The sequence below is a fragment of the Aythya fuligula genome, chromosome 2 (genome assembly GCF_009819795.1).
Source record: "Aythya fuligula isolate bAytFul2 chromosome 2, bAytFul2.pri, whole genome shotgun sequence".
Lineage (NCBI taxonomy): Eukaryota > Metazoa > Chordata > Aves > Anseriformes > Anatidae > Aythya > Aythya fuligula.
This window is the reverse complement of record NC_045560.1, coordinates 62352752-62424840: the sequence shown is the minus strand read 5'-3', so window position 1 is coordinate 62424840 and position 72089 is coordinate 62352752. Positions and strand designations below refer to the sequence as shown.

Sequence of the window (72089 nt, the reverse complement as noted above, 5' to 3'; positions counted from 1 at the left end):
AACAGCCTGAGGTAAGTCAGATACACTTTAAATGTGCTGAGTTGCAATCATTCATTAATGTATCTATTTTCCATTTGGAATATTTGCAAATGAGGACAGCTCATTGAGTTGGTAATTGTGTATGTTGTCTTTTGTACCTGTATTGTATTTTGAATGTCATCTTGGTAGCAAAAACATCTATTCTCTCATGGGTATTTAGTGCTGTAAAAGTCTTTTGCTTAACCTCAGGCTCAGGGGCTTTCCTGATTACATGTACAACTAAACACGTGTGCTGGCACTTTTCCTGAGTCAGAAATATTGGCTGTGTGCCGCTTCAAGATGCGGCTATGCCAAAAGTCTTGCTGAAATCAGTCGGCTTGCTTGTTTAAAGTTAAATCAATGCTTAAGTATTTCACTGGCTTTTCAGTTGAACACTCTGTGCTTTGTAGAATCAAGACTTTTGGGAGCAAGTTGTCTGTATGACAAACACCTTTATAGTTGGATCTCTTTTTTTTTTTTTTTTTTTTTTTTTTTTTTTACTATTGGCAAAAAGAAAACCAGGGGATTAAATAAAGTGAAGATCTGGAGCTTCCTCCTAGCAGGGTTACTCTGAAGAGACTGATGAGTAGTCATGATGGCTGTAGGCTGCCTTGTGTTTCATATTTAGAAAACAGATTTATGTCCAAATCATCTTACTTGGAGACAAGCAGCACAGGAAAAAAATATATATACTTGGATGGTGATATTTTCTAAACTTCCTGTTTAGAAGCACAATGAATGCACTGATTTAATGCTATGTTAGAATTGTGGAGCAATAAATGATATTTTGAATTATGAGTAAAAAGCATTTCAAATGTACATCAAATTATTTAGATTATGCCATGTCAGTTCAATATATAGGTAATTACTGATTATTGTTACTTATAATGATATACTTAACTATGTGTCTAACAATAGATATATATATATATATATATCTAACAATAATCAATAATTCTAAGAATAAAGAGTTGTCAGCCATCTAATTCCTAAGATTCTTATTAAAGCTAGTTGCTAATATAAACGTTGGTTGGTGAGGCTCTAGGGACCTCTGGGGAAACTACAGAAACTGGTTCTTGTTCTCCATAATAATTACTAGAAGGACTAAGAATATGTGGGGATACTTGCCAGACAGATTTTTTGAAGAGTGAGATGACCTCACCCAATGCAGACTGTACTAGATAATTCACTGCTGCAACACTTTTAGTTCTATAAATATAAAATATAACCCTAAAAACAAACCTAGAAAAAGGTGATGGTTTTTATTGTTTAGGCCTTCTGAGTCAAAAAAAAAACAGCCTTAATTGTAGAGACTAGAGGGAGTTATTTGGTCATTACCTGTTGTTGAATTAAAAATCAAAACTGTGCTGAATCATTTTGATCTACTAGTTGGTTTCCAATTGTTTTTATTCTCATTTCAAAGCCTACCAGGAATATGTGTAGCCATTTTTGAGAGGTTTCTGTGTTCTAAAGAATCCCCTTGTTTTGAGAGACCGTTTTTGGAAACTTGATGAGCATCTGCTTCAAAGTTCTGTGCTCTCCTGTGTTTGGAGAAGGGTGGTTAGCAGAAATGGTGATGAGATAAATGATTGCCCTTCAGATATGCAGGGGGCAATCAGCAAGCTCTTTGCTTTAATTCAGTCAGCTGTTATGGGCGATAGCTCAAGCAGCAAGATGACTTCGGCAAATGCCTGCAACTGAATCCATATTATATGGCATTTAGGGAAAATAACCCCCCAAATGGTGGAGGTAATATAGTTTCTTGAACAGCTGCAGCAGTTCTCTGTTTAGATACTTAGCTTCTGGCAGTTGTTCCTAGATATTCACAGCAGGGATGAAGTACGTAACATAAAATCTGTGTCAGGAGTCTTTTATCTACTCTTTCAGAGGCAATCTGTTCATATATCTTGTCAGTTCAAACCAGAATTACTATTGTGCTCTTCACCTGAGTCTCTGTGATAAGGCACCCTAAAATGTCCTGAAAGCAATAATAAGAAATTGTGGGATTTCATGACTTCTTTACTTATAGCCTACACCATCTTCCAGTTGGGTTTTAGGGACAATACATCCCGTAATTTTAACCATAAAATCCTAAATCATTTGGTTGATATCAGCAGAATCCACTTTCTTTCTCTGAGTTATCACAGAACTGGAATGAGCTGTGATTCTTCAACTGATAGCCTGTCCTTAACAGGGGCTGCTGGAATTGGGCCACCTCCAGGCAGGGGTCCTGTTCTGTTGAAACCACTGCTCCTCCTGTTTCTCTTTTCTATTATGAGACATGAAGTCTGCTGGTCTGTGCTGGTGTTCTCTAGTGTGAAAGCTGAGTGTGGGAGACAACTGTTTTTTTTCTTTCTCTGACTCCTTGTCTTAAAGTTGTGGTTGATAGCTAGTCCCTTACAAATCTATTGTTATTCTTTCCTGTTTTTATTATTCCTCTCGTATAGACCCATCCCAGGGCAGCTAAAAGACAAATTAATCTTTATCTTGATGCAAATTGGTGCCTGTAAAATTTGCATTGATAATATCTGAGTGTGTACCCCGGGCTTTGGCATGGCAGGTTTCAAATTCCGTCCCTCTGAGTGTCATAGCTCTTAGACTTTAGGCATCAGTCACACTGCTCATCTTCAATGATATTACAAATAAGTTAGTAGTGCTCAGTAGATTTATCAGTGTGACTTTATTTAATCACTCCCATTTTCTGTTAACACACTCGCCCCAAACAGTGCCTTGCCAGAGGATGATTAGATTGCTTCAGATGGTTAAAGAATTTGGCCTTTGCTCTTGTGTTTTGCCACGCACTAGAAACATCCTACATTTTTGTATGCACAAAAATGCACAGTCTAACACTTGTGCCCCCAATTTCCTTTACAAGGCTTTAAATGTTTTCCAATTATTCTTAAATGAATTACTATGTGCCATATAGCCTTCCTAGCACTTAAGACAACTTGGCATGGTTTCTAGTAGTTCTGGACAGACAACTTCTTGTGTTTTCAGTCACAGAAAGTATCTCCCATCCTACATGCCTGATGATGGAAAAGACTGATAAGGAATATTATAGGCTGAGATTTCAAAGCACCTAGGGAATGTAGATGCACAGCTCCCACTAATTTTAGCAAGAATGATGCTCCTAAATCCCTATGTCCTGTTTTGAAAGCCTTAGCCATACGGTTTTGCTATTTTGAAAGGGTTTTTTAGAGACCAACCTCTTCTGTTCTTTCAACAAGCTTGGCCAAACTGTTAGAGAACACATGGATACTTTATTCTTATTTGCTACCTCAACAATAAGAGCACTTATCTGAGTTGGAGAGATTAATGTCTCTTCTCTGTGCAAATCGGGACATGTTTTCTTTTGTGGATCCTCTTTTTGGAGCTTAGTTCTCCTTATGCTTTGCATAAGAAGAGCCTATATACCTGCCTCAAAGGCAGAACTGCCATCTCAGTGGAATAGGGAAAACAGAAATTTGCTGTCCCAAGCAGAAGGGATGGGCTAGAACTGTCTTGCCGCAGAAGAAGCAGGGAGAAATCAGAACATCGAATTACACAGAGGAGAACGGGAGCAGGGGGTGCCTCCAGCCCTGCTCATAAGCAGCTTCTGCTGCCTGGCACATTCAAGTTCCTCCCACAGGAAAAACAACACATTTTTCTCTTCAGGGCTTTGGCATAGGCAGTAAAGCAGGCAGCAGGTTTGGGACTGGTCTGTCCCCTGGTCTGCAGACGCTTAAACATGCAGACTTGTTGGTGTTTGTGCCTGGAGACACTCTGTGCGTTCCTCTGGTGGCTTAGGAGCCTAGAGGCTGAGATCTGCAATGTTCAGGTCTCTCTCATAGGTCAGCCTCCAACCTGCATGCTTGGGCTGAACAGGGCAATAGTCCTACTTCTGTCTGAAATCCTAGTAGAAAGCTATGAGGAATGTAAATGATAATTATTCCAAAGTCCAAACTTTAGAAAAACTTTGTTAAAGCTATTTTTCACAAATAGTAACGTGTCTGTGAACCTGACATTCAATGTCTTATGACATAAAATATTTTTAACGCTTGTATGTGTGGAAATTCCTGGAAATGTGAATCCACAGTGCAGCTGTGGTAAGGTGGACATGTTCACCAGAATGAACACTCTGGGGAAAAATAGGAAGATGTAAATAGCAACTGTCCGGATGCTACAGCAGAAATAAATTGGAAGCTGATCATAAGATCTAAGTGGGTGTTTAGAGTTAGTGTAAATAGAAATACCAAATTAAGGAAATAACATGTAATTTCGAGATGAATTGCTCTATGTGCCAAATGTAAAAGTTCACACTGAAGATGTACGGTATGCTAACAGGAGACTAGGGGAGACATTTTAAAACCTAAAATCACATGAAAAATTGCAAGCCATGTACAATAATATTTAACAAAGTCACACTTGCAATAAGGGCATAAACAAAACTACAATATAGTGAAAGAAGACAACTCTAGCTCAGGAAGAAGGTTCCCATTATCATGTAACTTGAAGGAAAAACAGATCAGATGTTCAGACTTCAGCCATACCAGATGCTGATTGAAGAAAACACTAAGAATCACCCATATAAGCCTGTCCAAGCAGAGACGAAATGAACGCTTATCGTAAATTTTGTGTTATAATGCTAATTGCTATTTACCTCTTCAGTTCTGGAGCAGGTCCACATGAAATAATTTGCATAGCTGGGCTAAACCAATGATTCAAACAGACAAAGACAACGAACTGGATTTTTCTGCTTTATCTGTGATTCATGACAAGGGCTGAGCATGCATCCAGATGGAGAAATTACTCAAAGAAGACAAAAAGGACCCCAGAAAAGGAAACAGAACTGCATATCATCTTCATTTAAATAATGAAAGCCATAAGAATTAATAAGTGTACCAAGCTGTTGGAATAAAATTGAGAAAAGAAACAGAACTCTGTAAAATTTCCCCCACCATTGAACATGACATACATAATCCAAAAATGAATAACGACTTAATTTTTTGTTTCACTTCACTGATGTTGAATTAACAAATGACTTAAAATAGATTTCTCCATGTGAAGTTGCTTTGAAAAGCGATGCTTAAAAGAACCATTTTAAGCTGGTGAGGAAACAACAAGTTTAATAAAAATGTAAGCATTTGCAAAAATGTTACATGTGGGTCCGTACTTCTGTTAGTAAAGAAAACAAGGATTCTTAAACATGATGAAGTTTAGGCACAAAACTAGTTCTGCCAGAGGTTTGTACTTCTGCAACAAAAAGGACTAGAGCAGGGAGCTTGTTCGTGAAATGCAAATGTGGTTTCAGCTATTTTTATTGGATTTCCTTATTTATATCAAAAAGATGTTATAAACTAATCGTTTTACTTTGCTCCACCCAGCCTCATGTGTGAAATGCCCACATGCAGAGCTGTAGGTTCAGTATATTTTAAATTTCAGTATGGGATGGATACATTCTTCATAACCTAATAGTAAAACTAAAACATTTAATTTCAACATTATGGCACCTTTTCACATGTGATAAGGACTCTTTTTTTAATTTATTTCCACCTGAAAATCATTTGGTCTGAATTAGAATCTGGTTCCAAGAAAGTGCATTTCTTCTTTTAACAAGTTCACTCATCATTGAGCTTCTTGGCCATGTTGTTCCTTCATTTGAATACATACATGTAATCTTTATATTATTGCACACAGCCACTCTGTCATACTTTTTTATTGTTATACGCCAAAATACTAATAATTAAAATAAATAAACCCTGCTGGCTGCACAAGCTTGTGCAGCAGAGAGCTGACTGTGCTGAGGGGTGGGGCACCCTATGTTTTGGTGGCTATCCAAACCCAGGACAGCTTTACATTGTCCTGGGTCCACCTGAGATCCATACTAGAGCCCGCGTGTGCCGGCATGGGTATAATTCCTGGTGTGGGTGTCCCCTCACAGAACAACCTTGCCATCGAGCTTCCAAGCTCAGGGCATTGCTCCTGGTTCTGGTGCCATCACTGGGGAACTTTCACCAGGAATACCTTGCTGGCAAAGCCACTGCAGGGCAGGACCATGTGCTGTGCTAAGAGGGCAGCCAACTTCAATATTTCCTGATGGGCATCAATGTTTTCTTTTTCTCTCTTTTAAATTTATTTTTATTATTATTATTATTTTTATCCTAACACTCAGCCTACAATGAACAATTCCCATGTTCGTTTCTAATGAGAACCCAATGGTCTTTGGGGAGACACCTGACCCTTCCCCTCCCCTACTTGGATTCAGAAAGCCACCTGAGAGAAAACTGTTTTCCAGCCTCTTTTCCGCAGGCTCTCTGTGCCCTCTGCCGGCTGCAGGCGGCAGGTCCGTGGGGCGCTGCTGCCCAGCTTTGGGTGGCTTAGGCAGGGACAGCGCCTGATGACACCTCAGGGTGAAGAGTAGGTAGGAAAGGGGAGAAAGAAGAAGGAAGTACAGGAAAAAGAAAAGGAGTTGGGCTGTCTACATTTTTCCGTGTGCCCCGACCCAAATTGCCCAAATTCCCTCGTTTTCTCATCCTCACACGCCAGCATGACAGTGTTGTTTCAGTTCTTTCCCCAGGATCCTATATCATCATGGCTGCAAAACGTTATTTTACTGCTATAAGCCGCTTCCAAGCAGAAAAATTCTTTTTGGTTGTTGTTTTGTTTTTATTCTGTTCCCTACACAATATGTAACCTACAGCTTGCCTTGAGTATATCCTCTCAGATCTTATAGCTGGTCCTCAGGTGCAAAAGCCACAAGGTGAGGGAAAAGATGCTAACCTGTACCAGCAAGAGATTTCTGTTTCTTAAGTTGAGTGATGTTTTCTCTGGTTTTGTTGTTGTAATTGTTGCTGTTTTTTTTTTTTTTTTTTTTTTTTTTTTTTTTTTTTTGTTGGTTGGTTGGTTGTGGGTGGTATTTATTTTATTTTATTTTATTTATTTTATTTCTGTTCCACCCTCTCTCTGCTTACCGATAGGCTGGGATCCAGTCAGTTGAAAGCTGTAATGTCATTTTAGATCATGGATGGTAATATATTTATTATTTATTTTTATTCCTACATTTTTTTTCAGCAAATATTAGTGTTTTCTGTAATAAATTTTATCTGAATAAGAGGAAATAATTAGCTCATATCCACATGCACAATTTTTTAAGTTCTTCCCAGTAGACAAAATGAGCATACCAGTCCATACCTTAACAAAGTTATCTTTGAATCCTTTTGGAACATGTACCTAATACCATAGCAAGCAGAAAATGCACAGTCTGATTTCTGTTTGTACAAAAGCCAATTTATAGTGCTCAGAAAGCCTTGCAAGGCTTAAAACAGGTGTCTGCACCCACATAAAGCTTGCTTTCTGCACCAGAGTTGTGCAACTGTATAGTCGTACAGGACTTGGTGTTGCTCAGCTGGGAAAGCATGTCACACCTAATGCCTTACTTGGGGCGAAAATATGCAGATTGCACATTTACGTAAAGATGCATGTCTTTTCTTTTGTGGGAATAATTTTCATACATCTGCAGACCTTCACTTTGAATCTCAGCAAGCATGACGATAGTGAGTTCTAAAGAGACTTTGTGGTTTATTCTCTTGAAATGGTCTTAAAATCTGTCCTCTTTTTCCTTCCACTTTTTGCATAGATCTAAATTGTTTTTAGTACAAGAGCCCTCTGAATGCAAAACCATACCCTGCTACCATGAAGTCTGACTGTTGAACTAAGTTGAAATTAGCTAAATAATAAAGAATCATTTGGTATAGTTTGGCAATCTCATATATGAGCTTACAGAGACTTCAACTGTATTTCTGGAGGTGAGTGAGTAAAAATCATGAGCATAAAGACTTATCTTCACATTTAATCTCCATGATTTTTGATTCTCTTTTTAAGTGGGCACAATGATAGAAATGGTACTATCAGACAAATGCAGACTCTGCTGAACTCCCTAGTTAAATGGGAATACATTTCTTCCTAAGTGGAAATGTTGAAGTCCCAAGCATGTGTCTGCCCTTAGCCCTGCTGTCTCTGAAGAGGAAAAACATGTATTTGATAGATAAGAGAGTTTGGATCCCTCCTTGTTCTTCCAAGCCTTAGTTGGGGCTTTTCAGAAAAAAGAGGACTATGCTCCATGAAAGAGTCTAATGCCATTAGTACTAAAATTAAAGGGACTGTAGGACAAGGACAGTGCATCTTTGAAGTGTACAGAAAAGACAGAAACCAGGCAGTTCTTCTTGAGGTAAAGTTTGCAACATGAGAAATGTAAGAAAAACCTGAAGATGCAGTTGCAGTCTTTCTCTTGGAAGGTGTCTGCTGATGTGAAGTCCTTTGTCTTTAGGTTTCCCTTCCTTCAAGAACAAGGGGTGTAGTTTTTCTTCTTCAAATCATTCTAATGACGGTGGGGAAGAAAGCCCAGAAACGTGTTGTCCCCGAGACCCATGGGATCTGTTTGTGGAAGCCTTCATGAGGAAGAGACCTCCAGAGTTAGTTCAAGAGGGGAAGGCAGGCAGCAAACCCCATTATATGTGAGAGAGAGAGAGACTCACTTTTGAATGTGGCAAATACAGCAGATGTCACTCCATGGGAAAGCAAACATGTATCCTGGGGTAGAGAGTATAAATAAAAAGATACTTTCTCAATCTCTTGAATGAAATGAAAATGTTAATTATGACCAAGATTTTATTCAGTGTTTTAGAAATTTGAGACCTCAGGGCCTCTGACGTGCTATCAGGGGATGCAGGTTTCCTTCTAGCATTTAGGTATTTCCTTTCCACCCACAGCACACCTTTAAAAATATATGAAACACTGAAAGTAGCAGGCCTCTGTTGAATTGGCACATTTAAAGTTATTTTCCAACATGACTCTTCTTCTCTTTCCTTCTTTGTCCTCTGACTTTCTATTTTCTTCCTCATTTACTGCCTAACCCTCTCTAGTCTTGTTCTGGTCCCTATTCTCAGTGCTACTAATCGACTAGTCCCACAACTCCATTCCCTGTTACCACCCTCACGTCAGATCATCCATTCTACTTTCAAAGTTGGCCTGTGACAGACCAGTTGGAAAAACCTCAGGTGTCTCTTGAAGACCCGAGCTAATTTTCACCTGCAGACTCAGTGTTTCCTCTTTCTTCTCCTGCTGCCCTACCTCAGAACAAAGACCCAAACAAATGTTACGGGTTTGGTCCTGCTCTTTTGCTTATGGGGTTTTCTCTCTCTCCCTTTCTCTCTTTCTCTCCTTCTTTGGCAAAAATTGAAGGGATTTTCATTATTTTGTTGTAGAAGAGTGATATTTTCTGAGTTACATAGAGAAATGACAAACCACTTCTGAATAGTAGTTCAGAGTAAAAGTAGCATTTTCCTTGCTGTATTAGGAGCTGGGTGGTCTCTAGCTCACAGCTGGGTCAGGGGATACTTGGGATGAATTTTTTTTTCATAAAGACTCATTGGGGGATTAGCTGGTATATAATAATAAAAAGTAGGACAAGAAGGGATCTTCAGAGATCATCTCCATGGCTCAAACTGAGATCAGTTTATAATTAAACCACCTCTGAAAGATGTTTATCTTATCTGCTCTTAAGAGCCTCCAACAATGGAGATTTCACAGGTCCTTTAAAAAGTCTGATATTTAGCTACTCTTTCACTAGAAATCAGCCCTAATGTCTAACCTGTCCCTGAGTCTAATTTTAGCCCTTCATTCCATATCCAGTGCTTCTTTCTTTTCCTGCAGCAACCTTTTGCCTTCTTGAAAAATGATATTGCATTGCCACTGATTACTCTTCTCTAGTCTTTTTCACATCCTTCTTGTGTGGACTTCAAGGGGTTTTATACTGTGTGTATGTGTTTGGAGGGAGAAAATCTACTCTGCAACTACTGTGGCTGATGTAAAACAAGAATGACAGTAAGGGATAAAGGAGATTATGAGGAAAAATCCCTGTCCTTCAGTGGATCTACATCTTTTCTGAAGTGCAGTGCTCACTACTAGACACATTCCTTTAACTGAGATCTTACCAGTGCTGACTGGAGGCGATAGATGATTTCATGAGTGAGATACGAAACTCCTTTTTTTTTTGTATACCCTAATGTAATGTTTTGTTTTTCTTCAGTTGTTCAACAATGCTGACTGATATCACTAGAACATAGAAGATTTTAAAAATCAGTTTACTCTAACAGATTATTTTGTATTCTTTCTTCTGTAACCTTGCTAATACTGCTGGCAATAAATCAGTTGCAATTGTGGAGGTTCCACACCTCTTGCAAAATGCACTTCTGCATGTGGCCTGTGAACGTGAAGGTACTTTAAACTTGGCATGGGGAGTTTTGGAGTTAGTGGGCAATGGGGTTCTATGTGGTTGAAAAGCAAGTAGAATTTTTCCAGGCATTGCCTCAGCAGATGGGGAAAAAGAAAACTTCTGTCTGAAGCAAAAACATCTCTTAAAACTTCATCACCTTTTTCTACAGTCACTTTGCATTTCTCTTCTCCCTAGCATGGTCTGTTCTGTGTGTTCTTGTCCCAGGAAACAGCACTAAGTATTAGTTCCAGCCAGCATACTCTTCTGCTATATGACATCCTTTCCTCCATCCACCGAGAGGCAATTTTAAAAGCATCCTTCCCGTGAGGGATTTCATCAGAGAAACCCACGATTACAGGATGGTCCACAGTTTCTCTGCAGTAGAGCCTCAGCTCTTCTCAATACCAATGAAATTATCTGGGACTTCCTGATGTGGCAGTTGCATGAAAAAATGGCTAAATAAAGAAAGGTATGTCTGATACATTTGAAATATATGCTTTACATGCCCAGCAGTGCTGTTTGACTTCTAGTATTTTATAGATAATTATCTTAGATACAAGCATGTGCGTGTACATATTTATATGTATTCATACATATTCTTATGTATTCAGATGTATTCACACATTCTCATCTGTATGAATATGTGTACTCTTGAAAGTGAGTTGCTTAGTGAACTTCTCATTTTCCTGTCAAACTAACGTGAGAAAATGAGTGCTGTACCGTATTCAGGCTTTAGTCTGTCATCAATACATACATCCACATATATCAGCGATGTAATCCCTCATTAAGTAAAAGCCTCTTGTGAGGCTTTTGTGTGACTTGTGAGAGATGGGGTGGGGGAGGCAGCAATGGTGCCAGTTCACTTGCAGGATGGTGTGTGGTGCTCCAGGGGGCACGCACGGGGGAGCAAAACTATTCACAGTATCCCACATAGCTCATGGAGAGTGAGAGAGAAGGCAGACACGCAGAGGATAGCAGTTTGTAAAGGGTAAAAGTCTGTATGTAATAGGTGATTCCTATCTGCAGAGTCAGGATGATCACCAGGAGCAATACAAATTTGTGGCTGAGATATTTACAATTTGTACTTGAAACACAGGACCGATTCTTCTTATTTTGCATCAGACCATTTTCTTATACAGAATTACTCAACACAAGTCAGGTGTGACTCAAGCTCTGCAGATAGCATCGTCTGATTTAAATCAGCAGCGATTCTGACAAAGACTCTTTTTAGTGAGTATGTATAAACACGTGACATTTTTTTGTTTGTTTGTTTGTTTTCTTCCCCCAAGATGATGCAGAAATAAAGGTGATGTCTTTGACGATAGAGGGCACTGTGACCTCAAAAATAAGCTGGAAAAGGGTTCTCTAATTGCCAGCACAGCTGATGGGACACGAAGAAAAGTATTTTTCCAGCTAAAAGGGATCACCACCTCTTCCATGATAGTTCAAAATAAGAGGATGGTGATGTGGAAAAGCAAGGAGGGACAGACTTTTAGGGCGTGTAATGTCCTGATGCCCAGGAATGAACTATATTGTCACGTGGGAAACTGAAAGAAAGGGATGGACAGGATCAAGTTGTTCGAGACTGTGGCACACCTCAATATTTTGGGTACACAGTCTTTAAAGCCTGATTTTGGGGGTGTTTTTGGCAAGGCTTCAGAATGTATAAAGAAAGCACGCAAATATGATCATGATATAAAACAAATTATCAAGGAATTAAAAAGGTGAGGAAGGAGATGAGGAAGACATAAGAAACCACTGCTGTTAGTCACCAACAAGGACTTCATATGGAATTTTTGGAATTTGTGTGTGTAAATTTTGTAATTATGTAAGTTAAAGAGTTTGTAGAGTTTGTAGCCTCAACATTTTTTTTTTTTTAATTTTTTTTCTTTTAGTAAATTCTTTGGCAAAAGGACCAGACTTACCAAGAAAGATGTCCTACAACCCTCAAAGTGACCATATTAGTCATTTCAGCTTGCTGAAAAGTGTTCTGCTTTGTTCCGCCATATGCAAGAAGCAAACAACATTCCCCAGTCATGGCTTTGTTTATTGTTTAAGGGGTGTTTGATATATAGGATAATCTTGCCTTTGGTCCAGTCTGCCTTTTTGCTTAACTTGTCAAAAGCACTATCAATGTGGATAATTAATCTACATCTTCTCTGCCTTTGCTAATCAGCTCAGGTAAATGATGTACTGAGATCCCCACTGATGTGAATATTGGTGTAAGCAAGAGGTGAAACAAAAAAAATGTGCTAGCATCTGAACAGGCAAAGTAGGGCTCTGCTAGTGTTCCTGGTAACAGCTGTCTGTACGCATTTCACAGCAGTCCACAAGCTTATCCTGCCAAAGTAGATTTGCCACTAAATCTCCAGCAGTGTAGGCTTACTGACTTCAATATGGCAACATATTTCAAGAGTCCTACTGTTTCTCACATCTGGCTGCCCTGCCAGTTGTTAACTGGGAAGCTGTTCAATGAGCACTGCCACACTCTTCTCACATTACTCTTCTAAGTCCATTGCTGACTTCCCATATTTCTACCACAAGTGTGCCCGTATTCTCAATTTTTGCATAGAGGGCGTCTGTTGTGAAATATGGTAATAGCTCAAGCCGTGTCCATATGATCCCATTCTGTTGTTGTCACTTAGCTCCTGCTTGTCACCACAAGCCGCTTCCTCTGTCTTCTCTGATGCATCTTTTGGCAGCAGCTATTTCAAGATGTGCCAAATAAACACCGAGAAATTTTCAACTCCGCAAAAGTTGAAACAAAAGCATGGTGGGTGGTATATCAGGTTAAGGTCAGCTGGATCTATCACTTGTGCTTTTAATAGTGAGTTCTGTGGTCCCCAGATAACTTGCTCTATAATTTGCTTCTGCAAATACAAGCATAATCAGGTGAAGTTGCTGGGGCTATGAATCATGGCATCTATGCCAAATTAGCATGACTACTTGCTGTGGCCAAATGCCACGCAGTAAGAACTTGGAGTGTACAGCAAAGGTTCTTCATTTTGAAAGCTATAAGGAGATTAAATCATGCAGAGGAGTTAAAAGTCCTCAGAACAGTGAAGAATTACAGAAACATTCCAGGTCCCGGTTGGGAGGAGATGATCACACTGTGTGTCATAAGAAGGGGAACTGGCAAACCTCCCAAATCGGCTGCTCAGCAGGGCAAGTGGAAGGCTGTGCTGCTGCAGTCGTTCTCTCTGCAGCAATGAAGGAAGGGTAACTGGAGATATGTCAGACCTAAAAGGTTCCTGGTGTAGCTTGCATCCTTTTCCTGATATTCATAGTATTTCTTGTTCTTTTTTTCTTTAATTACCCGTGGTTATTTGTTTGCTTCACAGCTACAGGCTCTCAAGCATTTAAAGGTAGCATGAAAATGGCACTGGAAACTGAAAACCAAGAAATCAGTTGGTGGAGAATAATTGAGTGACTAATGTTCCTTGGTGCTATTTTGGCAGCAGGCAGTTTGAGGCTTGCAATCATCCCTATAGAAATGAAGGAGGTAAATTTAGGGTCAAACAAAGAAGGGTCTTCAGGACGTCTCATTTTAAAATGGGATTTCAGGCAAGCTGAGTAAATTGTTCTCACTTGTTCCTAGCAGAAATGAGCTTTCGCTTGTATATGAAATCTGCCATAAAGGCGTAGATGCTCCAGTTATACATTTAAAAATGAAACTGCAACTTTAAAGGTGAGAGAACAGAGATGAAGCGATGAGCAAGCAGAGATCAGGCTGCTCTGTTACTAACTCACCAGGAGACCATTTTTCCCTCTTTACATACAATGCATGTTTAAGGGAGTTAACGTAAGAGGGGATTTCTGTATCCTGCAGGAAGAGAATTGGCCCCACAGGGTCATTAAATAGACCAGGGTACAAGTTATGACTGGTCTGCCACCATGTTCTTCTTTTATCTTCCCTGGCAGATTCCTTCATGCATAAGCTCTGAGGGCAATCCTGCTCCTTTATTTCTGCCTTGAGAGACTCCTCGGGCATCCACACTTCTACCTGGCCCAGTCTTCACCAGAAGTGGTCCCAGCTACTTCCATTCCCATGAAGTCCTTTCCTTAGGTAGGAATTTGCCTGCTCTTTGTCTGAAGCTCAAGCAGGATTAATAGCTAGTTGTCAGACATAGCCATATGGTATGGAGCTCAAAATGCTCTAACTGCCTGGGTATTTATTTACCTGGGGCTCTGAGCTCTGCATTGCTATAGTTATGTCACTGTCAATTCTCAAAATAGCTAGTTTAATGCTAGGTCGAGTACATCTAACCAGGTAGTAGTCCTACATTTGTTGGTTGAGGAGACATACTTTACAGGTTATGCTGTCATTACGTGCTAACCTTGGATTAAATAAACCCAGTAAAGGGAGCCTAGAGTGCCCTAATTTGCTACATTGCAGTCCTTCTATTATTAAGTATGCTGCTGAATGTGTGAAAGTGTGGGGGCTTAACAAAAACTTGATAGAAGCAAAGCCCTGTGGTAGCTGGCAATGGCAGATTAACCTTTCCCTTGCTGTAGAATTTGCACAACATACTCTCAAGCAGTGCCACTGGAACCATGCAGAGCAGTACAAGAAACATTGTTATGGGTACATAAAAGGATTGTCAATGAGTACTGTCATTCAGATCACCTTGGGAGAGAGAAGGGCTTAGCACCAACAATAAACTGCAAAGTGAGGGTCTTGTTTGAGGCAAGAGGAAGAGCGAGATAACTGGTGGCAAGAAACAGTACAGAAGATGAACATGAGTGGAGGAAAAGAAGTTCTGGACTGTTTGATGACAAGGTGTTCCTCAGGACACTGGATATGCACAAATGCTGAGAGAGGATGTGCAGGAACTACCAAACCAATGTATTTTATTTGAGGACTGTGGGCTATCTCCGTGGAGAGTGTGTCAGAAACACCATCCACCTCAGCATCCTGAGGCTGCTGAAATCTGGCAGGGCGATTTTGAAATGTGAAGGGACAGTCCCTGTGATCACTCATGGAAAACGCATGGTCAGGGAGAAATGGACTATTTAACAGAAACACAAATGTTGTGGTCCAGGGTGTGCTTTGTTCTGGGACAGCAGAAACTGTGGAATACCATCTTACAGATTTTGCTACTCTTGGGCAAAAGAAGTTAGGATAATCTTATGTCGTGGTTTAACCCGGCTGGCAGCTAAAAAATATGCAGCCGTTCACTCACCCTCCCCCCTCCCTCTCTAGGACGGGGGAGAGAAATGGAAAGTGAAGCCTGTGAGTTGAGATAAAGACAGTTTAATAAGACAGGAAAATAATAATAATAATACAATAATGATAATAGTACTACTACTACTACTAATATGTACAAACAAGTGATGCACAATGCAATTGCTCACCACCCGCTGACCGATGCCCAGCCTAACCCCGAACAGTCTGGCCCCCTCCCCTGGCTAGCCACCCCTATATATTGTTTAGCATGACATCAGATAGTATGGAATACCCCTTTGGCTAGTTTGGGTCACCTGTCCTGGGTCTGTCCCCTTCCAGCTCCTGCTGCACCCCCAGCCTGCCTGTTGGCAGGACAGAGCAAGAAGCTGAGATGTCCTTGGTTTAGTATAAGCACTGCTCTGCAACAATTAAAACATCGGGGTGTTATCAGCACTCTTCTCATCCTAAGCCAAAACACAGCATTCCACCAGCTACTAGGAAGAAAATTAATTCTGTTCTAACTGAAACCAGGACATCTTATTAAGACGATGTCACTGTGATGACCTAGTATACCCTTCAGCACCACCAAGAGTTAAGAGAAATCAGATTTACTCTGAGTTATCACATTTCATTTTTTCCCCGCTTTTTGTTCTATATAGCAAGCTATGTGCTGGCTTACTGAGATCACTCCTTTGTCTGATCTGCAGGATTAGAGATGAGCTACCATGTATGAAACACAGTGTTTGAAATAAACAGAGCTTCTGGAAAAATATACAATTCTTCTGGTGATATAAACCTAGTTTGTTTTGTATTACTTGTTTCTTCTACAGATTGAAGAAAGTGTCATTTTATTTTTAGGTGTACTACTCTACTGCAGCTCTTTTGAAGCAGTGTTGAAGGTTTTCTTCTGCAATTCATAGTTGCTGAAAATGGATTCATCTACATTTAAGAAACTAATGCTCTGTCTTGCATTCTCACAATAACTTTGTAAATTGAGTTGTTTAGTTTACTAGTAAGTGCCTTTGTAATCATGTTCTGTGGGTGGTATCTTTTGCTATAAATTGCCTGAAGAGTTTTAATAGAAGAAAAGAGCCTGAAGGTAATCGATTTGCTGCAGGCTGGAGCAGGCCCAGTTAATCTTAATAGTCTAGCCATCCCACAGCAATCATTTGAACCTTAATAATCTCAGCCCTTCCAGTTACTAAGAGCTCCTTGACTGTATTGATTTTGGCAAAATGTAAAAATAGGTTTCTGGAGTTAAAAATCAGCAAAATATATCATAGAGGTCTTTTTCTATGCCAATTAAATGCAGAACTCCTTAACTATCTGGAGACTGTACATTTCAACCACTCAGCCAGCTCCTCTGGTTACTAAATTTATGGCAAAGCTGCATGACAAAAATCAGATATAAAGATGAATGGTTTGGGGAACTCTTTCTGTTAGTTACTTGGAAAGCAGTAGGGAAAAGAGTATGTAGTCTTCAAATGTTCAGAGAGTGTTCTTTTTACACTTTTATTTCTATTTAGTATATAATAAGCACAGATAAATGTTTCTTGTAGTATTAATCTGTTACAAGTAATTCATGTTTGAAGAAGGCCCTGTGTTATAATAGGCCCTGTGGGGGACTGTTTGTTTTATGTAACTGCATCAGGTGGCCAAATGAAAGATATTTCTTCCTGTGAGCCTTGCCTTGCTCATTTTTTTTCAAGATAAATGTAACACTTACTGTTTGAAATTACCTTCCAAAATACTTGTGGGTAAAACACTGATTTTTTGTCAACAGGGCAACAAATGTGGAGCTGAGTATTTGTGGACAGATAGGCCCTCTGTCAGTCCCACAGACTTTCACAACTTTTTTTTTTTTTTTTTTTTTTTTTTTTAATCTCTACACTATTATTGTGGTAACAACATTCCTACTATTGCAAAGACAGCAAAGGCAATCCTTTTCTCATGTATCTTCTACCTTGATAGGTGAATCTGGACCAAAACTACCTTCCCGTGCTAACAGTCTGACTGTATAGTGATCAAACATAGTTTGAAATGTTTCAAACATGCCCAAAACTCATGAGTAGAAGACCTGTGAATACAGGGTGATGAAGAGAGAACAGGGACAAAAAAAAAAAAAGTGTAAAGACAGAAATAAAGTGCACCAGGGAAGCAAGAAGTATGTATGGTTGAGAAAGGTGTTGCAGGGGAAAAAATAAAAGGGTGGCAGAGAGAAAAGTGTCAAATGGATCAGTCTGCTCTATTTAATCAACTTTGTCAAAGAGAGGTAATTAAATTTGTTTATCAGTGTTGGATGAGTCACTGACCACTGTTGTGTGCCACGCAGAAAAGCACAGGTAGGAAGAGGACAGGCAGTTTTGCTGTAGCTGGGTGCCGTCTGCCAGTCGTGCTGTGCGTTCATCACCCTTAACAGAACGGTAATTCTGGGTGTTAGTGTGGGAGTCGTAATTGCTGCCCTGATTTACTGGTAAAAACCACTTCAGAAAGTTGTACAGAAGTCTCCCCTCAGGGAAGAGGAGGGCCTGGGCTGGTACATAAGCCAGCCAGGCACCCCAGCACCCCAGCTGTAAAGCATAGCAGTGAAACCTTGACATCCGTGAGGTCCACCCGAGAGAAACACCAACCTCTTGCTATAAATGTAAGGAGACTACAGTCTTTGGGCCAACCTCAGCTAACGTAGGCTGCTGTAGGCCAGCAATGGAGCTTTTATTTCTGACTAAACATGTGATTGCATGCCTTAAATGAAATCCCAAGTGCGGATCGGTGCTTCATTCTCTAAATATTACTTCAGAGCGGTGGCTCTTGATGATTTTTAACCTCCTGTCCTGGTTTCAGTTAGCACAGAATTAATTTTCTTCCTAGTAGCTGGTGGAATGCTGTGTTTTGGCTTAGAATGAGAAGAGTGCTGATAACACCCCGATGCTTTAATTGTTGCAGAGCAGTGCTTATACTAAGCCAAGGACATCTCAGCCTTTGCTCTGTCCTGCCAACGGGCAGGCTGGGGGGTGCAGTAAGAGCTGGGAGGGGACAGACCCAGGACAGGTGACCCAAACTAGCCAAAGGGGTATTCCATACCATCTGACGTCATGCTAAACAATATATAGGGGTGGCTAGCCGGGGGGAGGGGGCCGGACTGCTCGGGGTTAGGCTGGGCATCGGTCAGCGGGTGGTGAGCAATTGCATTGTGCATCACTTGTTTGTACATACTATTATTACTTTCGTATTATCACCATTGTATCATCATCATTATTATTATTATTATTATTTTCCTGTCTTATTAAACTGTCTTTATCTCAACTCACGGGCTTCACTTTCCATTTCTCTCCCCCGTCCCAGAGAGGGAGGGGGGAGGGTGAGCGAACGGCTGCGTGGTGTTTAGCTGCCAGCCGGGTTAAACCACGACACCTCCAAACCCAGAGATGTGTCCTGGCAGGAGCTGGTGGCTGCCGGTGGACTTGCTTTGCCAGGGGCTGGAGGGGAGCTGTGTGGGGCTGTGGCAGAGGTCAAGTCCACAGCTAAGTGTGTTATTGTCACACCTCCACGCTTAAACTCCCTAAAGAAGGGAGAGAGGCAGGAGCAGGAGCAGGAAGAGTTGCTGGTGTTGTTTTATATGGCTGGGCTACCCCGAGCCAAACCACCTTCTGGCTGCCACCACGACGGGAATTAGGTGAGAGGACGGGGGACCCTCCAGACACATCTCCCTCATGAGGGCACAGGAATTAACCGAGGCGATGCTTGAGGAACTAGGAGCGGGAGAGGATAAAAAACACAAGCGTGGGGACAGGACGAGGCGGTGAAAGAACCGCGGCTGCCCCTGCGGGAGGCGGCAACAGCCGGAGCCGAGCCCTGCGGGCCGCGGCAGGGTTGCGCCCGGCCGTTGCGCTGCGGGGCGGCGCCTGCCTCAGCGGCGGGCGGGCGGTGGGGGTCGGAGGGCGGCCGTTAGCGGGGGAGCACCGCCCCCGGTCCTACGTGTCCGCGGCCGGGCGGAGCCCAGCCCCGCCGAGCCGAGTCCCGTTCCCTTCCCCTTGCCGCTCCGCCCCGAGGCCCTGCCCGGGGGTGGGGGAAGCGTCTCGGGGAGGGAGGAGCGCCCCGTTGCCGGCGCGGCCCGTCAGGGACTATGCGGAGATGGCAGTCCCGAGCCGAGGCGGGAACAAAGAGTCGCCGCCGCTCAAGCCCGGGCAGCGCTCGCCGGGCGGCAGCCCCCGCAGTGGCCGCGGACGGCCGGCTCGCTCCCCCGGCAGGCAGGTCCCCGGCGGGGCCCGCGGCGTGCGGAAGGGAGGCGGCGGGCGGCGGGGCGGCCGGAGCGAGCCCCCGAGAGGCTGCAGGGAGGCGGCGGCGGCCGGCCGGCCGCGGGACGCGCTGGGCCGCGGCCCCCTGGGTCTGCTGCGCGTCTGCGGAGAGCGGCTGCGAGGTGGGTGCGGGGGGCTCGGGGGACCGGAGGGGGACCCCGCGGGGAGCCCCCGTGGCCTCCGCAGCCCCCAGGGAAGGGGCTGCTGGCTGCCCTAGCAGCCTTGGGGGGCTTTGAGGGGGGCTCTGCTAAGAGCATTGGGCAGCGTTGGCATCGCCTGCTGGCTCGCTGTGCGGGCTGGCTGGTGCCTTGGAGTCTGACTTCTTCCTGCAGCGGGTTTATCTATAGCGCCTATATATGCGCTGCTCGCCCTCTCGCAAGTTACTTTGCAAAAGTTGTTTCCGGGAATTAAAACCCCGAGGATTCGTGCGTGCACTTTCACAGCCCGCCTGTGATGTTCAGAGCTTGCTGTGTGTGTGCAGCTACCAGCTCGCCGCGTGAAATTCTTGACCAGCCTTCCAGACTGTTGAAAGATTTTTGCAGCACTGTGATGCTGCTAAGTTTGAGCGGTTCGACAGAGGCTAGTCGTCACTGATGCCCAAAATATTCGGTTTCTTTTGACAGTGTTTGTTGATGACAGAAGGGCCTTCATTGTAAAAGCTGATAGCAAGATATGGCTCACTTTCATTCTGGGTAAGTAGAGGGAGTGAGCTGGGGAGAAATCTGCCCTTTTTGCCTTTGTCTCTGCAATTGTAAGCCATACCAAAATATATTTGGAAACATAACTTTAAAAAAAAAAAAAAAAAAAAGCCTGATTTATATTGAAGAGGTGTCAGGAAATAGCTTCCTACCTATGGAGGTGTTGTTTGTTTGTTTATTTATTTATTTATTTATTGAAGTTATAGCAGCTGATGTGGTATTATGACATTTATAGGAAAGTAATTGTTCACGAGAGATTTACAGATCTCCCCTATGCAGTCATTAATTTCTAGGAAAAAAAAATAGCAACTGTTAAGTAAAATTGTTGTTGTGGTCAAAACAGCTCCTTTTATAAGGATTATGGGTAGGAGAAATGTAACTGTAGGGGGGTGTAAATTCAAATGTTGTTATCTCTGGGTATATTTGGGAGTTAATGATAAAATGACTAGTGGCCAGAGTGTTGGAAAAAGCATCTAAAGTACCTGCAAAAATAAATAAATAAAATGCATTTGTAAAGTCAACAAAAGTTAAATAATCGCGTATTTAGCAAATGCACAGTTAGATATTCTCTTGAAGGCATTATGTTAAAAGACTGTCAAGGTATTCCAAAGATGCTGGTATTACTGATGACACCGCCAGTGGTCCTTGTTGCCAGAGGGAGTTTCTTCAGTCTGATGAATTACATTGCAATGTAGCAGCAGAGGAACAACGCTTAGCTTACAAGCTAATTTATGACTAAACTGTTGCGGAATTGCTTTGCTTACCTCTGTTTATTCAGCATTTCCTATACTAGCAGTGACTTGTGATGCAGAAACATTAAACAGATGGTCAAAAATTAAAGAATGCTTTCTTTAAAAGCATGCTTTCTTCTCAAAAGAAATTTGAGAGCAGATTAGGTAGAGAGCCTTATCATTTCTGGAGTTTTAATTTGACTGTGAAACTCAGATAGCCAACTGAATGCTTAGACTGTTAATAGTAAACCTATTGCAAGTAGTGAAGTATGTAATAGCACACGATATTTGCAGAAGCAAGGGATGTAAATGTGATAAATATGAAATAGTATTTTTTTGTAAAGTTTTGGTGGTGAAGGTCTAGATCTGATAAACAGAGGCTACTGCTGTTGGAGCTAGTGTTGTTACGGGGTGTTACTTTTTTGTTTTAAGACCAAACTCCAATTTAGGTGCCACAATAAAGTTGTCAGGTTTTCAAGAACATTCTTCTACAGCACCTGTGCACTAATTTTTTAATAACCCTTGAACTGAGGCCTAATTGTGATTGCACAGAGTCTGACGATGGAACATCTTCAGAAAACTGCAGGAGCAGTCCATGCTTACACGCTCCTCATTGTTACCTGTTGTGCTGTATTCCTACTTAGTCACTTTGGTAATTAGCGAAGTGTTAGTCAGTTTCTCATATGTTCCATACCCTGGTGTATTACGGTGTCTCAGCATTTGTTGTTCACTTGGTAAATGGGTTCAGTATATTATGGCTTTTAACAATAGCTTATTTCTTCAGTATGTAGTTTCCCAGTGCTTGTCATAAGCCATTCACATTGCCTTTTTTGAACATGGGGAATATGAAGAATAAACAGCCTTAGTCTGCAAAAATCTGATCATATGCATTGCTTTTAATGATTGTTACACTGGGCAAGAAAATGGCATCTGCAGCTTCAAGTACGTGGCAGTTGTATAAGTTTTTGTAGCATTAGGACTCTAGTATCCATACGCTTCCTTTGCTCCCCAGTAAGGACATTAGTGGGATCAAGGGTGGCAATTTAAGAGAGCTGATCTGCAAATTTTCCATCAGAACCTGGCTTAATGTACGTCTGGATGCATTCAGTCAAAAACTGTAGATTTGAATTCATAATGCAAGTCTATGCATTATGCGTATCGTCTCTTCATGTAAGTAACTACATGAATTGCTGAGTGATTATAAAAGGTTTTGCTTCTATACTTATAATAGAGTAATATTATGAAGCTTCACAAAAGTGTATATGAGATTCTTAGAAAATAACCGTGATTGAATGTATTTACAGTTAATGGATTGATTTATAAATAAAACATTTACAGAAGGGAAGAATCAGCTTTAAATATATTGTTTCCTCTATGAAATAAGAGAATGTTTGCATCTGAAATATAATTTCCATGTTAATAGATAATTTATTTGCAACTTGAAAATACTATATTTTTGGCTTATTTGGAGGTCATGCATAGTACTTATAGCTAATACACATTTTTTGCCCTTGATGTATTTACTTAGTATGTAACCTGTCTTAAAAATAGATTTGTTTTATTGTTAGAGTGTGTGAAAGTTTATATGTAAATGTATTTTGGCATGTAATTTTACTGTGAGTCTTAAAAATGTTACTGAGAAATGAAATAATGCCTTGTGTTTCTGTCTGCAAATGTGAGGTTCAATATGTAATAAGAAAGAGAGGTATGGACTGTTCTGTTTCCTTCTGCCTAATTGTTGCAAAACATGCTTGTTGATTGAATATGGTTTGCTGTGTTGCTTATGTAGCTAATGTGCTTACCTGGAATTCCCTGTCATCTGCTTTTCTGAACAAAGAGTGTAAAGCTTCTCCATTAGAACTAATGTCCTTAGTATAAAAAATCTGCAGCGCTGAAACTTTTCTAAGACGCTGAATTCCACTTAATGAGAACTATACTGAGAAACTCTTCAGTGACTTTTTTTTTCCTTGAGAGTATATGTAAAAATGTGAAGTTCTAAATGAAAGCTTATGGAAATATATTAATTTTTTAACTGAAATCCAGGCCTCTATTTGAGAAAACCACTTCAGTGATTAAAGTGGAGCTGAAAGATCCTTTAAGGGAGTTTTACAGTGTTATTGTATAACCTCAACTAGTATGTAGAACATGTGACTTGAGGTAAACGTTTTCCTTTATAATTGCAGACAGGTAATTTAAAATCATTTTTCCCCCTTAGTTCTTTCTTTAATCTTACTTTTTTTTTTTTTTCTGTCTTACCCATGTCCACTTCATTTATCTTTGTACACAAAACTTTAATATTCAAGTTCAAGTTCACGACTGTAACTTTGTCAAATGTGGTGACAGTGATAATAACTGCCACTGGTGGCAGCAACATTTCCAGGCTCTGTGCTAGAGGAACATGTGGTTTGGAAATATATATGGGGCATGAAATATACATTCAGTTGGTTTGGCATTTGCAAAGGATTTTTTCTTTTTGTTGTTCCTGCTTCTTGCCAGAAGCAGACCATCATACACGTGTAACACGCAGTTGGAAGACACATTCCTTCAGTAACTCTTGGGCTATATTCTGTGTGAGTGTGCAGGTGTTTGGTGTAAGGTGCAAGCACCTGGAGCTGAGCTGTGCCATGCTGTGCCATCCTGCCTCCTGCTGCTGGAGGCATGTGGAGATCAGCACCCTGGAGAGGGGTGCGGTGCTCTGTCTCTTTCTGTCTCTGGCCAGATGCAGGCAGGAGGGCAGTTGTCCTCTTACCTCTCGACTCCAGATAGCCTAGGTGCACAGAAGGACCCTCCGCTAACCAGAAGGATTTCTTGTATTGAAGGCCACCAGTCTACCTGACCAAGTCCCTCTATCTTAATTCCTACCACTTATCCCTCACTTGCACTAGATTTGATTCCACAGTGAGCTCAGGATTCATTGTGGGTGCTACCCATGCAAAATGGAGTGGCTGCTTCTCTTTTTTTTGCACAAGAATTAAGAGACCTGTTGTGGTGGTTTTACCTTGCTGGGCAGCTGAACTCCACCACAACTGCTTTCTCACTCCCCCTCCTCAGAAAAAGAGGGACAGAAAAAAGTATCCTGGAAAGAGAAAAAAAAAAAAAAAGTTAATGGGTTGAGATAAGGATAACTTAATTAAAGGAAAAAGGAAGGGGAGGGAGGGGAGGGGGGGCTGGGGAATGGCAAAAGCTGTGTGGAACCACACAGTTAGAAAATAACATTCTCTACTTCCCATCAATGAGTGATGTTCAGACATGTACTGCAAAGCAGGGCCTCAATACATGTATCAGTTGTTTGGGAGGACAGATGTCTTCATAACAAGAGCCCCCCTCTGTTGGGTCTGTCTGGGATGGAGTCACCTTTCCCTGCAGCAGCCCATGCCCCCTCTCCTTCTCCTTTCCCACTCTTTATTGCTGAGTGTGACAGCACAAGGTATGGAATATCCCTTTGGTCCATTTAGGTCAGCTGCCCTGGTGATGTCCTCTCACCACCTCTCGCCCACCGCCAGCCTGCTGGCTCTTCAGGTGGTTTGGAGGGATGTGTGCCAACCCTGCTCAGCAACAGACACAACACTGGTGTGATACCAACGCTGTTCTAGCTGCAAGTGCAGAGCACAGCACTGTATGGGCTGCTACAGGGAAAGTTAACTCCATCCCAGCCAGACCCAGTGCACCTATACTGTTTGCTTACCACTTTATCATTTGTCATTTCTGTTGTTCCTTCACATTCCTCCCTTGTTCTGTACCTAGGTGACAACAGTGCAGCTAGCATTCCATTTGTCCATTTTGAGACTATTACAAGGCAGACTCTACTATTTTCAGCAATTACAGTCTCCATTAGGTTTATGTTGACATCTTAAAAATGTTTCAAATTTGCTATATGTAACGTACAAGTGCTTATAATTCAGTTGTGTGTCTTGATAGCTGAAATGGGAGTGCATTAGGTTCTGATGGATCACCTTGAGTGATGCAAGGTACAGGTGGGATCACCTATTGCTGAATGCCACCAGTGTCATTTCAGAGTTTCAGAGAGTTGCCCATAAAAGTTAATTCAGATACTCCTATTCTGCTGCTGCTCTGGAGGCTGAGTACCTTCTGTGCATCTCTGAAGTAGTACTATAATTACTTAAAAGAACACGATTTAGTGTTATGTGATTTAAATATTTAAGTAACTTGACACCTTTTGTTTCCTTTACAGCTGCTTTTGCAGGAGTCCTACACTGGTAAGATTGTATTTATTGCTTTAGAGTAATATGGTACTTGAAAATGTCATTTTGACTTATATTTAGACAAGCTATTGCGATAATTTATATTTAGATCTTGCCTTTCAAAACCAAATTGTCATCTCTAAGATGAATAATTCTGTTCTCGTGAAGCTGACTTAAAAGGTTTCTTAAGCCTGTTCAGCCAAGAGTGAAGCCTGTTTTGCAGCTGGAAAATCATTGGAATCGTAGAATATCCTGAGTTGGAGGGGATCCACGGGGATCATGGTTCAGCTATGTAAATTCATCTGCATTTCCTCTAGCAGTCCTTTTTTCCCCTGAGTGGGTTTTGAAGGTCCAGGTAAACCCTTTCAACTTCTTCCTTTGTTCTGCTTATTTACATAGTGCTTCAATTTCTTAGTTTTGCATCATATTCTCTTTGACCTCTTCAGAGAGGTCTGGCCAATGTTTTCTTTGTGTACAGAATGGCCTTTCAAGTAGTTTTTGTCAATGTAATCCCCACATTTCAGGGTCCATCCTAATCCTCACCTTTCGTGTTTTGTAGGGACCTGAAACAGAGTGGTTTCTACAGTGATTTTCACCCAGCTGCCTTTGCTGAGATAACAAGTTTCTTCCACTGTGTTTTTGTTTCCTACCTTAAAAAGAACTATTGATTTTAGTAGTCTGCTTCTTGCAAATTCCTGTTCAAAAGCAGGGCCGTGTACACTGCTCCGTTTCTTTTCCATTCTCTTTCAAGAGGAAGTTCCACTTGGACTTTACAGATTTTTGCCTCCAAAATTATTTGCATTTTTCCTGTCCTTTTTTTCTTAGTTGCACATTTATTTAAATAATGTTAATGGTCCTCATTTCTATGTATAATCACAGATGTCTGCATTAAAATACAACTCAGGGAAGTTTTTAGCAGAGAAAACCTACACTACGTACATTTACACCATAGTATTTCCACCAGTTTTTAATCTGTACTTCTTTTCATTTGTAGGATATTTGAAATTTATTTCCAAATATTTGCTAATTTTAACAGCATTACAGTTTTGTTTCTAAAAAGCATTAGGGTATTTTGAAGTGCAGACGTTTAAACTTATTCCATAATAACATTTGATAAATAGTCTATGGATCCCATTTTTCCATTCAAGGTTGTCTGAACAGAGGAGAATGTTGATACGGTGCCCGAGTAAAATAGCAGTTTATAAGTAGACTTTGGGTCTGTGGTGAATGTTTTGCCAGCTGTTCCTTGGTGTGTAGGACTTAATAAAGGTTCTAAAATGCCTGACTCAGAATTAATTATTGTTATTCTTTAACAGGTGTCACATAACAACTCTTTTTGAAAATGACCGTCACTTTTCTCATCTGTCAACGCTAGAAAGAGAAATGGCCTTTCGCACGGAAATGGTTAGATTATCTTTTAATAACAATTCAGTGATTGCAAAGCTTCTCTTCATAATATTGTGATTGTGGGCTTTCCAAAATTTCTTAATACTGTCTGGATAAGTAAAAATATTTTGATATCTTGCATCTAACATGCATTATGGTTTTACGTATAGAGCATTTGTGTGTCTTGAAGTTGATAACATTGTGAATGTATCTCTTCACAGTTCGCTTCAAATATGATTTAAAAATGTGATTCTAGAGGACCTAAAATACAGAACTGCAAAAGTCTGATAGCAAACTTCTGATTATAGTCTTGTTATGCAGCGGTTTTTAAAGTCATTTTTAATTAATGTTTGCATATGCATACACCTTTTGGCAGCTTTTATTAGTTTGAGAATTATGGAATATTATGCTAATGCATAGTTAGCTAACCAAATGAGAGATTCCAGACATTGTGTTATGACTCAGACGGTAAGGAAGCCCACACTGGTTGTTTCAGTGGCAGTAATAGGAAGAGATTTGAAAACAGGGAAGTCATCTTGAATAATTTTTTCCTATTTGTTCTAATACAAAAATAATTTTAAAATTGAAGCTTGCATGTGGTGGTTCATGAAGCAGAAGTGATCTCTTTAATGATAAATAATAATTCTGCTCTCCTGTAGGGTCTTTATTATTCCTACTTCAAGATAATTATTGAGGCACCATCATTTTGGAATGGACTGTGGGCAATTATGAATGACAAACTAACTGAATATCCTTTAGTGATTAACACCTTACAAAGGTTCAATCTTTACCCAGAGGTGAGTTATGTTTTGAAAATAAGATCCTTAAATATATGAGAAATCTCTGGTTTCTTTAGGCTTGATTATAAATTGTGAGAAATGTTACTCTGGAAAGTGTAAAGATACAGTGATTAATGAAGTGTTGCTTAAATACTATATTTTAGTTCCAGATTTAAAATGTGAAAGTTAACTTCATAAACTGTGGTCAATTGCCATTGTTATTAACTGTTCTTGGACTTCAAGTATGTTCAACCAAATGCAGATACTCTCTGCATCCTGGTATTTCATACCCTACAGTTTCAATCCAGTTCTATACTCCCTGTTTATTTTTGTTCTTTTTTTCTGGAAGTAATTAGCCAACATGGTGTACTTCAGGAAACACGATATACGAAGTATAAGTGATATGTGACTATGTCTGCAGCAGTGAAGATGCTGAGAGGTTATTTTGGCTTGCATTTTGTGTAGGATGATAAACTAATGAATCATCATAGTCTACTGTGGCCTTAAAATCCATGAATGGTAATAGTTTATTTTGCTAGTTGTGGAAGAAATTCCTCTTTAGAAGACTGTCTGCTGTTGTTTTGTATGTGCTTGTTACCTGATTGCATTAAGTTTTCTCTGCTTTTTTTTTGTCACTAAAGAGAAGATGTCATTAAGTACAGAAATGTTTGTTTTTCTCTCTTGCAGTGTTGCCTGTGTCTCTTAAATATTTTGCAGAAGGGAAACTCTTTTGGTTAATGTACATTTATGTAACTCCATGTGTCAGGAACAACTTGTTTCTTGGAGAACCAGGGACTCATAATGGCTGTAATTGCTGATTACTAGCATTTATACTCATTCTCCTGCTCTGTCAGAGCAGAGCTGCTTCCAGGAGCTGTATGTGTAAGAGCTCCCAGCATGCATGTATTTTTACAACTGGCATGTTGTGATTTCATTTGCTTTTTAATTTCTTGCTCTGGAAGTACTAAATGCTATAGGCTGTTGCTTTTCGTTATCCTCTTGTTGTCATGTGTGGTGATTGGTTGGTTTTCTTGTTCGTACTCCAAAGTGATTGCAGTTCAGTTCTAGAAATGCAACATTAGGAATGTGTGCTGTATTTGAGTAATATGGTTACTTTCTTTAGCTGAGAAAGATTTTCTGACTTCAGCTAGTGCCTGACTTGGAAAACAAAAGTAACTTCTCGAGTGAACTTGCTCTTAGAGAATCATCAATACCACCATGAAAGATGACTAAGTAAATTGCTCTTGTTTTGATTTCAACACCCAATAAGATACAGTAGCTTGACTTCCTGTAAAAACATTGAGTAGATTACTGTGCAAAAAATGTAGGCTTGTCTGTTCATTCTGAGTTTTCTAGGGTCTTACTGGCTTATTGAACTTGGTGATAAAGTATGAGTTCATTCATCTTTTCTGTGCCTGTGTGAACATGCAAAACAGACAAATGGTCTCCTCTGCTCCTTTCAGTCAGTTGCTACTTGATGTCTAGCCTTCCTGTAAACAGCTTTTTTAAAAAGCATGTTTCTTGAGTGCTCTTGTTTCCACATAACTGTATCTATAAAGTAGTGAACAGGTGCAACTTGACTTCTAAAGCGTGTTCTCCAAATTTATCTAGTTTTACTTGTGATGGGTGGTAGGAAGATGCTTGTGGACTTATTAGTTGGCAGTGAATTTTTTTCTTCTGATACCCAGTACCCAGTCATGTTTCCTAAAAGTGTTTAATTTCCTGTTTAATATTGTAGAAGCTTTCCAGCTCTTTCTGCCCAATAGAAGCATTAAGGCTGAATTCCAGTAAAAATTTGTGTGTAGTGGATCTCAAAATCAATTGCATCAAAAATATCCTTGAAATCCAGTTATTAAACAGGATGTAAAAGCCATTAATAGAATAACTTACCTGCACGTACAGCTGATATTAGCCATGAAAACTTAAAAACAAATAAAACCCCCCAAAACAGTCTGTAATGAACACTTCATCATCTTTGTAAATGATGAAGTAAACAAAACAAAACAAACAAACAAAAAAAACCATTCTTTACAATTGCACAATGTTATAGTGCCAAATAAAGTTTTGGTTTTCTGGGTATTTGCTGCAGTTAGGCAGTTTCAGTAGCTCTGTAGGTGTTTTCATTATGTGGACCCTGATGTGAAGTGACAGAGAGATAATGTGTTAATTTCATGTTAATAACTGGTTTGCTCTCTGTCTGCTCACCTTTACAGAACAGTTGATATTTCTGTGTGTAGTAAGAATGATGAAAATTTGAGTTGGAGTGATAAGTGTTGCAAAGACCCATGTAGTTGGGGTTAAGTGCTTAATCAAAGGCAAGTAGTAAAAGTAATTGACTTTTCTACATGTTCTTTAACAGCAAAGGACTGGTCCACAGAGGATTCCCTGAGTGTGAGAGCCAATCTATTCTTTTCCAAGTTTCACATTTACTGACCCATCCAGTATGGGACAGATGAAATTCCAAAAATGTCATTGTGTTCTAATTGATCTAGCAATTTTGTGCTACTGGTTTGCTTCCATTTTTATGTGCGTGTTTACTGTTTCATGTGAAATAGCTTTTGGTAAAAATGTTTCTGTGCTTTGTAGGAAATACCTAAAGCCCTTGGTAGCATTTTTAGGGAGTATTCATGTGTGGTAACATCTGCAGCTGACATAAGCAGTTGTGACATAAAAAGGTTAAGTTGGTAAATCAGATTTATTTATTTTTTTTCCAACATCGGTTCAGCAAGAATGCTTTATGTGCTTGGGGTAATGACAGCTTCAGGGCTGGTGGTGCAAGCATGCTAGACAGGTGTGTCTCTAAGCTTCCATTCACATTCTGTTGGCAGCGTACAAACCATGATCAGGTGATGAGAGGAAGGATTTGGAATTGGTTCCCAGCGTTGTTGTTGTCTACCTGAAGAGGGGGCAAGTGTCTGGTTCTTGTATGCACACATGCGCAGCAAGAAGTGCCAGGGCACAGATGGTGAGGGAGCCCCCAGGACTTCAGAATAGTGTACTACACAGGACACAATATTGAGGCAAGGAGTCTGGGTCTAGACAGAAAGATGCAGTTATGTTTGGAATATATAAGGTTTATGTTGCGAGAGCATAAAGAGATGAAATGATTAATGGTGATTGGAGTCTTAGTTTGAAAAATTAATAAATCATAGGATTGAGAACAGCTGAAGTTGGAAGGGATGTCTGAACATCATCTAATCCCACTCAAAGCAAGATGAAGTAGAGCAGATTGCTCAGGGCCATCTCTTGTTCAGTTTTGAGTATCTTCATCTCTTTGGGCAGCCTGTTTTAGTGTTTGAACACCCTAATAGTGTCTAAAAAAAATAATTTAAAAAGAACTTTTATATGTAAGTGGAATGACCTACACATTTCAATTTGTGCTTATTGGCTCTTGTCCTGTCACTGGGTGTGACTGAAAGCAGTCTGTCTTAGTCTTCTTTACTCCATCTATGTCCTTATTATTTCGAGCAGCCCAGAACAGGACTCAGCGCTGGAGATCCATTTTTACCAGCCCTGAAGATAGGGGAAGGATCATCCTCTATGCCTCCTGACTCCCTAAATACAGTTGAGGATACTTTTTGCTTTCTTTGTGACCAGGGTTCATTTCTGGCTCACTTACAGCTTGTCCACCAGGACACCCAGGTCCTTTTCTGCAAAACTGCTTTCCAGCTTTTCTGCAAAACCGCTTTCCAGACTGCTCCCCAGTCTGTACTGGTGTGTGGGGTTCCTCCGCAGTGCTGCAATTTCACATTGTGAGATTCTTGTCAGTGCATTTCTCTCACCTGTTGAGGTCCCTCTGAAGGGCAGCACAAATGTCAGCTGCTCCTTCCAATTTTGTATCATCTACAGACCTGTGGAGGGTCCTGTCATCTAGTCATTAATAAAGCTGGGGACAGATTTTGCACCAGTATTGATCCCTAGCGTGCTCCCGTAGTGACCGGCCTCCAGCTGGCCTTCGTGCTGCTGATCAGTCTTCTGAACCAGTGCAGCTAGTTCACAGTCCTGTGTCCACTTACACTGTTTTTCATCAGTTTGTCCAGGAGGATATTACGGTGCAAGGTTGAGAGCTTTCCTAAATCAGGATAAAGAACATCCACAGCTCTCCCCTCATCTAACAAGCCAGTCATCTCAGAAAGCCGTGAAGTTAGTCAGGCGTGAATTCCCCTTTGTAAATCCATGCTGGCTGCTTCCAGTCGCTTTTTTTTTTTGGTCATTAGTATGTTTGGAAGTGGTTTCCAGGAAGATTTACTTCACAGCTGTGGAGGCTCAACACCGATGGGCAACTAAGGACCACCATGCATGCCACTCTTACATTCCCCCTCCTCAGAAGGACGAGGGGTTAAAAATACGATGAGGGGAAAAAAAGCTCCTGGTTTGAGATAAGAACAGGGAGATCACTCACCGATTGCCATCACAGGCAGAGCAGACTCGGGATAAGGAAAATTAACATAATTTATTCCCAATAAATGCCAGAGTGGAGCATGGAGAACTGAAAGCAAGCTAAAGACAACCATCTCCCACATCCGTCCAGCATTAGCTCACCTTTGAGCAGCAGCAGGTCCATTCTGGGGCAGCTGGCTCTGGTCTGACATGGGGCAGCTGCTGGTTTCTGCTCGCAGCCCCCCTGCCCTGCTACCAAAGCCTTGCCACATAAGCCCAATACTTACCTTATTAGGGATCAAGCTGTTATTCCCTGTATTTGCTTCTTGCCCTTCTTAATGATGGAAGTGACATAAACAGTTTTATTAATTGCATGGGGAGAGAAAAGAGGGAATCATATTTCCTGTACGTGTTTTCTGTGGCACAGGGTTGGGACAGATAATGCTGCAGTGGTGAAACGTACTTTCAGTCTAGGGACCCCCAGGTTATAACTTTCAAAGCAGCTTAACTGGAATGGCCACATTATTCATTTATGAACTCCATATAGTCTATTACATCCGGACAGAATAGCTTGATAATCTTAACTCTAGTGACTTCGCTGTGAGATTAGTTGTAGCTTTTCTTTGCATAAAATACTGTTGTTTTCTGTGTCAGGTATTGAGATTTAATTTGGTTGTTGTCATAAGAATATTACGACTTTTCCATGGAAAATGGAAATGCTGTCCTATATTGCATGTAGAAGCGCTTTCTAATGCATGCTTAAGTTTAACCTACTAAAGTTTATCTGGGTGAAATAGAAAAACAAACAAATACAAAAATGGGGGGGGAAAATAAAGATTTGGTCCATTAATATTTTGTCCATGTGGAAAAAATAAGCAATTGTTTTTTAATTGATTTAAGGTCAAGATCTGGGATTTTAATATCTGATAAACAAAATAAGATAAATGGGGAACCTTGTGGAAAATAGTGAAATATGATTTTTTTCAAATATTTCAGTTTGATTGATTTAAATTATTTCTATTCTCAAGTTGGCATAATTTTAGTCTATTACTGAATGCTTGGTCTGTGCTGAATGCCTTCAGTGAATTACAGTCAACAACACTTAGTAATTTAGAGACATGCTGAGCTTGAAAAAAGTGCTTGGTGACGGCCGGTTGTTGTGAGAGGTTACCTTGGGCAGTGAGCTAATCTCCAAGTTCCTTTTCAGAAACTTCAAATCCTGTTTTCTGCCTAGGTGGTCCTCGCCAGCTGGTACCGCATATATACTGCCATTATGGATTTTCTTGGTGTACCAACAAAGACATGTTGGACTGTAAACAGAGGAAAAGGGCTTAGTCCTGTTGAAAGCTGTGAGGGTGAGTTGTGTTTTGTTCTAGTTTCTCCCTGGAATCATATAATCGTGGCTTTATGTATGTCAGAAAAATAAATAAATAAATAAATAAAAATATTCCTGTGTTTATCACTTATGTGCTTTCATTTGGCTAAACCTGTGTTTTGGCAGATTCGCAACACTTGTGGAAAACATGAAAAAAGACACTTATAAGAACACCAAGGGTGAAAATGTGGGCTTTGCTCATTAGAGAGTTCCTCCTGTCTAGGAGTACTACCTGCCTCCTGCACTTCAAATGTGCATAGCTGTAGTCTGAGCCTTCATTAAATTGTGCTTTTATAAGATGTCCTAAATATAATTGGAGGCTGCTTTGGATGCATTAAATTTTTGTAGGATCTGTAATTCATTCCAAGATACTACATTTCAAAAACTTACCTTCTGTATTTCCTCTCCTAACTAAAACTTGAGGAGTGGGAGGGAGGGGGAAAAAGATACCCACAAAACTCCCTTTTGGAGAATATTTTATGTAGTGATTTTGCTGGGAAAGTACCCTCGTGTGACCTAATATTCAGTGTAAGAATTTCAACCTTATGTCTTGAATTTGACATCATAGCTTCTTGCTGACACTTCTTAGCTTTTTTAATTTTATTTTGACATTCAAGTATAGGCTTTTAAAGTAAATTATACTATAGAAGTACATTGCCCAGAAAAAACTGTTGATGTTCTACAGTTGGTTAAAGCTAACTGATAAATGGTAGTTGTGTAGTTGTTTCATTTTATCATTTGAAATGTCTTTGTGTAGTCACACATTAATATTTTTTCCTTTGCACAAAGCTATACAAACTCTCTTCAGAGCTCAAATGATTCAATTCCTCTAATGTTGTCAGAAGCAGTAAACAGTCAATAAATGTGTAAGTTACAATTCCTGGAGTTTTTAAACAAACAAAACAAAACAACCACCACAACAAAAAAACAACAAACATCCAAACAAGGAAACTCCACAGCTACTGAGGCTACCATTTTTGGAGGTCATATATTCATCTTATTTTGGAGAACTGTCATGCTATACTTTCAGCAATAGTGAATAAACATTTCTGTGTACTAAACGCTGACGTTTTGCTAGCTTCTGTGTAGTGAAGTAAAGCTTTTTAAGTTGTAGTGCAGAAATGATTAGAGCCAGGAGGATTTAAAGAAAGAACAACAAGCATGTGAACAAAGAAGTGTTTGTGAATGAATAAACTGAAAGACGTGCATTACTAGAACATCTGTTGGCATCTAATGAAAGAAGAAAAGCAAAGAGCATTATGTGTAATTTATGTTTAAAGATAGATTTACACCTGAAAGAGAATGGAAGTGAGAGTATGGGGAGCACAAACCTGTTCTAAAATCCTTTATGATTTCAAAATTTCTGTAGAGAATGTTGTTACAGTAATGCTTACCCCTTCTATACATTTCTTTATATACATATATAATATATAGGTAAAGCATCCCTCTTGGTTTGTTCTGTTTCTGACTGCACAAATGCTGTGTGTACCCCTCCTCTTCTTTTAATAGTATTTTTTTTTTTTTTGGGGGGGGGGGGAGAGAGGGGAGGAGGGGAGTGTTGTCTTTTGATTTAATCTTCCCAGTAATATGCATGGCATTTTCTTTTTTTTGTCTCTTTGTGTAGATATATTAAGTTAATCTATGTAATGTGTTTTCTTGTAGTGATTGTGTAGTGATTTATAAACTATATGATCTTTTATGTATATTTGACAATGTGTTAATTTTTTGTTAGGGTTGGGAGACCCTGCTTCCTTTTATGTTGCTGTGATTTTTCTTTTGAATGGATTCATGATGTCACTGTTCTTCCTATATGGCACATACCTCAGGTAAGGCAGCTGAGACTATTTAATTAGTACTGGTAGTCTGCTTTTACAATAAAATTAAAAAATAAAAAATAAAAAAGGTAAATGCTAAAATATTTTGATGGTATATTATTTGTTTGTACTGTAGTAGTATTTTTACTGTAATATATACATTGTCACTGAAAAGTAGTGGGACAGAAGCTTGTTGATTAAAGTAAAATGCTGATGCTGCAAAAACATGGAAAATTTCAGTGAAGTGATACGTCATTGATACCACTGTGTTGTGGATAAAACTAATTATTATGCAGTTTTAAAATAACTTTTTTGTCCTGATGGTATTCTTAAAATTACCAATGTTACTCATTTTTAAACAAAGTTTGAATGACACTGCACTTGTTGAATGACAAGACTGGGGTTTTTAGTGTGCTTTTCCTCCAGTAATATTGCATTTGTTTCAATTTTAATATAACTGACAAGGCAAAATGTTTTTTATGATAACACATTCTTTTACAGACATACATATACTTCCCTTTTTCAGTGAATTTCTGTTTTCAGTATTTGACCTTAAATTTCAGGAACCATAATATACTTTGATACAAAAGAGATTCCATGTTCTGCAGAAAATAAAAGCAGAAATATTTGTGCCTCTATTTTCATTTGCCTGTTGTGCAAAAAGCTGCTACTTTTTTTTTAAGAGATGTGTTTTTTTCCCCCCCATTGGATGTGAGGGCGTTCTGGCTGTGACATCTGTCACCCCATTGATCGCCAGGGTTGATCCAGCTGATCTGACTGGCTAGGCGGGTGTCCCCTTCCTCCCTCACCGCTCCATGTGCGTCCCTCCCGAAGCTGCATGCTCAGTCGAAGAGGACGCCCTTCCCCGATAGAGGCGTACTGTTCATCGGTCAAGAGTATACGGTAGCTGCGCTCCCCTGCTAGAACCTCCAAACAAGCTCAAGGTCCATTTGTAGGAGAACGTAGGGTAGTCAAGCTTCCAAGACTGCAGACACATCCAAGTGAGGCACTGCATGGGGCAGTCTGCCATTGTTTTTCATCCCTGGAAGTCTTTAAAAGACGTTTAGATGTAGAGCTTAGGTTTAGTGGGGACTGTTAGTGTTAGGTCAGAGGTTGGACTCGATGATCTTGAGGTCTCTTCCAACCTAGAAATTCTGTGATTCTGTGATCATTTTGTGGCTTCACTGATGTTTTGTTCTCTCCCTGCTTTCTCTAAACCATATGGTGATGGTTCAGATAAAGAATAGCACAGGGCAGGAGCTGAATGTGATACTGAAAAGAGGAAGTTGCGTAGTACAACTGTCAGAGATTTGGGAGTAAAGCATGTATGTCTTTCTTAACAAAGAAAGTAAATCCCTCTTTTTTTTTTGAGGAAGTAGGTAATCTTTGAATATTTGTGTGACTCACTTGTCATGTTTCTCTTAAGTTAGGTATATGGAAAGCCACATTTCATGTATTAATGTCACTGAAAAGTCAGTAATGTCTTATCCAAGGAAAGTACTGAGAAATTAAATACTGAGTATTGGAAGTAATTCAGTTTTAAATACAAATGATCTGTAGCGTACATAGTCAAAATGACTAGAATGTAAATGCAGTTCTTTCAAGTTGTATGCCACTAGCTAGCTGGGGTTATGAAAAATAACAAGTGACTATGCAATTTTCTGGAGGTAGGATTTTGATCTTTTTTTATTTCTTCTAAAGAAGTTCATAGTTTGATACCAAATCTAGGTGGCTGCTTAGTCATTATATCTGTATGAAGGTTCCTCATAGTCAAGGAGAGCTGGAACACTTAGGCTTTTATTTAAGGTGTGAAAAATCAAAGAACTGAATCTGGAGTGATGCAGTTCTACTGTGCTGAAGTAGGAATCTTATGAGTTGGTGTAGGTCTCCCTCCTAAAGCTGATTTTTTTTTCTATGCCTTTTGGAAGACTTTTTCACAGCACCTGACTCATTTGATGGTGGGAAACCATCCTCTAATATTTTATTCAACTTTTCTTTTATGAATTTGTTAGCAATGATCATCTCAAGTTTACATAATATTTTTTTCTAGCCTTTTTTCCTCCCTAGGTGGTTATGAAACGTATAGTCTTTTTATTTCAGCCTTATTTGCTTTTGGTCTCCTTGTAACTTTGTCTAGTGATGGAAGGTGACAGCGTAGTGGAAGACCACTCTCTTACTTTCCAAACTAGCATGTGTTCCCATCTGTGCTTGCAGTCTGTACTCTGTTGTTCCAGGAGTTCAGATAGCAGAAATGTAGTTGCTTTCGTAGGACTATTTTTTGCTTTTTAACTCCTTACACAATTTCCTCTTCAAGGTTAGAAGATAACCAGACAGCATCTCCCTGTCCTAGCACACGGTGTGTGGCCAAGGTTAAGAAAGGGAACAGAACCATTCTTTTCAAAAGTGAGCTGATGTTGTGTTTGGTTAGTTGTAGTGTGAATCTGCAACCTCTGGTTATGCAAAGGCACTTGGAAATCTTCTGGTATGATGCAAGTTAGCTTCAAGCTCTGGAGCATTCTCTATTAAGACAGTCAAAGGGATATGTTGAAAACTCATGCTTAGGTTTTGTTTTGTTTTATTTTTATGGGTAAAGGAATGGTGTTTAGATAAGTACTTTATATGCAATTGTCAGATTCCCCGTTCCCTCTATTCTTGCAGTTGAGGTACAAAACGCCTAAGTTGATTGTCAAATACTGGATCTTAAGGAGCTACCAGTAAATTTCCCAAATCTCCTTCTGACAGTGCTTTTTCAGTATTCTGATTCTTGCATGTTAATTAACAATGAATTAGTGCAAGTCCCTGGTGACTTTTTTTTAGGCTTCATCTTATTGTACCTGGGGATTCAAAAGACAAGTTATTTTATTATTCCAGACCTGACTCTATTAGACTGAGAATTAACTGTTCAGGTCATCTGCAGTTCTTTAAAACAGAATAATCTAAATTTAATAAAGAATTAGTAGGTTTTTAAACATGGGAGCTATAGTTTCCAACAGAAGGGACTTTTCAAAAGCTATTTTGTGTATGTACTCTACCAATCGTGTTATGTTACAAGAATTTAAGTGAGAAGAGAGATCATTTGTATTCTTATATTGGCAATAGAAAGGTTTAACTACTGTATCTCCTACATGATATCATTGCCCTATTAGAAAATAGCCCATCTTACTCTATACTAAATATATCCCTCTGTGAAATAGGCTGTTTTCATTTGTTTTTCTTGAAAAGCTAGTGAGAGACAAGGTGCATTTCCCTATTATGTGCTACAGATTTTCTGATGAGTTCTCATGTAGCAGAATAACAAGGCATGATAGATCTGAGCATTCATAATAGAATTAAGACCTTATATTCTAGACTTTAAGGTTTTATCACAATGTTAATACTTTGCATAAATTTTGATTTTTTTTAAAGCAAATTTTTAGTTTATTTTTTAAGACTTTTTAACAGTAAACATATCCTCTTGGTCATTTTGGGCTTTTAGCATTAGATGCTTTTAGTATTTGCAGAATTAAAAGTTGCGTTTTATGTGCAAGAATGCATGTTTTCTGGAGATTGTTTTAGTACTCAGCTGGTATCTTTAATCCCCTGATATTGTACCCAGAACTCACTGATTCTGTTTGACCCATATATTAGTGATGGGTGAAGATCTGAGAGGTCTTTTTTTTTTTTTTTTTTTTTTTTTTAAATCTTACAGCAGGCTGCTATTGCAAAAATGGTATTTCCTGTCAAATTCACAGTAGAAATGCTCTTTTTTTTTTGTACAAAAGAGTTGCTTGATTTATATCACAGAATATCAGTAATAGCAAATCTAGCCAAACAGGTAGGAACATCATCTATTGCTGTTTTGAGGTGAAAAAAGTACTAAATACTATCTTTGGTTTTAGCGTTGAATCCATGGTACTAATTTTTCAACAGGTAAGCTTGATTTATTTAGAAATCTATAAAAATCCTTAAGTCAAGGGCTTAAAAAGCTTCTACATGTCAATGTCACAGTACTTTGCATAAGAATTAAATTATAGCTTTCGTTGACTCTGTTGCATGAATTAATTTTTGTATATGTTTTTGAGCACATTTGATTTGGTTATTTAACAAAGTATTAGGTTCAGATCAGTATTTGCAAAGATGCCCTTTGGGTGACTGAGCATGCAAGTTCTCCTCCATTTGTATTGCTTGGAATTTTGTTGAAACAATCAATTGAACGAAAACAAATAATAAACAAAGTTCAAAAAACTTTCTGCACTTCTCACGACCAAAGTCTAGGTATGGTTGATTAAGTAGCTGCAATTGCAGGCAGTAACTGGTAGGATTCATTGTTACTGCTGATAAAATAATATAAACCAAAGCTTGTGACAAGCAGAATAACTATTTCACATGTTATTTACATTGAAATGGGTGTTCTACAGAAGGAAAAAAAAAAAGATGTAGAAAGAGTGGTCTGCTCTGGAGTAAACACTAGCTGACTGCCTAGCTGTATTTGAATGTTTTGTGTACTCTATAGATTGCTTTTTCTTGATGCCTGAGAGCATTTTTGTTTTCCCCAATAAAGTTAGCTGTAAGTTAGTGTTGCTTCATATTTTTGAAGCTGCATTGTCTGTTAAGAGTTTCTTCTGTTGTACCTGTCTTTCATGTTCTTTTCACAGTGGGAGCCGTCTAGGAGGCCTCATTACTGTGATGTGTTTCTTTTTCAACCATGGAGAGGTAGGTCTCCCACAATTTTTTTTTTTTTTTTAAAGACTAAGATCTCATTTAGTTGAAGATAACGATGTTGCTTATCTAATTGAGGATGAACATAAAAGGTTAATACAAAAGGAATAAGACTTTACTGAAAGCAAAATACGCTACAACTTCTATGTATCACTGTCCAGTGTGTCACCTTAGATTAAAAACAAAACAAACAAAAAAGCCAACAAAGTAAATATATTGTAAAGTGGTTCTGAGATTGAAATCTCAGCAGGACAGTAAGTTCAAGTTTCAAAAACATCAAGATCTCTTTTTGTCTGTGTTCCAGACATAACTGGGCTAGATGTACCATGTGAATAAGCTACAGAAACAGAGGAGGTTTTATTTAGATTGCTGTGTATTTTACCAGAAATTCATGAATACCAAACCAGCAAAGAAATCCATAAATACTGCTGAACTATGTCCTGTAGCCAGGATGCATAGAATTTAGAAACTGTAAACACACAGAGACCCAATAGGAGAGCTTCCCTCTCTGTGGATGACAGGACCTGAGGGAGGGGCAGGGGAGAACAGATAAAATATATTCTTTAGGGAAAAGACACGTTAGTATGTGTATTTATGAAATGTTTATTTTATTTGTAATTGGGGTGCAACCGTGCATTTAATTTATATGTTATAAGCATTTATTTTACACTATTAATTTAGTATTTGTAAAATAGTAAAGCAAGCAAAGAATCAAATGGTGCTGATTCTAGTGACTTCTCTGGTAAAACAGTATTTAAAAAAAAGTCTTTAAGATTCTAGGAAACGAAGTAGAAAGAACGTCATGGCGTAAACATGCTATAAGCTTCTATAAATTCATGATGGTCCATGTTAAAATAAACTATTTCTTTGTCCTGTAGTAGTAAAGAACCTGTGATGCTGAGTATTCAGTGCCTAACTTAGCCATTATACATGTATATGAGTGTGGTGGTTTTACCGTGCTGGGCAGCTAAACCCCACAACCGCTCTCTCACTCCCCCTCCTTTAGATAAGGAGGGGGAGAAGTAAAGCAAAGAACAACTCACGGGTTGAGATAAGGATAATTTAATTAAAGGGAAATAATTATAATAATTAAATAAAGACTACCATGAACTAAACAATTTAACTAAGGGGAAATAAAAGGGAAAGGGGAAAAAGGGAGGAAAACAAACAAACAAAATAAATGAAAGCTATATGGAAGTGCAGAGGAAAGAAATTACTCTCTACTTCCCACAAATGAGCGATGATTGACCACGTCCTTGAAGCAAGGCCTCAACGCACGCAGCCGGTGTTCGAGAGGAGGACCGACGTCTTCTCAACGAGAGCCCACCCCTCCCCTCTTCTTCCTGTTTCCACCTTTTATTGCTGAGTGTGACACCACATGGTATGGAATATCCCTTTGATTGGTTTAGGTCAGCTGCCCTAGTGATGTTTCTCTCCTCACTTTTTTGCCCACCCCCTAGGAGGGTTAGAGAAAGGCCCAACGCTGTGCCACTGCTGCTCAGCAGTAGACACAACACTGGTGTGATAACACTGCTGTTCCAGCTACAAGTACAGAGTACGGCACTGAATGGGCTGCTGCCGGGAAAGTTAACATTCCAGCCAGACCCAGTACAATGAGGCATGAAGGCTCTATTACCATATGCATATAAATACAGTTTATGTTAAAACACATTTCGCTTTTAGACCTAGATGGGAAGAAAAGAGAGTTCTGATCTTCCCAGTCAATTCTCAGCTTCCTTAGGTTGTGTGGTTGCATTACCAGTTACAGAGCTCTTCCTTGTCTATGTACAGTCAGGGGTGCACATGCATCTATCTCAGAAGCAAAAAGCTCCTTAAAGAAAGGAGCTACCAAAGCTTGCTTAGTCTTGAATGTGTCCTGCCTCCATGCTGCCGTTTCCCCTGTAACTTCCATTCCTCAAAATACCTCAATTTCTCCAGTCCTCTCCTCCAACCTTTGTTACAGTCGTGTGTTCTGTACTGCTGCCTTGGCTGTGGCCCGTTTGGGGCTCCTTGCACGATGATCCTGCTGTACCAGTTGGCTGGTGCCAGGTCAGCGCTCTCCCAGTTCCCACTGTTGCCCGTTCTGTAAAGAAAAGTGTTTGTGTCCACCCCTTGTGGAGCAGACGTGACTCCCTTAGGAAACCAGATAAAAAGATTTCAACTTAGAGGTGTTCTGTTGACTGGATGGTGAGGTTTCAGTGAAGTACAGAAACAAGAAAGGGCCTTTGAAGAATGTTTTGACCTAAAAAAATTACTGTCTTTCACATACTGGCTGTGTGGATTCAACATGTTCCAGTGATGATGTCTACAGAGCGTTAAAATGGATAGCTTAATCCTTGCCCCTAACCAACACACCCCCAAAGGAAGACACGTAGAATTCAGGAGAACTTGTGGATGTGCAAGGTGCAGAAAACTGGTGGAGCCTAGTTTTTAGAGTGGTTGCGTGCTGGAACAGGCTCCTCAGGGATGTTGTCATGGTTCCAAGCCTGTCGGAGTTTAAAAAGCATTTAGACTATGCTCACAGTCATGTGGTCTGAATTTTGGGATAGACCTGTGTGGTGCCAGGAGTTGGACTCGATGATACTTGTGGGTCCCTTCCAACTCAGAATATTCTATTCTATGATTCTATTGTAGTCTATTTCTAATTTTTATTGGGAATAGCCATTTTGATTCCTTTTGTTTGCATGCTAAAATCATCCACTCCTTAAAATATTTTCTTCTTCCATTGTGCTTATAGCAAAAAATATTTACTTGAAACAATTTTATTCCTTGTCAACCTTAACTGAAGGTGTCTGAATGGACCAACCCTCCGCATTTCTCCTCTTGAGTTAGAAAGTTCGTAGGTTTCCTCTGCACCTCTTTTAGTTGACTGTCTGTTCATTTTGTGAACAGAACTCTCTTTTCAGCAGTCTTTTCTGGAGCATATGTTAACATCCATCAATGTATTTTTCCTTCAGCTTTTCTTCACGATTATGTCTGTACTAATTCTCATTTGCCTTCATTTATTTTTGCCTTCTGTCACTTACACAGTCAATTTTGTCTTGTGTGCAACAGAAGAGATGTACAGGAACCCATGTGTTTTCCTCATTTAAATTGCTTTATTTGCTTTGGATTACATGTTGTGCTAACTGATTGCAGCAATGGGAAATGCTATTTCAGACTGGGGGAGAAGCTCTTAATCTCCTGAGGTTTGTATTTGTATGTTTCCTGGCCACAGGTTCAATGCTACCTATCTTACAGAGGCTGGCTAATTAAAATGGAATTAGACAAAGGAGACGGGTAATACTGTTGTATAAGCTAGGTCTGTGTAAGAAAAGCTATATAAATATTTTGTAAAAGCATACTTAGCAATTTACAAAAAAAATCGAGTGCTAAATATGTGTAAGCATGATTCTCTCTGTTGCAACAGTACATAAATACTATTTCAGGATGTAGTTTGTTCAAACTATTTCTGCTAAATACGGGGTGAAAGCCTTCTAGGTGCTAGCTACATAGTGGTAATCAAAGCTTTCTTTTACTTTTGCTGGTAAACCTTGGATTTCAAAGTGATTGTATTTCCTTTGTTGAGACTTCCGGTGTTTTTTACAACAGATTCCATTTAAAGTATGATTAACTGCTTATGCATCTGAAACACCTCTCTATGTAAAACTGAAATAGTGTGACGAATATTATTTGATCATGTAGGAACATCAATTTAAATTGGAAAAAGAGTATGAAGTAATGTGCTTAACTGTGAAGTTAATATATATATATATAAATTTTTTTTTTGATGGTCATTGCCATCTGTAAGCATTTTCTAAAGAGCTGAATAGAAAGATACAGGATGGCAGTTAAGTAGTTGAGCTGTTTGCCACAAACCCCAAGAAATTCATGAAAAGGCTATTTGATTGATTTCATTGTTTTATCCTTTGCTTTAAAAGAGTTAAAGAGTGAAAGATGTAAGAACAGCTGTGTAAGAGCTTAATTTAATCGTTAGGTTTTACTGGCCTATTTTGAAGAGCCCATTCTATAAAATTTTCTGTGTTGATGCTGCTAGAAATGTAAAATGTTTGCAGCCTAAATAACTCTAGTGTAATGAAGAGTATGTTGGTTTTTCCTTCAGATCCTCACCTCATACACTTTCTCCATGTAAGTGTGGCAAGTCACTGCCTGAATTTGAGAATGATTTCAGTTACCTGAATGACTTTTTATGTTCATTAGAAGCAGAGCAAATCAGCTGCTTTCCTGTCTGTTTCTTGGGATGTTCTCTAGCTGTCATACTTAATTTTGGAAAAGCAGTAATCTATTTTAATTAAACAGTGTGCCATACACCTTAAGTCTGAAAGATGCATCCTTTTTCCTTCTCTTTTCTGCTTCTTGGCTTATGTTTTATTTGTTTGTGTTTTGTTTGTTTGTTGGTTTGTTTTTAAACTTGTGAATAAAAGCTTGTTGTTCTGCTTTACAGAAGTACCTGTGGTCATTCATTTTGAAATACAAATGCATTGCTTTATGAAAATACAGCAGCAAACATTATCAGCTAACCCAGTTCTTATTTTTAGTGCACTCGTGTCATGTGGACTCCGCCTCTTCGTGAAAGTTTCTCATACCCATTCCTTGTGCTTCAGATGTTGCTTTTGACCTATATTCTCAGGTACCTCTCAATTTATACTTAGCCTTTTACAGTGAGTTTAAAAGAGAATGTCACAGGGCATGTATTTAAATACATTTATTTAAGTATTTATTTATGTGCCTTGCTATGCTGTAGGAACTATATCATCGAAATGGAAACCTTCCTCTGGCTGTTACGTTGCAGACTCTGCACCAGTAAAACTGCAGTCATGTTACTAATTTATTAAAAGGAAAATTTTTGCAACTTGAAGACATGATTTAAAATAAATATCACAATCACTAGTTTGGCAAATACATGTCTAAACTAAAGAAAAAAAAACAAAACAAAACAGACTTTTTGATTGATGTCACTTCCTTCCTTTGAGAAACAAGCTGATAATCCCATCAATTGGTTTTGGCCCTCTTGGAAAGTGGTATGTTGATTACACGTAGCATAAGCTTATGCTGTACAACAGAGGATTCTATAGCACCCATAAACTAAAATGTTCTTGCAGTTTTTGTCTTTATTAATTCAGTCTTTTAAATCAATCTAGTTATAATAATGCAAGGATGCCCCTGAATATGTTAGCCCTGCTTTTCAGTGGCTGTTTCTGGCTCGCAAGGTGATTGTGTTACTGTTTTGCTTTTGGTTTGAAAATAAGCATGACTAGTTGAAAAGCCCTCAAGTATTAACAAACTCCAGCACATCAAATTCGTAGTGTATTTGTGATTTAGCTGAATTTTGTTGTAGTTATGGATGATTAAACCAAAAATATATTTCTATCATATGTCACTAATGTGTGTTTGTGAGGTAAGGAAAAAATGCATGCTGTATAGCATATACAAATACTTTGAGGAATAGTTTGTAGAGTGATTGCTAGATTTTATATTATAATGACACCTCCTCTTTTAATGCTAAATTGTGAAGTCAAACAAAACCCAAGGAAATTACACTTCAAGTTAGGTTGATCCTAGTGTATATATTCTTTATCCATAACTGACTTTTAATTAGATACATGCACTTCTGTTCTTCAAATGCTGGTATTTAAAATGGTCTTTGATCTTGCTTACCAATTAAGAAACAAGGTATTTAGCCTAGGTATTTCAGAGCGAGGATCTTAATCACCTTTTGGTGATTAAAAAAAATAAAAACACAAAACATTTTAAGACTTAACTTTCAGCTTCTCAATTAGAGATCCTGCTTCAAGAGCAGCTCTGTTTTATGTATAGCAGTCTTCTAATGTAATACAGGAAGTATATTTGAAAAAGAATCTAGAACTTAAATTCTATGTTATTTCCATCACTTAAGTAATAGATTAAACTAATGCTTAGCAGGACTTCCGATAGTTAATCTTGACAGATTTTAGGAGAAACCGAAGAGTATTTTGCAGAATTTGTTCAGACTTCTGTGACCTGTGGGGTTTGGGTTCTTTTTGGAAGAATATTTATGATCTCCAGATTTTTGGAGGCCACTTAGGGAAATTTGAATCATGACATGTTTCTGATGTGATCTCAAAGCTAGGATTAAATAAATAAAACTTTTCTAGGACAACATGGAAAATAGAGTGTTTTCAGTCAAAGGTGAGTTTCATATACTTATGATTGCGCTGAAATCCTTTTACAGGATTGCTGGCAAAAAAAGTTGCAGAAAGTAAATATGAAAGTAGGGTGAGTTGGAATGCTAGAGAAGTAAAATCACTGTTGGGTGCAGACTGTTGTGAGAATAGTTGTGAATTCAGCTGAAAAGAAAATGGTTGTGACTTGACTGTACTTGTTACGTGAAGGTGGACTGCTGCACAGAATATAGTTTTGACTTGCTGTATTACGTACTGCCAGGAAAAGACAAACTTGGTAATGAGTGACTCATCATATCGTTAAGAAACACTAAGCATTGGAACTGTTGTTTTTGGAAACTAATGGAAAAATGATACTAAATTGACTTGAACATTGTTACTTTTAGTGGATCAGTATTGCTAGCTAAATTCCAAGGTAACTTTTTTATTTTTTTTATTCCATTCTCCGTTGTACTTTTTGATAATATGCAAATATCAATGTAATTTAACTTACTGATACCTGTTCTGTCTCTTTTTCCCAAGGATTCCGAATATTAATACAGGAAGCTTGATTGCACTGTGTGTTTCTAATATCTTTTTCATGCTTCCCTGGCAGTTTGCTCAGTTTGTTCTTCTAACTCAGGTAAGACTGTGTCCACCTCTGCATAGCCTCTTTGTCTTCTTTAGGCAAATTAACTACTTTCTATAGACTGTCATTGAGTTCACAACTATTCTGTTGCTTTCGTTTTAGCCAGGCTTTACCCTTGCTCTTAGGAAAGATTCACCCCATTTATCACACCATTTTTTTTCCTATTATTAATTTGAAAATTGGACACCACGCAGTCTTCTTTTTCCAGGACTAAATAATTTACTTATTTCTTAAAAGCAGCCTCCATCCTAAGGTCACTGCACTTAAACAAGTGCAGAACATGGGAAAACTTTGTATATTGAAGTACAAAAATAAAAGGTGTTGATCTTGCATTGCTTTGGGCTATTCAGATTTTTACAGAGAGCAAAGTTTGCATGGCATGTGATATTTGGCATGATTTTTGCATGATTTCCTATTTAATTTTAATAAACCTGAGAGCAGTGGCAGAATTTCTGTCTGAGAGCTCAAGCAGTTAACTTGAACTAGTGCTGACATGTAGCATATGCTAATGTGAGCAATAGGATACTGGTCATACAGCACAATATCTTAATGTTTAAGTTGACTGAAATGTAACCTGTTGATTGAAGTCCATCCATGTCTTCATACTTTTTTCCCTTGTCTGTTGCACTCAACAGTTGTTGCTTGGTTTGAATTGATAGTATATATCAATTGTCCAAAACTGTGTATGCAAATGTCCTAAGTGGAGAAGAAGAAGCCATTAAACTCTGTAAGACATTAGAAGAAATCCATTGCTGTAACCATTATAAGATGTTGGGTCTGACACTTATAGGTTCGATTCATAATTTCATGAATTTCCCATGTGACTTTTAGTAAGCTACCTAATCAGTGAATCTCATTTTCCTAAGCAGTAAATTGTGATGTTCTAGTGCTTTGCAAAAATTTGGGGTTAGTTAATGTTAATGACTACTTTTTTTTGTTGTTCTGTTTTCTAAAAATTGAAAGATGTGTTTAGTGCTGTGTTGTGATGACTTCCATTTTTGGAAAACCAAGTTCCTACTTTTTAAATACTCAAATATGTTTGATAACTGTTATTCAGAGCAGCAAAATTAAAGTGTCTTGAAAGAAGCTGTTATAAAATGCCTAACTATGCACTTAGCAAAAAAGCAGCAGTAAAAGTTGGTTTATAATTGTTTGAGTAATTAGTTTTTTGTATGAATATGTATTTGCTAGAGCAAGCACACCACTGTAAATTGTTAACTATTTTTTTTGCTTTTCATTCTAGATAGCTTCGTTATTTGCTGTGTGTATTATGGGTTATATTGACTCCTGCAAATTACAGAAGATAGTCTCTGTTCATATGGTAACTTTTTTTTTTTCAAATTAAAACCTCTCAAACAGGTTAAAGCATCAAAACAGTGTGTCTGAAGTGTTTTCATTAGTTACAAGACGATTAGAAATGTGCAATAATAGAATAGAATAGTTCATTTGGAAGGGACCTTCAAAAATCATCAAGTCCAACTGCCTGACCACTTCAGGGCTAACCAAAAGTTAGAGCATATAATTAAGGGCATTATACAAATGCCCCTTAAACATTGACAGGCATGGAGCATCAACCACCTCTCTAGAAAGCCTGTTTCAGTGTTTGACCATACTCATGGTAAATAAATTATTCCTAATATCCATTCTGAACCTTCCCCAGCACAGCTTTGTGTCATTCCCTTCCATTTTATTGTTGATTACCAGGGAAAATAGGTGTCTCCCTCTCCACTTCTTCCTCAAGAAGTTGTAGAGAGCAATGAAGTCACCTCTTAGCTTCCTCTTCTCCAAGCTAGCCAGCCCAATTGTCCTTAGCCTCTCCTCACAGGACATACTTTCCAGCCGTCTCACCAGTTTTGTTGCCCACCTCTGGACACTTTCAAGTACCTTAACATCCTTTTTATATTGTGAAGACCAGAACTGCACACAGTAGTCAAAGTGAGGCTTTATCATTACTAAATAGAGCAGGAGAATCATCTCTTTTGGCCAGCTGGCTATATTGTGTTTAATGCACAAAAATGCAGTTTGTTGTCTTGGCTGCCAGGGCACACTGCTGACTCGTGTTGAGCCTGCTGTCAACCAGCACCCCCAGATCCCTTTCTAGAGAACTGTTCTCTGGCCACACATCTCCTAGTCTGTACTGTAACAAACATTACTCCATCCCAGGTGCAGAACCTGGTATTTACCTTTGCTGTACTTCATACTGTTGCCCAATGCACCAGTCTATCTAGATCCCTTTGCATGGCCTGTCATCACTTGAGGGAGTCAACAGCATGGGTTGGAGGGGCCTGGATTTGAACATTTGATCTTAAATATTTTTATATCATAGTGTCAGAAACTAGGATCAGTCTGATGCATCATAATTGTTGAGACTAGACAGCAGACTAGAAATTATACTAAAAATAGAGCATGAACAATAAAAAGTTGAAAAGATAGCATTCATCTTATGCCATTAGTTAATGGTAACAATAAATGAGGTGTTTTCAAGTCAAAATTAGGAAACACCAACTAGAACTGGGTTTTGAAGACTACTGACATCTGTACCACAGGAAGATGTTCTGCTCAAACTAGTTAGAGAAGTGTTCAGAATGAAGGGCAAAAAGAAATATTAAAATATTAGTCTGAAAAAAACTTATTTTGTCAAATTGGTGAGAAAGTCAAAGGCAGAAGATGATAAGTAAAAGGCAAATGGGTTTCAGCATAATATACCTGGTCTTTATTTTTGAAACTAAAATAATGATCAAGTTCTGAGTTCTGCTGCCAGGATTTTCTGCTGTTTGAAGAAAGACGACAATCTTAAATATATAGGAAGATGTAAACTTTTTTTTTCTTTTTAAGAAATATGTCTATTTTTAAAAATACACTTTTGATAAAATTTTGCAATGCAAACTCAGTGGGCAGAAAGTGTTTTTGCCACACAAAAGAAGCTTTTATCTAAGTGATATTTCATACTTTTTTTCCAAACATTTTGAAATACTGCAAATGATAAATGAAAGGCAGTAGTAAGTTCTATTCAGCTCAATTTCTATATAAAACTATATATCAAGTGCTTGTTCCCAGTCACCCTTATAAGGAAAATTTGCAAATAAGCATCTTGGTTTAGTAATTTTTTGGCAGAAGCAGGATGAAATATTCGTGCCATTTGGCTTATGGCAATAAGTTAATAATATTGGTGCCAAAGTGCCATGAAAGCCTAATTTCAGTTAATTAAATAATTGTGTACCATTATAGAGAAAGCCTTCTGAGGCTGGGTAAACTGCCAGTCTGTCTTTGTGGTGTTTCTGATTCTGCCCCCAACCTCCAGTTTTTGTAGAAAATTACAGCCTAGCTATGGAAAAAAGAAAAAATAAAATCAAAAGGCTGAATATTTTACTACTTTTCCTTATTCCTGCGCACAGTAGAAGGCAGAGATTGATCATTGATATGGCTTTCCCAAGTTGAGAAATGTAATTCAGCTTGCTTTGTCTTAATAGGAAAGCACAGTAGAAGATCACGATGGTGCAAAAAAATTTTCTGTGTATTTCAGCCTTGACTTTCAACCTGATTCAGCTGTTCATATGACTGAACAGTCAGAATTCTGCTTCATTTAATTCAGTAATGATTGTTTTATAAATATATTATTCTCAATTTGGAAGAAAGAAAACAAGCATTTATTCAGTACTTTTAATGTTTGTCCAGGACTCTGAAAGATAACAGAATAGAAAAATACTTTTTATTTATTTATTTTTTTCCCCAAATTATTGCATTATATTAGGAATAACTACAAAAATGTAACAGATATATCGGGCAAGATAAGTTAGTCTTAATCTATATGTACTTTGTAATATAAAATAATACTGTACACTTGGCTATCTGTAACAATTAAGTCATAATCACCGTTTTCAGAACAGTTCTCGAAGCCAAGTATCAAGCTTGCACTTGTTGTGAGGGTTGTGTCTTTAATTATAAAGCTGTTTATGTTACAACGTAATTTATATAGTTAAGCAATTCTTAACCTTTTCTATTGTAAATTTAATAATTTTAATTTTCTTTTTTCAGGTATCTCTTGTAGTGTGTTTTATTTTGATGTTCGGTAATTCGATGTTATTAACATCATATTATGCTGCATCTTTAGTAGTTATATGGGTAAGTTGTTTAAGAAAAAGAAAATTAATCATGTACTGTTCTGTATGTATTGATATAAAATGTGAAACTGCTGCATTACCAGACAGTTGACAAATCTTTTATGTCACAAACAGACCTTAAAGATATTTGGAGAATAATTAAATACTAAGATTTTTCGCACCAAGACCTCTTCTGAAGGGAAGCTGAGTTTAGGAGTCAGGCTGTCTTCTTTATTTAGGCTAGGTTAAATTTTACAGGATCCATACCCTTGTTAACACCACTGTAATATTTGAGTGAAATAATTATGAAATGAGAACATGAGCAAGAAGTCTTGTTTTAAATGCTTATTTCTTTGAAACTGCAAATACAGAAAAAATGGCTATAACTTACACAACAACAGTTTCATAGAATCATTAAGGTTGGAAAAGATCCCCAAGACCATCTGGTACAACCATTGCCCTACCACCAATGTCACCCACTAAACCATGTCCCTAAGCACCACGTCCAACCTTTCTTTGAACACCCCCAGGGATGGTGATGCCACCACCTCCCTGAGCAACCCGTTCTAATGCCTGACTGCTCTTTCTGAGAAGAAATGTCTTCTCGTTTCCAACCTGAACCTTCCCTGGTGCAACTTGAGGCCATTCCTTCTAGACTAGCTACCTGCGAGAAAAAGCCAACCCCCAGCTCCCCACACCTTCCCTTCAGGTAGTTGTAGAGAGCAATGAGGTCTCCCTGAGCCTCCTCTTTTCAGACTGAACAACCCCAGTTCCTCAGCTGCTCCCCATAGGACTTGTGTGCCAGGCTTTTCACCAGTGTCATAGCCTATACTCTGGGCATGCTCCAGGGCCTTGATGTCCTCATGGTACTGAGGGGCCCAAAACTGAATGCAATACTCGAGGTGAGGCCTCACCCGAGCAGAGTAAGGGAAACTATAGTTCAGATAGTACAGAGTACTATTTGAACCTATATTTGAGCCGTATTCCCAAGTGTGAAATTATCACTAAGACTCATCTTAATATTTGCTATCTTCATTTATACTTAAGAGGAAAAACACCTCTAACCTCTTTTAGTTTCATATGGTTTCTGCTAAGGGAATTATATACATGAAATAGGAGATAAGATTGTATAAACAGATCTGCTTTAGCATGCTACAAATAATCTCAATTTCTGAATCTTTTTGCCAATGCTAGAAGCATGGGGTGACATCAGTGATTTTTGTTTGTTTGTTTTCTTTTTTGTTTATTTTTGTCCTTCAGGAGAAGAGTGGTAATTTCTTACCTGTGTTAAGAATTAGCTCCTTTCACTCCTGGTAGTTGTTGGAATAGTTTTTCTTATGAGCTTACTCTACTTGCTTGTAGCAGTTTCTGTAATTGTATACTAAATGTAGTGACATTGAGTTTCTTGCCTATTTTCTTCTTTAGAAAAAATATTTGTTGTTTCTCTGTTATTTGACTGTATATAGTGGCCTCAGTCCATGTCACGTACAGATGGGGCTCTAAAAGCTTTTAAGTTTATTCTCTGTTTTTCTTAATGTTGTTGTTTGTCAAGGCATCTTAGAATGGATTTTCTATGTGTCATAAATCAGCAACAGTGTGAAACAGAAAAATATTGGTTACTTTTCCCCCAGTTCTGTTCTTTTGCCTTGTATGAAAAATTTGTGTTATGCTGCCAGTAATTTATTAGTTGCTTCAGAAGGCTCTTGTTCATGAAAGCAGACATAATTCAGTTTCCTGTTGTCTTTGATTTAAAGAAACTTAGAACTGTATAATATAGAATTTTACTTGGTAAAGAGTAGAATAGTCTTTCATTAATCATATATAAAATGCAGCACTGCAGGAGTTTTTAATTTGGCATGTTTTGCCAGTGCAGGGTGATTCCGGAATCTGGTATGTGGTGGTGTGTGTGCTTATTTATTTAATTTTATGTAGCTGCATGCTAAAGGAGGTGCTTATTAAAATCAAACAAAAAGTCATCCAGGATACTGGAACATCTTCATGATATATCTTACCTGGAAATATATTTTCGTTTTATTATTAGGGAATTCTAGAACTGAGTCCAAGAATCTTTAAAAGGTGCAGAAGTCAAGTCTATCTGTGGGTAAGGAATTTCATACATCTTGAATTTCAGAAAAGAATTATGACTTTTGTTTTGTTTTAGTGAAACAGAACTAACTTTTGTTTTGTTTTCTAGCAGCAGAAAATCAAGAAATACAGATAAATTGCCCTTTTCAAGTAAATTGTCCCTATTCCTAGGGATTCATTTTAAAAGAAAAGGGGCATAAATAAGCATTTATTTCACAAAATTAAAACAGGACTCAAATGGCAGCACATTTAATTTAAACCTGTTTGCAAAACCTAAGATCTCTATGAAAATCTTTCTCTAAAACAGAAAGCAATTTAGAAGAGGCAGTTAAAAGAATAACAGTGCCTGGTGGGGCATTTGATGGGGATTAAGATACTACATTAGTGATTCATTAAAAATACGTCCTATATCACTATTTTAGAATATTTTTGATAACATCAAGCAACTTACATAAACTAAGTACAAGAAGGGAGTCAGTCTAAAACAATGTAGGGACATATAGTTGGGTTTTGAGGGCAGTTGAAATAATGTCCAAATGTGGAGGAAACCCCCAAAACTCTGACAAATAAAATATGACACTGTAGAAAATGTGAGAAACAACTTGCTGCTTAAGACACAACAATAACTTGTAAAGATGTCTTTAATGGGAGACTACGAAGACTATCCAGGTGCTTAAGACCATTCTCATTAAAATGAATGGTAACCTCTTACCAAAACTAGATGAAATTCATACAGTTATTATACAGGCATTAGAATATAAAGGCATTAAAATGAAAAAAATAAAAGTAAAACAAACTGCATTGCTGTGTGTAACTTGTCAATGTAACTAGTTACCTGTGGTACCAGGGAATTAGGAAAGTAGACAGATCTTGTGTCAGGTTTCTGAAAATGAGATCCAAGGCATTTGTGGAACTACAGACCAGTAAGTCCAACTTTGTAGAAGAATAAACAGATGAATAAAGTTGTTAAAGATAACTTGTACATGTGATATAACAAAAGATAGGTCTCCGATGCAGCCTCTCTAAAGGAAGTCATGCCTGGCAAATGTATTTGACTTCTTTGAAGCTCTAGATAAGGGTGTATGGGTGAATGTAATGCACTTGAATTTCAGAAACCTTTTGGGGAAGATATCTAATGGGAACTGTAAAAGAAAATAAGCTCCATGTGATAAGGTGTGAATGTTAGAAGGTAAGAAACAAGTGGTGGGATTAAATGGTAAGATTTCAAAAGAAGACCACCACCACCCAAACTATATGTATAAAATGTTTTAACCTAAAGAAGCAGAAAAAAATTGGTATTCCTTGGTATTCTCTGAATACATCAGTGCATTTCTGAGCAGGCATCCAAAAGGGAAGTAAATAATTATTAATAATTATAAGTAAGTAATTATTAATAAAGAGTTGCTAAATAGCACAAATTTTAAAATAGGTTAGAATTCTACATCTTGGAAGGTGGAGGTAAGCATAACAAGGCTAGTGAGTAGAAACAGGTTACAATGACAGTTTATTTGGTGCTCCTTCTGTTAGCAGCAGTAAATTTATAAGAGAATTATTATATTGTGGAAGCAAAAAATAAAGCGTCAGTAAAAGGATTAGGTAACTCTCGGGCATTTAGGTTAATTTTCAGTCATTAAACATGATGATTGAATACAACCCATAGTCACATAAATATCATGGTTACGTTAGGGTAAAGACCAGTTTGCATGTTTTTATTATATTCTCTCTGAATGTATGTGCTGCTGGTCCCTGTCATGTGCATGGTGCTGAGCCAGGCTTTCCTACTCAGCTGGGCTTGTTTTATAAGGAACTAAGTAAAGTGAGATTGCCTAGAATTTTCTCCTTTCTAGTAGTTTTAGTTACACTTCATAAACATAGTATGTAACCGTTTCTATCTCCTTGAAGTTCTATTTTGAGATTATCTTGAAAAGGTACTATAAATCAGCAAATTCCTTCAAAGGTTTGGATTAGTGGGGTAGTACAACCTGATAATTACAGAGAGGCTGTTGGTGGAAAATAATCGTGGTACACCACTGTATGCAAAACAGATGGAATTGACGGTTTGGCTGCCCCATTTAACGTTTACTTTGGTACATCCTCTGCTACAATGTCATGTGCAGTGATACAGCCAAAATAACAGTTAATCCAAAAATATTTCAGTTGAAGTAAGGGAGGGGGAAAAAAAAAAAAGAAAACAAAACATAAAACCATCCAATGTGTTCAAATTTCAGAAGTGTAATGGGTTAGAAATGATTGTATATCTTGGTGATAATGTAAAGTTTTGAGCTAGTCACTAAATTTAGTAATCTTTCTGAGAAAGTACAGTTTTATTTAAAAGTTTGCTGAGACATGCTTATTTAATTCCAAATGTATTTTTAAGGTCATCCAAGGATGTGCCTGGTTATTTGGGACAGTCACCTTGAAATACCTAACTTCTTTAGCATTTGGAATAGCCGATGATGTAAGTCTTCTTTCTCTTATGCAAGTATATGGTGTCTTTTAAAAATATTTTGCCTTAATACTTTGATTTCAGTCTCTTATTGATATATTTTCCCGAGATTCCAAGACTTCTTTTGCAGAAATGGGAATGGGCTTGTGTATTTGCTTTCTCATTCAATATGAAGACTTTGGGCTATTATGACCTAAGTTTGTGAAAAGACCAATGTGTGTACTGTTGAGTTAATAAATGCTCTGTGTTTGTTATGAAATTTGGCTTTATAGAGCTCTGTTTATTTTTGGTATCTTTTACCTACATCTTTGTTTTATTTACTCCGTTTCTTCAGTCAATTTCTTCTGAAACTCATTTTTAAGGCAACTCTGAAATGCTTGTTGTAACTAGGACTCCTAATTGCACTTCAGTGCTTTTGCTACTAAACTACATTCTTTAAACCCTGTCTATGTAGATGCTGCACACCTAAATGTAGGGGCAAGAGGTGGGAAGCTCATATCTTAAAATGTGCATATGCAAACTGTACTCTTGTTCAACCCGGTTGCAGTGATAACATCCCTTTTCTGCTGCTTTCTGCTTTTTCTTTTGTCTATTCTGTTATGATCAAGTATGTCATTTAATCTACTCAAATACATTTTTGGTGCATTTATAACATTATTATAAATTATATAATCTTCTGTTTTAATTTTTAAATATATATATATAAATATATATATTTAAACTACTTGTTTGCAGAAAACAGTTTTTTTTCTTACTGCAGCTCTTTTTTTTTTTTGTATTTCCTACCAGGCTCATATAGGTAATATATTAAAATCTAAATTTATTGGCTACAAGGATTTTTGATACATTAATGTATACCTGTGCTGCAGAGTTGACTTCATGGAAAAGAGGTAATCTGATCAAATTAGATGTTTATGGAAAAGGGAGCTTTTTGATTTATCTCCATTTATAACTTGAAACATATGTGAGCCATAACATACTACTGCCATCATAAGAATTCTTTCTCTTTTAAGTTCCAAGTGCTTACTGATGAAGTTAGAGATGTTAATGAACTTCAGCTAAATTTAAATGATTTTACTGCTTTTAAATTTGCTAAAACTAAAAGTATTATGATTTCACATATAAGAAGCATGCTTGCTTTATTAAAAGAAGTGCTTGTTCAGGGCTATATGAAAGATCAAAGTTCTGCAAAATTAACATTTTGTGTCTGTCAGTAACGGATGCTGAGTAGAGGGAAAATGTGGTGAGAGCCACGAAGATGAGGTGGATTTAGTTTACGGAAAAGTTTTGAGGTTTCCATGTGTGTTCTTAGTAGACTTTTCTAGTTCATCAGTGTCTAAATATGTGTTCAGAATACTTATAGATTAGTCAACCCAGAACACTCAAATTCTTTTGAGATATCATCTACCTCAAGTCTCTGGGTAGTTTGCCAAAGAGAGGGGAATAATTATGTAATGACCCTAGTATGAAGACCTCTAGTGAGATTGCTGGGTGGAGTTTAAATTTCAGTTTCTTTTAGCTTGTTTTGTTCTTGTTGTATGTTTATATTTGTTTCACTTGAAGAAAAACTCCGTATATTATTTTCTTCAAAATGAACATTGATGTAACACTGGCTGACTGGAAAGCAATTAATGCATTTTATTTTGATTGTAGACTCCAGTTAGATACACAAAGACTCTACTACTACCAGTTTGTTCTGGTGGTTTTGGGAGTAATTATCAAAAAGGTACGTAATTTAGTGAGTCACCTTTACCTTGAATTTACTTTTTTCATTTTTTTAAGGGACCAGTATTTATTTTGAGACAGGAAAAAGTTAAAATACTTATATAATATAGTTTAAAATAAGTATAAAATACTTATATAATATAGTTTGTCAAAAATATTTGTATACAGTTCTGTATTTCCTTTACATAAATTTTTATGAAGCTCTGGTCCTGTGTCAGTGAGAAAACTTGCTTTGATCTTAAGCACCAAAAAAAATTCTGTCACTTAGCTGATGAGTACTATAACTAAAGTTTACAACTGTTTTTGTAAATTTGATTATGTATAGTTTGTGTGAAAACAACTTACAGTTTACACAAGAACAGATGGGATAACTGCTAACTGCCTGGCTAATTAAACATCCTCAGAAAGAATTTTTAGCTAAAGTACTGTGTGCCTTTATATTAGCATTATCTGAAAACGAGATACTCAGGTGTAATTTAATTTAATAAATGTTGGAAATGCTCTATAATGCTTTTGAAAATTTATTCATAATTTTGTTGGCTTCTGTGTTCTTCAGGCAATTAAATATCTTAGGTGGACTTTATCTCATACAGGCCAATATGAAAGGTAATTATTCTTTTTGAATGTCAACTGATCTTCACTGCTGAAAGTTTCATCTTGATTTGACATACACTAAATAAGCTACATATGTTGATCCTTTTTGAAGGGTAAATTATGTAACTGAATGGCTTGGATGTACTATTTGTGGTATTTTTATAGACTGTCTAAGTTTATCTGCTGAACTTAGTTTTAGACACCCTAGTCCCCTCCCCCACAAATATTCTATTTCATCATTTATTTTTCTGCTTTATTCCTAAAGCACAGTATTTACTCATGTGTCTATTCACTTTTCTCCTGTAAACAGTGAACACAAAACTGTTTCTTCCCCATTATTTTTTCCAGGTTATAAAAATACTTGGATTTCATCTTTAGAAGAGGATCCGGCTGTATTAGTTTTATTTTCTAAACGTCTGTAATACGTGCTCTGCCTGTTACAGGCATTTGGCATCACTTCTTAAATGCTTAAGGGCAGTGAATTTGGCCAATTGCATGTCATTTCCCTAACCAGGGAAATCTTTTTGATTCCATTTTTTGGTCACTAGTCTGCAGTAATATCTGCTTTCCATAGTCTTAATGGCATATATCAAAATTTAAAAAAAATAAAAATTGGTGCATTTTTTTTTTCAAATGTATACCTCATTTTCACTGTACTCGCATTTGTATTTCCTTCTGAGAAGCCAAAACCAACCTGAGTAAATGGCTGACTTCTTTGGTAACAGTTCTTTGCTTCTGTTATGTTAATGAAGTTTCATTCTCTAAATAAACTGTTCAACTGTTCTATATATGAAATAATTCATGAAAGTGATTAAAAAAACTGCTAAAAATAATTTTCATATATCCCAAGTAGACATAGGGATGGAGGATAGTTACTGATTTGCAGTATATTTAAAAGCTTGTTAGAGAGAAAAAAAAATCTATACAGGCGCTGACTCTTGCTTACTGTAAAGTAAAACTGCTGCATCTATATGATAGAAACAAATCATGATTTTTTCCTTTTTTTCTTTATTCAGAGAGGAACGTTTTAACCAGGGTGAGGTAAGATATTTTTTTCTGCATAATTTTATTCATATTCAATACTGATGCTGATAGATGGTTTATTTGCCTAATTATTTGCATCTTTTATTCCATGTGTTGCCAAATAGCTCTGGAATGCTGAACAAAAAATAATGCTAATTAATGGTGGGGTGGCAGTGCAGGATAGGAGTCTTTTGGGCTTTTGCTGTACCAGTGCAGAAAGGCACTGATTGCAAAAATGCCTCTGTGATTTACCACAGCACTTCCACAGGTGATGTAGATTCATTGTTAGGAGGGCTGAACTACATCTCTGATGCTTTCTAACCGTTTTGTTTCTAACAGGTTGCCTGTGGTAGTGTGAGTAGCAGAGATTATAGAATCATTTAAATCATTTAGGTTGGAAAAGACTTCCACTAAGATCATCTGGTCCAACCTTTAACCTAGCGTTGACAAGTCCACCTTTAAACCATGTCACTAAGCTACGGTACACATCTTTTGAAGACCTCCAGGGGTGGTAACTCAACTACTTCTCTGGGCAGCCTGTTCCAATACTTTGGAACAGTGAAGATTTTTTTCCTAATATCCAATCTAAACTTCCCTTGGCACAGCTTAGGGTCATTTCCTCTTGTTTTATTGCTTGGTGCTTGGGAAAAGAGACTGATCCCCATCTCACTTACAGCCTCCTTTAAGGTTATTGTAGAGCACGATACAGAGTAGATACATGATACAGATGTAGAGTCTCCCCTTAGTCTCCTTTTCTCCAGGTTAGATGACTTTATCTGCTTCTTCCATCTCATATGTAAGTATTTAAGTATTAGACAAGGTATTAGCAAGGTCTCTTCACTTCTATAAAGAAATAATATGACAAATTTTGCCTGTTTCTGTCTGTGTTTCAGAATCTTTTGAAGAGCTAGCCATTTATCAAATTCCTTTCAAATTCCTATCAAATTATTGTTAATGTTTCTCCTGTTGTTCCATAATTTGACAGACCAGACACACTTTAGAAAAAAGATGACAAAGGTCTGTTCACTATCTGAAATGTGAAGGTCTTTACTTTCACTTTGACTCTTTTTCAGAGAAACTTGTTATTTAAGCTATACTGAAAATGAAGTTATAGTTTTGAGAGAAATTAAAAGTATGTAAATATAATTGCTTGTGGTTTTGTTTGTTTATTTTGCAGGTGGTATACCATGCATTGCAGCTGTTGGCATACAGTGTCCTAGCGATTTTAATCATGAGGCTAAAGTTGTTTTTGACACCACACCTGTGTGTTATGGCTTCCTTGGTGTGTTCAAAACAGGTAAGATTTAGTGCTGCAGCTATCTCACTATTACCTTTATATTTATTCTAAATCAAATTTGTGTCATTGCTGAATCTGAGTATCACAGTTAAAAATAAACTAAATTAAGTTGCCTGTCTAAAAATATAATTACATATTCCTTTTTCCCCTCACCCTAAATAAAATAAGCATCCTGTTTTATGCAACTTGTCCATCTGCATTACTATACAAATTAGTATTCTTTGTATTGAACTTGAGCATGAGGAGACATACAATAATTTTATTTTACTAGTACTGTTGCAAATTATCAGCTATTGATTTTATCCAGAACAGTGTTTGAATTAGTTTATGTTGTGTTTTGACAGCTCTTTTGAGCTTACAGCCTTGCACGTATTCTTCCCAAAAATGTGATTTTAAGTAGTCTTTCATCTTGAAAATATTGTAGCCTTAAAAATCAAAAGCCATGTGCCTAACTCAGTGTACTGGGTTTGGCTGGGATGTTAACTTTTCCTGCAGCAGCCCATACAGTGCTGTGCTCTGCAGTTGTAGCTAGAACAGCAGTGGTATCACACCAGTGCTGTGTCTGCTGCTGAGCAGTGCTGGCACAGCATCAGGACTCTCTCTAACCCTCCTAGGGGGTGGGCAAAAAAGTGAAAAAAGAACATCACTGGGACAGCTGACCTAAACCAACCAAAAGGATATTCCATACCATGTGGTGTCACACAGCAATAAAAGGTGGAAAAAGGAAGATGAGGGGAGGGGTGGGCTCTCGTGAAAATGTCCGTCCTCCCAAACACCGGCTACAGGCATTGAGGCCCTGCTTCAAGGATGTGGTCAAGCATTGCTCATTTGTGGGAAGTAATTTCTTTCCTCTGCACTTCCACACAGACTTGACTTTTTTTTTCTTCCCTTTCCTCTTCCCTTTTCCCCTTTCACTTTTTTCCCTTTAGTTAAATTAATTATTTTCATATATATTTATTATATTTATTTAAATTATCTATTGCATATCTATGCATTATCTATTGATTATATAAATATATAATATTTAATTAATATATATTAATACACAATTATATAATTAATAATAATCTTTCCTTAATAATTATTTTTTCCCTTTAATTAAATTATCTTGATCTCAACCCATGAGTTGTTCTTTCCTTTACTACTTTCCCTCCTCTTCTAAGGAGGGGATGAGAGAGCGGTTGTGAGGGGAGTTCAGTTGCCTAGCACGGTAAAACCACCACACTCAGATGTATTTTTTCTAGGCTGAAATCAACCATAAAATAAAATGTTATTTTTTTTTTCTGGATTTTAAATGTCTTAGAATTGCCTTTGTGTATTGGTATCCATGTTTTTGAGAAGTGAGCTTGATTGAATCTGTATCCAGGTAGCTGCTTTAGAAGCTTTGCAATTGTGGCAAAAGGGAAGTGGATAGGAAGGTGGCTTGAAAACTGTGAGAGGCTGGGCCCAGAGAGTGGTGATTAAGAGAGATGAAGTGGGACTGGAGTTCAGTAACTGGTGCTGTACCCCAGGGTCAGTGTTTGGTCCAATACTGTTCAACACCTTCATTAATGGTCTGGATGATGAGGCAGAGTTTGCTGATGGTACAAAACTGGGAGGAGTGGCTGGTACATCAGTTGGGTGTGTTGCCATCCAGAGGGACCTCAGCAGGCTGGAGGAATGGGCTGGCGGGAACCTCATGCAGTTCTACAAGAGGAACTGCGAAGTCCTGCACGTGAAAAGGAACAACCCCAGGCATCAGTACGTGCTGGGAGCTAAACAGCTGGGAAGCAGCTTTGCAGAAAGGGACCTGGGGATTCTGGTGGACACCAAGCTGAACATGAGCCAGCAGTGTACCCTTGCTGAAACGGACACTAATAGTATCTTGGGCCACATTAGGAAGAGCATTGCTAGCAGGTCGAGACATGATCCTTCACCTCTACTCAGCACTGTTGAGGCCATGCCTGGAGTGCTGGGTCCAGTTCTGGGCTCCCCGGTACAAGAGGGACATAGAACTACTGGACAATATCCAACAAAGGTCCATTAAGATGATGAAAGGCCTGGAACATCTCTCTTCCAAGGAAAGGCTAAGAGAAGTGGGGCTATTCAGCCTGAAGAAGAAAAGGCTTAGGGGGAATCTTACCAATAAATACATACTTAAATATATATATATAATATTGCATGTGTATATGCTCACAGCTGAATGGAGATGTGCAGAGAGGATGGAGCTGCTGTTTTCAGTGGTGTTCTGTGATAGAACAAGAGGCAGTGGGCACACACAGAAAGACAGTAGGTTCTGTCTCAACATGAAAAAAAAACACTTTTTCACTGTAAGGGTGACTGAGCAGGGCACAGGTTGCTCAGAGAGGCTGTGGAGTTTCCATTCTTGGAGTTACTCAGAAGTAGCCTAGACATGGTACTTGGCAACATGCTTTAGATGGTCCTACTTGAGCAGCTGGTTTGGACTAGATAACCTTCAGAAATCCCTTCAAACCTCATCCATTCTGCACTTGTGTGGGAAGCGTCATTCACATAAAGTATTCTACAGGAGAGAGTTAAAGGTCATGATTAATATTGAGCTGGACTTAAAAAGAAAACATGTTAAGGAGTTGAGCACTGTGAGTGCTAAGAACTGTTATGAACATAATGCAAATGAAAGGAAAGGAGAAGAATGTTTGACAGAGTGGGAAGAGCAGTGGTTGGGGAAGACAACCAGGATGTTAATTTAAAAAAAAAAAAAAAAAAGTTAGTTTTGAAAAGTAAGATAAACAAAAATAGTCTATTTTTTTTCTGTTGTGATTTCTAGATAGCATCTACAATATAAATAAATTCTGTCCAAAATTAATTTGTTCTTAATTATTATTGCTTTATTTGTGTGTTTTACTAGAAGAAAATCAATGGGCTTTTCTGCTGTGTTGTTATTGAAACCTCTTACAAAAGGGGATGAAGTTTAAAACTTGAAATATTTCATTATTTTGTGCCACAGGCCTCAAAGACCTCTTACTCTTAGAGAACTGAAAATCAATAAAATTTGAACTACTCTTTTTATTGCATGTAGAGAAATAATTTCTGAAAAGTAGGAAAAAAGTACCTTGCAACTGGTAATGACTGAAAGATGAGCTGCCAGGAGGCTGATAGGTAGCCAGTATGTGGCTTCCTTTGCCTTTTTTTTTTTTTTTTTTTTTTTTTAATCATAAGTTAATTGTTCTTGCAGTGAATATCTTCATTTGGTGCCTTTTCTTTCTTTTTAAACACCTGACTAATGACACCACAGTAATTCCTCCTGGATCATGGTGTTTTTTTGTTTAGTGTTGCAAATAATGTCATCATTCTAGTTAATGAAATCTGGTGCTTTTAGTAATCATTATGTTTTAGATCTTAGAGGATGCCTCACATTATCCCTGTGTACGTTTTGGAAGAAGGACACATTCAGAGTATTTTACCACAATTCTGTTTTCTTTTCAGGTTGTATAAATTTTCTAGGATTTAGTTTAGGTCACTGACTTTAGTCCAGTAGAAAGGATAGTGTTTAAAAAGAGAGATGGGAGAGAACAAAAAGAAGCAGAATACATTTTGCCTTGCACTCAACTGCAGCTTGGCTCTTTAGTTGTTCTGCTGTTGTTTCGTGTGGTTTTAAAGTGAGCCTAAGATTCTCAGGAACCTGCCAATCCAAATGATCACCTGCTCCAGGAGCTGTCCCTTTTGGACTGGACTAGCTCATGTCCAGTGACTTGATCTTCTTTGAAGCATCCTAAAGGCATAGTTGGTTTGAAAGAAATAGACCTTGAATTATAAGAAAGTTAAGTCTTTAGACTGCTGTAGTTTATATGTTTTTTTGGTACAGAAGGAGGTAAATGACAGTCTGCCACATGTGACAAGGCCTGTAATTATCCTGGCCCTGTCTTGGGCCTTAGGAGAAGTCCATACCCATGTTCAAGAGTACCCCGCTTTAGGTGAACAAGGGATGTAAAAATAAAAATACTTTTCTACATATATTCTCTTATTAGCAATCAGTCAGCCTGAGATGGACATTTGTGAAAACAACAAAAACAAGCAGAAGACAAGACATAGTCTGTAAATGGGAGAGTATGTTGTATTCTTTCAGACGATTGCATGCATCTGTGTATTCTCTAGTACCTCAGTGATGCACCTTGTGGCACCTGATGGGCAATAAAAATGTTACTGTTTGCTTGCATTTCCTCTTTCTGTTAGGAGGAATTAATTATTCCACTCAGGGTGAAATTTTGAAAGCAAAGAAAAATACCTGGAGAGACTTCATAATGTGTTTATTTAGCAAAAATAAGCTTTAAAACACATTTGCATCAATGTAATAAATGACATGAGGAACAGCATCCTGTAAAAAGAAATGCTTTGTACTGTGTATATGTTCAATCTTTCTGGGCTCTGTATGTGAACAAAATGGTGGCAAATACAGATACTTAAAACATTACTGAGGTTTTTCCAGAGGGTGATTGGAATGTGGTTTGAAAAAACATGGATCTTGATAAGGAAAGTACAAAGTTCTAACATGTTCTTGAACTGAGACTTTTGCGGTTGTTGGTGAAAAGGGAAGTTTGTTCATGTAGAATGGCACACAAATGAATTCATTTTGCTTCATCTTTCCAGACCTACACAGCAGTCAGGCATATTTGGTACATGAAGTTTCCCTGGATAGTGCTGTTTTTTGATAGTGTTTAGCAAGTATTTGAGGATGAGAGTAGAGTACAGTGCATTTTTGGGGAGGTGGCTTGGGAGATCTAAATCTAAAATATTTCAGGGATAATTTGCAATAAAAATAACATACACTACTGCATTGGTGTAGTCAGTCTAGTAGGAAACTTACTGTGAAACTTTATTTCATACTTTAACATTAAAAAAGTACATTGACTGCATGTTTGATATTTTTGAAATCTAGTGTCTTCCAGTTAACAGTAGTTTAAATAGTTTATACATGTTTGTCTGATTGAAGGTTTAGTTCAAATATGGATGAGTTGAAGTGTTTTTGCTCAAACTAAACTTGAACATAGCAAATTTGGTACTACTTAACTACCCATTTTACCTATTTGAGTATTTGCTTAAAGCCTCCAGCATCCAATCTGCAGGGAAAAATGCAAGGGCTAGCTTTTCCAGCTCAAGAAAGAGAAGGATAGGATATAAAGTAACATTAGCCTTCTAACTCCAAATTCTGCTTTTGTGCTGTATTTTCAGAATTTTGCAGTACTGGGTGTACTTATTGATTTAAGTAGGAGAAAAAATACTGTATAAGTATAGTTAGCATTATTTAATTGTTTCTGCCTGCAGAATTTGACATTTGAACTAGAACTTTAAAAGCTGCATTAATGTCAATTCTCATATTTTGTTGTATTATGAATAAATGCACAACATTAGGTAAACATAAATACTTAATGATGGATGAGGTCTCACTGAAGTTTAGCGGAGAAGCAATAGCAGAGGTGTTTCATATTGTAATACAGGTTAACTTCCTTATAGAGAAGTAAAAGTTAGTTGTGCTACATAAAAAATTACAGAATTGTCATCTAGGAATTAATCAATTCTTGCATTTCAGTTATTTGGATGGCTCTTCTGTAAAATCCAGCCCAAAACATTGGTCTTTGCTATTTTAGCATTGATGGCAATAGAAGGATCAGCAAACCTTCAAACTCAGTGGAACATCATGGGAGAATTTAGCAATTTGCCACAGGAAGAACTTCTAGAGTGGATACAAGTCAGTACCAGACAAGGTATAGTATTCAATAGCATATGATGTTCCCCATTTACTGTGAGATATAACTATAGAACTTAATATGAGAAAATAACTGAAGAGGTATTGCTACTATCTGTGTCTTGGGACTATCCAAAAAACAACAACAACTTTTCCACATAGAAGCTGTCTCAAATGAAAAAATTATATATATACAAAAAGTTAGTTAGACTCCAGCCTACCAGCTTGGAGGTTCTGGCCACTGGAGTAGTGTATCTGCAGCAAAACTGCTTTTACAAAGTCCAATTAAAGCAGATTTTCACTTGCATAACTGGTTCTGTATGTGTGTCCATGCTTATCATTTGGCTAGAAGAGAATTCAAAGTGGCTGTGTTGTGCTTGCTCCTGCTCTTTTACGGAAGAGAACAGAAGTGTCAGAAAACTATTTGGGACCAGAATAGTTACCTTTTTAGCAAGAAAATATACATTCAGGCCAAAGAGGACTGACATTCTGTTGCTCATCTAACAGTGGTATTAGAAGTGACAAATGAAAAAAAAACAACAAAAAACAAGACATTCTCATAATGAATACATTACACATTCCAGAAAAATAAGATGTATTAAAGATAAGATTAATAGTAAGGTATTAAAACTCTGTTCTTAGATGTTCAGTTATATTAATGACATATATTGAGGTCAAGGTTTTAAAAAAAAAAAAAGTGATTTTGTGAATATCATGTGGGTGCCACATAATGCTATTTCAAAAGAAGTAAGTACCTTTTCCTCTTCACACTTTGTTTTTCTATTATAGGATTACTGTTTTAGGTATTTGAAGATTTGTTCTGTTTTTACTACTTGATTCTTAATTTCAAAAATACCTTTCATTCTGTTTTTCAGATGCTGTTTTTGCAGGAGCAATGCCTACAATGGCAAGTGTTAAATTGTCCACGCTTCGTCCTATTGTAAATCATCCTCACTATGAAGATGCAGGATTAAGGTAACTATCAAAGTTGAGTATTTAAACATTTTTTTCCCTTAATACTCTTAATGTTGATAATATAAAGTAAGAAAGGCATTATGTAATATAGAAAAGTTGGTTAAAATACCCATAAAATTTTAAGTCGGATTGAAAACATGCAGTAGTTCTTCAGGAACTTCTTCTTGTGTTCATCAGAGCGGATATATTGCAGGATAGATGTGACTTCAAACTTGCATACCAAAAAAGAAAACAACAAAGTAAAGAAAAATAAGAAGAGGAGTAAATATTCATTTTACGTGGCTCATGTCCTTAATTCTGTATCTGACATTAAGTACAAACAGATAGGACAGGGCATGTTTGGGGAAAATATTCTGGAGATGATACAGTATCAGAAAATGAGCAGGAGTTAATAAATAACGCCATGCTCTCTGCAATGAAAGGAGAATATTACTGGATGTTACAAACGGGATCATGTCGAGCAAGTGATGATTTTGTTAGATTCAGTATGCAGACCTCAGAGTGAACATCTGGTCTTGCATTGTGCATTTTAAAAAGCCCAACCAAGGGCAAAGAGTATGACCTTTTGCAGAGGGACTGGGCAGATAATTTCTTCTGATCACCTCTAGTCCAGGCAAGTTCATTTTGATGTCTTTGCATCTACCATTGAGTATTACATTTGAAATGCATCATTTTGATGTTTTTACATTTTCTGTTCAAAGTAACCATGAATCTTGTGGCAAAGTTGTTTCCTGCTACAGAAAAATAAAAAGAGCTCTATATTTATTGTTCTGGGAACATTACATTTGTGAAGGAATCATCATATTAAAGCAAATGTCACTGAAATTAAACTACAGTAAAAGTAAAAAAACAAAACAAAAAAAAAAACACCTTACATTTCCATCCTGTGTTGTTTAGCTTACTTTTATCATATTTCTCTTTTTGAAGGGCCAGAACTAAAGTAGTATATTCCATGTACAGTCGAAAACCTGCAAAAGAAGTGAAAAGAGAATTAATAAAATTAGGAGTGAATTACTACATTCTAGAAGAGTCATTGTGCATAAGCAGAAAAAAGTGAGTAATCTCTTTCTCACAAGAATGATATACCAGTCAAATATGTAGTCCGAGATCAAACAGTAGCTTTGAAATATTGATCTATGCTTTATTAAAAGTGCCCATAATTCATTTTTCTCCAGCTTCTCCATCTATTAATAAGTATGATCAACTTTATTGATGTTAGTAACTTTTTGGTCTTTGTGTGCACCTGAAAAGCTGTGTTCTTTGTATTTTAAAATTTGACTGTGAATTACAGCAGTTTGCAAAGGAAAAAAAGAAATTATTCTGTGATGGTAAGAAGAGATGTGTGCATGCACTAAAAGCCAAATATGATTAAATATGATATGATATGATATGGTATGATATATATCTGCACCAAATATGATATGGTGCAGAGTAGAAGATAGTTTGAGTACCAGAGTATCATGGCCATTGGTTGTCACTGAAAAAATTGTCATATTTAGACTGTCCATAAGAAAAAAATGATGTCATTTTTCTTAATTTCTGTTTTGAGCCTTTAAGACATCATCTAAATGGAGTCATTTCATTTTTATTCTAAATACAAAGAAATTCAAGTTATTACATTTCTTTAGTATTATCTTCACCAAATTTAGGAAGTTTTTCAGTGATACCACCGCTGAAAGATAACTGTACAGGGAATTATTAGTGGTTGTGTGCCTTAATAAAAAAGCAAGGAGGTAATACTTTTTTAAAGGTGTCTTATTTTTCTTTAAAAATGTCAGGAGTGCGTCACCCTTCATTTTATAGAAAGTTTTAAGGGTCTGTGGTGATGTATGTTGTATAATGTGAATTGTTTTGCCATATATGCTGCCTCTTCTGAATTAATTGTTATTAATTACATAACTACAAAAACGACCAAATTTTATACATTATAAATACTTTTTTATTGAATTACTAACATATTTATTGATATTGTAATCTGATAATTTTTAGTATAAGTACAAACTTCAAATAGAAGGCACAGTCACTTATTCATAGAAAAGTTTATAAAATTGAGTTCAGCAAGCTAAATGCTTTTTTTTTTTTTTTTTTTTTTCTGGTGGAATTTCTTTATCTCTCTTTTCATTTTATTTTTTTTTTAGGCCTGGTTGCAGTATGCCAGAAATTTGGGATGTGGAAGATCCCGCTAATAGTGGCAGAATTCCTTTATGTACCCTGATGAGCAAGGATTCCAGGCCATATTTCATCACAGTATTTGAAAATAGCAATTACAGAGTCTTGAAGATTCCATATGAGTAACATTTCAATGCAAAGAACCATCAGTCTTTCAGCTTTTTAAACAAGTAACTGTAAGAATTCTAAATCAGAAATACCTTTTTTACTAGACTTAAAATGGAAAAATGTGTATCTTATTTTTTACCATTTTAAGTGAATTCTGATTATAGAAATATCTTAAACCTAACAGTTTGGATTTCTATTTCAGGGTCAGTCCCTTGAGATTTGCTATGCAAATGATTATATGTTTGCACATTTTATTGAACACTGATCCAAAAGGAGTTAAAATCTATGGAAAGTAACTCCATTCTCAAAACCAATGATATTGTGAAATGGGACTGTCAGAATGTCTTAGCAAAGCAAGTTTGTTTAAAGCTTTGGTGCTAGCAGCTTGGAACAAAGGAATGGTGCATCTGGCATCACATTTCTCATGTTACTTTTATTACCCATTTTATTATTCTGGACAAGGTGTTACTAGAAATTCTCTTAAGTCGCATAGTTTCACTAGTCATGTCTGAGAGAAGTACATTTTTTGTGTGAGAATTAAGAACATTGGTCATTTTGGATCACTTAGCACATGCTTTTAAGCTTGCTTTTGAAATGGAAAACTTTGTAAGCGAACATGAAACTTTGTTATTTAGGTGCATGTTCTTGAAACCTTATTGATATTAAAAATGAAGACTAATAAGTGTAATATTTGGAGCGAGCAATAGTTTAGCTTTTCCGTGTCCAAGGGTTTTTAGCATTCTTATGCGTTCAGAATAAGCTGGCATAATACAAATGGAATTTTTAAGAGAAAATGCTTTATTCAGGAAAAATCTGTAATAGCCTTAGAAACATACTAAAATAAATCCTTCACTGCCTTAACTAGACCTTCAGCGCCTAACTTGATAAGAACTTATTTTCAAAATTTATGCCCCATTTTCTTTTCCCCTGTATTAGATCCTGCCTGGATTTTATCATCAGCATTAAAGAAAAATGAAATTTAACCCAGTTGTGATATGAGTATAGCCAAACAGTTGGGTGGGTGTAATTTCTCCAACAGTATTAGACTGGTTCTTCAGTTTTATGTCATCTTGGCATCACACTAACGTTATAGGTAATATAGGACTTAAAGAATTCATTTCCCAGGATACCTAGTACAAGGACATTCTTCAGTCGTTTAACTGATATAGAATTTTTGTGTATTTATTGTTATGGGAAAATATCACAGTAATGGTGATTCTACAGTTCAAGGTTTATAAAGTCTCGTGTTTCTCTATATCATTCATTCTTGGCTTGTTTATGTTTTTTTGTTGTTGTTGTTGTTCATGCATCAGTCTATTGACATGACTGGTCTTTTACAACTCTAAGAGCATCTAATAATATTAGATGCTATATGAATGGTATCTACCATATGTATAACAGGAGCAATTAAATGGGAACCTCTGATAAAGTAGTAGTGTAACAGCTGATCAGTATTCTGAGTCGTCTTATTTTTTTTAAATCCATTTTATTGAGAGGGTGAGGGAGAATGGCTGAAAATGCGTTAGCTTTTTAACTTTTACAGAATAAATTTTGGAAAAATTTATATAAGGAAAATATCAAAAACAAAAAAAAAAAAAAAAGGGCTTTTGGGAAGTCACTTTTTAAAATACTAATTGAATTCAAGGAAGCCGGAAAAAAAAATCTTTATATAAACATTGTGACTAGTGTTCCAGCACAAAAAGGTACTGTATTTTTATGCAATTTATGCCAACTGTTGATGTGTACTTATATGTGGTTAAATAAAAAAGAAAAAGATGGAAGTTGTTCTCATGTTTCTAATGGATAATACATTTCTACTCTTAAGTATTAAAATGAAGTTTAATACAGTTGCCACAGCAGATATAACTGAAGCTGAACCCTGAACTAAACAGTACAAGGAGATGTTTCAGATAATTAGAACAAACCCAACTCATCTCTTTCCAGCCTCCAGGTTATTTGGAATATTGCTACAGGTAAATATGAAAAGACAGCGAGAAAATGTCACATAATATTTTACACCCAAAGTGAACCTGGAAGGCAATTCAAAATGGTGCTTTTTCTAAATTTCTAAACTCAGGTAATCCAGAGTGAAACCCAACTACAGGTAGACTGAAGAAACATTTAAAAGTTAATGTTCAGAGATGTACTTCAGTAACAATGTGCCTTATTTGATGAGGAGGCTGTTAGTGAGTACATGGCCAGACTGTTCCAGTGACGTTTTTTTGTAAATTTTCATCTAATGTTGAGTGCCATTGTACTGACAGCCTCTGTGAACCAGTCTTAAAACTAAATAAATATTTCCATCTTATGTTAAGATGATAAAATCTAGTAAAGGAAATACATATATGTATATATATATATATATTTTTTTTTTTTTAAGTAAAAAAATAAAAAAAAACAATATGTGATTGTGGGGAAGAAACATGAATTCATGAATTGGGTGCATCCTGTCATTATTTTCTGGTTATCTCAGTAATTTGTTCTCAATTCTAGGGAAAAGAATTTAAGTAATTCTACAATTTACACATAGGAGCTCCATGTTAACATTATGCGTTGAACCAGAAAATGGAAGTCTGAAATATCTTAACTGTCACTGAAGTTGCTTTTCAGTTTGCAAGATCCTGATCAACAATAGTGTAACTGAAGCTCATTTTTAAATATGTGCTGTCCTTGACATAACTTAGGTACGTAATTGAAATGTTACAGTGCCTGAAAACAGTTTCAGTGGATTACATTCCAGTAATATTTAATCATATAGATTTATCTACTGGAGTCTGAAATACTGCTAGCTTTCAATGTAGTGAAATTCTTCAGTACAGTGGGCACAATTAAAATTTAGTATCAAACTGTTGATAATTGTGGAAAGAGTAAGATTTAGCATAAGGATAAAACGAGAAACCTTAATGAAACAAAGATGCTAAGCCCTGTTTAGTACTGCCTTGCACTTCCTTGTTCTTGTCTACCGTTTAAAAAAAAAAAAAAAAGGCTTGGCTTTTGCCTTTTTTTTTTTTTTATTTCAGTGAAATATAGTGAAACCAAATCAGTCAGTATCTCTTGGACTCTTATATCATGGTTAAGATGTCAAGTTCTACAGCATAGCTCTCAGTACTGTTAAAGCAATCAAAAATGCTAAGTACAGCTTGAGACCTGTTTTTTTCTGATTACATTGTGCAGTTTCTGTAAGTGCTGTTATTGTATCTACGCTGCAAAATGTGAAGGACTGCAGTGAAACAATGTTATTTTTAAACCCAGAAGAGTAAAGTGGTCTTGAGTCATTTCAGC

At 37.6% G+C, this 72089-nt stretch overlaps 1 protein-coding gene across 1 annotated transcript; it reads left to right on the top strand.

The window, feature by feature from the left end:
• Positions 1-19550: 19550 nt before the first annotated feature.
• Positions 19551-70389, top strand: DPY19L1 (dpy-19 like C-mannosyltransferase 1). The gene is given in 26 exon segments (XM_032181428.1): positions 19551-19854; positions 20356-20424; positions 25354-25378; positions 26680-26767; positions 27409-27546; positions 33143-33263; positions 35016-35109; positions 39732-39789; positions 44334-44425; positions 46479-46578; positions 47828-47905; positions 50620-50706; positions 52726-52785; positions 55147-55227; positions 56005-56052; positions 56054-56105; positions 56365-56366; positions 56869-56907; positions 56909-56941; positions 57497-57546; positions 58551-58575; positions 59735-59854; positions 65400-65574; positions 66431-66530; positions 67458-67583; positions 68669-70389. Coding segments are annotated over 26 exon segments (2304 nt in total). The 5' UTR covers positions 19551-19568; the 3' UTR covers positions 68826-70389.
• Positions 70390-72089: the final 1700 nt, after the last annotated feature.